General features: G+C 44.0%; 1 long non-coding RNA gene across 1 annotated transcript; it reads left to right on the forward strand.

Annotated features, from left to right (window-relative positions):
• Window positions 1-2,373: 2,373 nt before the first annotated feature.
• On the forward strand, window positions 2,374-12,152 carry LOC125434357. Its single transcript, XR_007244771.1, has 3 exons — window positions 2,374-2,474; window positions 7,495-7,499; window positions 12,142-12,152. It is a non-coding gene; the product is annotated as an uncharacterized LOC125434357 (long non-coding RNA).
• The last annotated feature ends 59,937 nt before the right edge of the window (window positions 12,153-72,089 follow it).

Here is a 72,089-nt window from a genome sequence, read left to right on the forward strand (position 1 = left end):
ATTTATGGCTGAACTGAACCACTTTTAGCACAATTCCAGCAGTGATAATACTTTTGCAAATGCTACCACTCTATGCTCAGCAACGTGTTGTTTTGAAGAGATAGTAATCTTAGATGTCTTGACGTATATAAGGTGTTAAAATATGAAGCCCTCAAGGTGGTTACAGGGAAATTTGAAACTCCTCCAAAACAATCCTTCTAGTTGACTGTTCTATAGCAAAGCAGAGAACAAGGCCAACTGAGGATTCATTGTGGCTAGAGGGGAATGAATTTTGTTTAGTCAACTATCTGCAGTGACTCAGAATGGAATAGGGTCATAGCATGAAATGGGACCATAGCTCAGCAGCAGAGCACATGTTTTTGATACAGGAAAGGAAATCACTCCGTGTTAAAAGGGTTATTAAGTATAAGGGGTTGAAAAGACTTCAGGTTAGGACCATGGAGAGCTACTACAGAGGAAAATGAAACAGTAATCTGACTTTATATAAGGAAGGCTGTTTCTGCGTGGGCAGAAAACAGTGCCCTAGGGACAGGGAAAAAACAAAGTTGAGGAAAAAAGGGGGCATGAATACCAAAATAATTAAAAATTATTATGTTGGATCAAGGACATATAAATACCTGAATAATTAAGTGATTAATAATTAGATAGATTGGACCAATGTCATGCACAAAGAAAAAAATGTCTTAACTTTGGAATTTCTCTATAGAAGATATCTTTGGGAATACATCTTAGAAAACAAAAATGACAGAAAAAAACAAGCAGCAATACAACTGCTCTGTGTTGAGAATATGGCCACACTTAGTTCCATGACCTGTTTTGTATTCAATACATCACTGTAATATAAGCCCACATAGCAGGTTTTTATTGATACTAACAGCAGTGCTCTGAAAGTCAGAGGGGGGACTGATACCATGAAGTGCTGCTCTCAGAAGACAGGAGATCCCAGTGAATGACATGAAGAGGGTTTGTAGCAGAAATTGACAGTTTAGTCTGGATGTATTTAACACAACCAAATGTGTTAAAGAGAATTTGAGTGTTTCATCATATTTAGGACATTTAGGACATTTTGCAGATCTGATTTTCTAAAAAAAAATCTTGCTACAGGAAAAGGAAATAGATGCATGGAAGTACAGGGAAAATTGATTAGAAAACACAAAAGAATGTGGTCAAATAAAACAAAAGGTTGTCATTGGCGTTCATAGTATGCAGAATACAGAAAGTACAACACTACTTTATACTGAATCAGTATAAGAAGTGTAAGAGTGTAAGAGTGAGTGTAAGAAGATGCCAGAAGAACCTTCTGCTGGGATCCCGACTAGACCAGCAGTCCATTTTAGATCCCACAATCCCTGCTTTCTACACAGTGCTCTAGACAGATTGCCCCATGAGGAATCTTACAAGCAGGGCGTATAGGCCAGTGCCCTCCCCTAATGGTGCCTCCTTTGAATATGGCTGTTCCCTTTAGTTATCCTCCATGAACCTCATTAAACCCTTGTAAAACCATCTGTGCTCATGGCCATCACTATATTCACTGGCAGTGAATTCCACAATTTAATCATAGAATAAAGAAATGCTTCCTTGTGTCTGTTCAGAATCTACTGCACATCAACTACTTTAGTAGAGTCTACTGTAACTAGCTATATTCTGCAAGGTCTCAGGCAGAGTAAGAAGTTCCCCAACACTGGTTACCGTTTTGGAAACACCAGGGATTGAACCTGGGGACTTCTACATACAAGTGTTGCATGCAGATGTGCAGAGGTTTGCTCCATTGACCACTGACATTATTTAGTTGGAATAGTTGGAATAGGAAATCGGCTGCACTCCATTTATTAATAACAACATAGGAAGCTGGGCTAGCATAAGGGGCACATCCTGGCCCCAGGAAGCAAATGCTGAACCTGGCATACGGGCAGTCACAGCTCTTCCTGCTGGGTAGCTAGCTCTCCAGCATAGTCCCAAGGCATGCACAATTGATCCCTCCACTACCCAGACCTCTTATTGAGGCCCCCAATGTGGGAAGGTCCGGCATTTCATTTGCAAAAAAAGCTCTGCCTACTCATGATAAGGATGTTGGCACTCCCTATGCCCTGCAAACACTGCCACTAATTTTCGAGCCTTTGACACAGCCCTGCCCCAGCTTCCCGGGCCCAGAGAACACCCAGCCTATGGTACGCGCCAGCTTCCAGCACACCTGCATACAGATTCGCCTGACAGGTGAATTCCTTCTGACTGAAAATGTGCCTCCTGTGCATGGAATATCTCAGACTGCAGGACAACCTCCTTTACCTTTACGCCACTCATTCTGTACCTGGCACGGGAGACTGTGGCTAAATTGTGCCATATCCTAACACTCGCCAGAAGACCACATGTTTCACTGCAATACAGTGGTACCTCGAAAATCGATGCCTTCGACAATCGTCGATTTCAGAAATCGACGATTGCCAGGCGCCAATTTTCACTCACTCAAGAAAATCGTGACATATGGGTGCCTTGATTTTTGGCTGACTGAACTGGGAAGGGTACGCAGAAATGCTGACAAGTTAAGCGCGTATATTACTTTTCACAATGGGCGCTGTGGCAGTGCAAATGGTGGTATGCATTGGCGCATGTTTTCAAAACAAGCCGACTCACTCTCGAAATACGCCATTTTTGAAAATCGCTGATAATCTCCGGATGGATTATTGGCGATTTTTGAGGTACCACTGTAATGTATGCTTCATGGCATCACCACATCTCTCTGCCCGACTTGGACAAGTGTTGGCCAACAAGGTTTTATCCTGAGGGATAACCTCCCCACTTGACTCCCATACCACTTGACTGCATGCTTGTATATTGTATACTTTGGGTTTCAGTTTTAAGGGATTAATAGAGCTGGAGAACCAGGACCTCCCCGCCAGGACTCCAGAGACTCCGGCCAGGAGGTCAGGAGCTAGAAAGCTGCAAATCTTGTAACCAGCCTCCCTCTTTGCAAGGGCTGATAAGTACTCCACCATGCACCGCCTCATGATTGCATTGAGGCGTAACCAATCATTCTGGCCAATGGGAGCCACTGATGCAGCTCTCCAAGCTGCAGACAACCAGCCTGACAGCCAATGCCCTTCTGAACAGGGATGATGATCACCACAGCAGGAGACTGCTTCGTACCGGACTCAGTGACGGTGGCAGTGCATCCCATGCTGTAAAACTCATAGTTGTCCAAGCTTGATAACATAACGTATGGACAGGTCCCAAACGAGGGCTCCATCCCGCATCCTAGACTCTTCCGCAGCAAAACCATTAACCCAGAGCCCAATGCTCCAAAGCTGTGTCCCAACGTATCCCACGCCAACACCTAAATGCGCTGAAGCTTACTGAGATCTAAAACCGGAATAAATTAGAGAACGAGGCGATTTTACATACGCGAAACTCTGTGAACTAATGACTTCACCAAACAAGCTGACAGTCCTGAATTCGGCCTCGGGGAATGAACTTCATCCTACTGGAGCCGCTGCCATGGTGTAATAATAATTGAAGCCCTTGTATAGCCTTGAAGTGATCCATAAGAGACCACAAATTGAACTGGGTAAACCCTCTGCCGCCACGCCTATGAGAAACTTACCAAGTGGAAATAAACTACCATCCAAAATAATAGTGGAGACTCCATCCCGGTAACTCAGCTCAGAGTGCCTTGGAGCAATTCCTGGCCGATTGACCAATGGCCATGAAACATATCACTAGGACCCAAGACCCATCTCTGATCAGTGAGTCATGAGTTCAAATTGTCCCTCCATCAGACGGGTCAGTTTGGAACTGCCTAACTGGATCACTGTTGATGCCAATGACATATCGTCAAAATGAATGGCTGGGGATCCTCACCTGTCTTAATAGGCACTACCACCCAGTACAACGAAAAAGGGGGAGGGGATCAAAAGGCCAAGGTAGGAGTGGAGTGAAAAAACACCACATTCAGATAGGCTAGCACAACCCAGGTAAGGCCAGTACTGTCCATTACAGTTCTCTGGTGATAGGCCGCCGGCCGCTTGAGATTCTGGGGCCATCAACATTCTCAGGGTTATAGGCACCTTACCAGGTGCACCTCTCCAACAGGTCAGACCATATGATAAACATAGTGAGAATCCTATTGAGTGGACTGTACATGTTGGCCTGTATCATGAAAGTTAGGTCAAGGCTTTTTCAGGCAGTTAGATCATTCTGTCTGAGCTGGATGATGATAGCATCTGAAGGACCAAAACACTCAACGATGCAGGATAGCCAGTACCACCTCACTCCATTGTATATTGTGGAGCCCAGTCCAAGAGATGTGCAGGAAGTCCTCCTGGCCAAGATGTGTTCCCAACCATTTGATGTGGCTTATCTGCCAGCCCAGTGCACAATGCTGTGGCCGCCCACCTGAATTGACTTGAGGCAGGATTCTGCAACTAGAAGAACAACAGGTCAAATGTAGATGGATATGTGTGCAAACTGTGAAGGACCGCATTATATCAATGGCCTGTATTCATGAGTCTGGCATTCAGAGCTTAACTGCCAAGGTGGTGGCCCCAATCCTAAAATAATGTCTCCCAAAGTCAATGGGGTTAGAAAGATGTAGCTGTGTTTAGGATTGCACTGTGTGTGTTGCTTTTTGTCTGAACCAGGACTGAAATAAATGTATTTGAGATTTACATAGACTTGGATCCTACACAGCATGAACAGAGTTGTGCTGCCCAAACAGTGACTTTCTCATCTCCCTACTCCTTTTGCAGTTACTTATGTCCCCCCGCCCCCAAATACTATACTGAGAGTCAGTGTGGTGTAGTGGTTAAGGTGCTGGACTAGGACCTGGAAAACTCCGCTTCAAATCCCCGCTTATGCCTTGGAAGCTTGTTGGGTGACTTTGGACCAGTGCTACACTTTCAGCCCTGATAGGAGAACTCCAAGGATTGCCAGAGTCATGATACAGAGGCAGGCAGTGACAGATGTCTTTTGCCTTGAAAAGTTTATGGAGTTGCCATAAGTCTGCTGTGACTTGATGGATAAAAACAAAACAGAACCATGTCCCCTCATAGGTTAAGAATATTTTGAGGATCAAACTAGGATGTTCAGTGGGGAGCTGCAACAATCACCTTCCCCCCTCTTATGCAGCCAGAAGGGCTCACCATAAACAGAAAGTGAGCTTAGCATTAAAGCCATTGTTGTTATGTATTGGAAAAGTAATTCTTTCATGGAGGATAATGATTACTTATAATTGATTTTGCTTAAACTGCTGTAAAGATGAGCTTTGATATACCCTAAATACAGAATATTTATGTTAGTGTTTTCATTTTAAGTGAAATAGACACTCAATACCCATATAAATGCTCTTGATTATTTACCATGGCTGCTGGCTCATGCAGTAAAGATCTTGTCTCACTGATTGATCCAGGAGTTACCAGAAACTCTGCCACTAGTCATGATATAGAAATATGAAGAATCATTATAAGACATTACCAGAAAGCAGGTGGCTACTGGCTTTATTCATAATGAGCTTCTCAGCGATGTTAGAACATATGCATTTAAGCCAAGATCATTAGGAATAAAGACAGATGTTATAACTTCCATCCTGTTAATTCAGCAGTTCATAAAATGGAGAGACAGTGGTATACCCCTGAGGTCTGTAATGCAGAGATATGCTGCAATTCTAAGCAATCTGAATAAAATCAGCTCTTTAGTTTCATGAAGAAAGAGGCATGACAATCAAAAGGTTGCCAAACTGGACATGAGGTCCCAACCTCTGCTGGTTAGATGAAGCACATCACTGTTAGACAGATCTTCCAAAACAGCATTGGTCGCAACATAGGTAATGTATATTTGGGATTACATCCTTAATTAATGATGCGACACCTCTTAGAGGGCAGACAAAGGAGCTAATGAATATCAACCAACTAGAAGTCCTGCTTCGAAGGGTCATTCTCTTGCAGGCCGTAAGACATTGTGGCTCTGCTTGGGGCCACTTCCGATAAAATGGCTGCCCATCACAGTGTGTTTCAGCTCCAGGTGTTATCCCTATAGTGTAGAATTCTGATCCTGGGGAACTGACAGTCATAATGTAGAGATAAATATGGAATTGATGGGACATGATGTGAAAACCCCTCCTAAAAATCCAGTGACCCCCCAATTCAGAGATAAATAGTTGCCCTTAAATCCCATTTAACTGATTGGGACTGAATTTAGTGATAACTATCTTCTCTCACTAACTATAAACAAGGCTAACTACCTTTAGCTGGGGCCACTGAGCCCTGGCAAGGAGAGGTTACTTTTTTTGAATTACAGAGGATGATGATTTCCTGTGGGGAATGCAATCAGTAAGATTCCTTGGTTTGCTTGAATCATCTTAGGTAGGAAATCAGGATAGGTTGGCTATATGAAACTTAAGTTTGAATTTTTAAAAAAAGCAGTTATGTTTCTGCGGCCATTAGAAATCATGTCATGTTGTTACACACCTCTGGCATAATATACCATCACTACACACAACACCTTTGAATCTGATATCCTCAACTGAGAGCAGGATTTGCTGGGGAGAATATATGACTTCCCTGCTTGGTCCTACCAATTGCAGTGCAGTCTCCTACTTCAGTGATGTTCATGTGGCTTTTGAAACAGTGATGGATATTTCATTTACTGTATTCTGTCTCAGCCAAAGAAACAAATGTAGTCGTGGTGGTGTGGCAGGAAATGACAGTTGCTCTGCGCTGACACTGACTCAAAATGATAGATGCAACAGACAAGGTCTTACTAATAGTCTTTAGAGGCACTAACAATGCTCTTTTATCAAAGTAAAAAGCTCAGTGGTGCACAGAATAAAGGTTCTGATGCAAGTGGCACAAGGAGCACTTAAAACTTTTAAATTCTACCAGAAAATTGGGACGGGGGTGGGGAGAACTGGGCAGGCACTAGGACTGCAACAGAACATTCCACTACAATAAGGTCCAGGAAGTGGCTGTGGATTCATTCAGCTTTGGGGTTCTTTTTTACAGTGAGACAAAGTATAGTTTGGCTTGGCTTGAACTTGTAAGGATTTGAATGAAGAGCTGTTTCTTTTTAAAGCATTTTTTGTATGTGTGGGCTTATTTGTTGCTTTCCTGTTTTGGAACCTCAAAAGATTTGACAGATGTCAAGTGACCCTTTAATCAGCATAGAAAGAAGCCTAGCAGTTTCCTACAAATACTCCTCAGTTTATTAGAGGTGTTCAGTCATGAAAGGCAGAGTTCCGATTGTTAGTCTGTGATTAGCAGGAACTACTTTCTTTCATGCTTCAAGAGTTCAGATAAGCTTATTATTGAAATTCTGTTTATCTCAAAGACAAATTCAATAGAGAAATTTAAATTCAGACCTGGTTGTCTTTTCTGCATTCTTTCTTTTAAAAAAAGCCACCGTGTTAGAATGTGTTTGCTTTAAATACAACATCCACAGCACATAAGAGTATACTGCTATGTTCTGTCAGTAGGGTTTTGAAAGTTGGTAACATTTAGTTAATAGAACCAGTTGTAATCCCAGTGCTGCAGATATTCCATTGGGTTCTTCCCAAGTTTATGATTTATTTTATATATTTAAAGCAAATGGCAGTCCCATTGCCCTCACAAAGAACAGGTCAGCCGCAGCTTTTAGTCGACATTAGTTTTGGTTGACAGAGCTGCAGAAAGAGCTCAAAAAGGGTAGAGACTGGGAAAAAGCAGAGGTTAGTATAACAAGGAGGATTGTGACATATTTGAGGAAGATCTCTTTGAACTGGATAAGTGAGCAACAATATGGCAAATCTAATGCTATGTAGGTAAATGTAAGGGGATGCATATTCATAATTCAAACAAACCCCTTTAACTTTAAATACATGCTGACTGAGTCTGAAATGGTCAAGACTGAAAGAGAAAGAGATTTTGGAGTTGTAGTGGATCACTCAACCATTATGTTGACTCAAACTACAGTATCAGTGAACAAGGCAAACTCTATGCTTGAGATTATTAGAAAAGGAATTTAAAATGTTGGAGTGCTCACCATAGATATGCTCCATTCCTGTGACACCTCAACAAACCTTTCTGGATTTGCATTGTTGTGGCAACCGCATCAGGAAAAGACAGTACCAGAAGCTAGAAAATGAAAAGGAACCAAAAGGAACAAGCAAAGCTTTATTATTAAGGGGTTGGAACATCAGTTATTCATTCATTTGGGTCATTTATACTCAGCCTTTCTCACTGAGATTCAAGATGGGTTCATAGAATCATAGAGTTGGAAGGGATCATACATGCCATCTAGCCCAACCCCTGCTCAATACCAGTCTCTGAGAATGTTTGTCCCAGCTTATTCCTTGGGGGGTTTTGCCAGAGAGGGAGAGCTCACCCATTCATAATAGGCAGCCAAGTCCACTGTACTGAACTAATCAATTAGGATTTTTCCTCCCCACTCAAAGTCCAGCTAGGAGTACCCCCCCTCCGCTCATAAGTACACCCTATTATATTGTGAGTTCTGTCCTCTGCTCCCTGCCCTCCTCTAAGTGACAGCCTTTTAAATATTTACACAGAGCAATGATGTATCCCCCTCTACCTTCTCTTTTCCAGACTGAAGATTCCCAGGTCCCTCAGCCTTTCCTTGTAGGGCTTGTCTGCAGCCTCATCACTGTCTCTGCACCAGCTCTATTCTGCCCACATCTTTTTTGGAGTCCTCCAGAGCTGCACACAATACTCTGGGTGTAGCCGTTATCATTGTGGTATATGGTGAGACTATGAAATCTTACAAGTTACCCTTCAGATGCTTGCAGAGCGACCACTTTAAAATCTGCTCGAATATCTTTCCTAGAACAGAAGTTGCTCTGGCTGGTCTGTAGTTCTCTGGTTTTCCCCTCCTCCTTTTTTTGAAGACTGGGATAACAGTAATATCCTTCAGTCTTGTGGCACATCTTCCATCCTCCAAGAGTCCTTGAAAGCCTGCAAGCCTTTTAGAAGTTCAGCTTCCAAGCACTCATACAGGTGCATACCCCTCCATAGGTCCAGAGGATCTGGCCATCATCCAAATGCAGGCTCAGGAGTACTTCTCAAACCAACCTCCTCTCTATCCATGTCAACCAGCAGCCCGGATACCGTAGCTTGCCTACTACCATCACTATGTGGACCCATTGTCTTTTTCAGAAAAAAAACCCTGAGACTAAATAATCATTGAACTTTTCTACTTGCTCTGTCCTCTGTCAGAGTTCTCATTTTCCCTACCAGAGTTCCCAGCCTTAAGTCCATGCACGTGGTCAGTGGAAGGCAGAAACCAGGCAGCTGAGGAATAATATCTAGGTGGAGATCGCTAACAGCCAGGGAGCCCAGGAGGATCAAGTGATTTCCCCTCCTTGAGTCTCCAGCGTCCTTTGGTTTCTGTACACCACTAATTCAATTATTCTCAACCAGTGTGGGAGGGAGGACCAGGGAATTCAGGGAGAGCAGGGAGTACTGGAGGTCGTAGGAGATCATCCATGTGATGCATGAGTCACCTAGCTCACATCAGGAGAGGGGCACGTAGTGATCCTGGGAGCCTAATCCTCACCTGGGGGAGGCAGGAACTTAAATTGTCCCTAAGCCCGGTCGAACTGAGTTAGATGGTTCATGACCCATGACTCTGGGATGAGGGAATTGAGGGTGGGGTGCGAGCCAAGAAGGCCGTGAGTCCGTTAGGAGATTCCAACGTTCTGCACGGTGCTGCTAGGGTCAGCAGTGCATTACCACATCCTCCACTCATACACATTTTAGAAGGGGGACCGAAGTACTCAAGGGAGTGGAGTTAAAGGGGCACTTCTGTCCTCCTCATGATCTAAGTCCCGAAATGACCCAAACTTCCAACTTGTCATAACATTGATTGGAACTTGGTTTGGAGTAAAGGAGAATTCGAGGGGCTTCTTACAGACGTTACAGACAAATATTCAGAACTACCCACATTCAGGCAGAAACAAGATCCGAGAATGTGAGGCACACTGGTCAAACCAAATACTGAACCTGTGCAATAGCACTCAACAATGCCCTCCCGACAGCCAGCTCCAAGAGGACTGACCACCAATGGGGCAACACAGCTTATCTGCCTAGAATTGGAGCTCCTAACTTCATACAGCTCACGTGCTTCCATGAGACTCAAAATTGAGAATTATCAGAAAGATTAAAACAACTGTTCATCTTCTGGCATTCTCACAACCTTGGTAGAATGTCTTAACAATAAATGCCATCAATAGCTGACACAATTTATCTGGGAGTAGCTCCCAGTAGAAGGTTCCTGCTGCTAAGGAGGCCCAGAGCATCCAAGGCAAGCTCAGAGTGGTAGCATTGATCAGACTTTCCATGAGGGCACAATTAAGCCATTAGTAGTCTTAGCATTGTAAGAATCCAGTCCGGGGACTCCCACTAGGGAAGTTGCGAGGGAGGCGAACTCCAAAACTTCGGAGAGGGAAAATTCATCATTTGACAGGAGGGGTCGAAAGGCATGAGCGGCAGAAGCTGACAGGCAAAATCCAGGGTGGGAACCTGGGGCCAGGGCGATGTTAATGACTAGAGACAACAAAAGAGTTCGAGCAGAGAATGGGGCAGGGATATAGCAACGTTCTCTCCACTTGGGAGTCAAGAACAAACCCCTGGGAACCAGGATGTTTCAGGCTCAGGAGAATCATCCTCCTTGTGTGTCCACAGGATTTCAATTGACCAAACTGACTCAGATGGGCCAGGCTTAGAATTAGGGTTCCCAGATTTGGCTGCTTGGAGATCCAAGGAACAAAGATAAATGATTACATGAGAGCAGTCTTGGTGACAAGGGAGAGAGCATCAGCCAGGAGGTTTAAGACAGGCAGGTCCCCATTCAAGCTCAAGAGAGAGAATCACTAGATGGATGAGGGCAATTCATGAAGGGGCTTAGCCCAGAACTCACTTCAGAAGTCTCAGGAAAAAGCTTCCTGCAAACAGGAGCTTGAGAGCCCCAGGAGGCTTAGCAGAGCTCTCCAAACTCCTAGGCTGCTGGCTTGAACTTTGAAAAGAATAAGACAATTGGCAGCGGCAGCAAACACTTCTGAGAATCTTAATCTAGGTGAAAGCTCGTCAGGGGGTGGCAGATAGCCATAGGCAGGGAGACTTCAGAACAGACACTGAATGAGTGGCATAGGGATTCCCAGTGATGATACTCAAAGGCAGCTGCACAGAGTTTCTCCAGTGTCTCTAGGTGAATATACTGGTGCAGCAACTCTAGAACAGCTGGTGGTAGCACTTGACGTCTCCCCAGATAAATTAAGAAAGGATGCTTTGGGTGTGTGTGGACGGCGTTCCTGTTAAGACAGCTGAGGCTGAGATCACTTTAGAATAATGATTCCATCTCCAGGACAGAGTTGGTTTCCTCCTGAGAATTTTATTCCATGGATTTGGCCTGTCATGTGCAGAATCGGAGTCCACAGGGACCTGTAGGAAGAGGGACTGGCTGCACCTACTGGTTCCCCAGGTTATGGGGAGACCCAGGGTCTGATCAGTTCTAAAGCGGATGTGCAGGAGATCAGGATCAGGGTTTTTTGTTTTGAGTTAGGTTTAGAGTTTAGAGTTTAAACATAAGAAGGCTTGTTAGGCACACAGAAGCCCTGTGAAGGGTTGCAAAACACTGCAATGCAAACTCTCCTAAAGGGGGCACTTCTACACCTACTTCTTTAATTGTTTGACAGGAGGGGCAGGAGAGTAGGCAGCCCTAAATTAAAGAATTATTCAGAGCAGATCATCAGAATTAGATCCAGGCAGAGGGAGTCCAGGAGCCTCAGAGGAGAGAGGGGACAGAGGCTGGGTCCTAGAGGGATTAATGGGTGTACAATGCTTAATCAGCAACACAAAAGGAACTTTTGGAAGCACAGAGGAGATCAGGTGCATCCGGAGAACGATGCAATCCAAGGCGATTCAAGAAGGCAGATTCACTGCGCTTTTCACAAACAAAAAAAAGAGGGGGGGGTTTCTTTGCAAGGGAGTTGCACTTACCGTGAGCATTGTAGTGGCTAACGATAGGAAGCTAGGATGGAGTGCCTAAAAGATTTTGTGAATCGAATTATCTTGCAGGGTGCAGCCTGCCTCATAGAGAAGCCGCTCCTTAAAAGGGGCGGTTTACGGCCAAGCACTTCAGCCTTCAACGTGGTAATTGATAAAGTTGCCAGGCGCTTAAGGGCAAGCCCTCGATACCCAAACAAGGTTTGGAAGTATTAGGGGCATAATGGTGGCAGCCCTTTTTTAACACTGGGGCCTGGTCAAACATTTATGGCAGTGCTGGGCGGTAAGTCAGGACGGGCCCAGATTTTAATCCAGGGAAGGCCGATGTCAGCCAATTGGCCCTCCTGCCTCTACTGGTCGAAAAAACAGAAGGAAGTAAAGAGGAGGGGAGAGGGAAACAGGTTCTTTCTTACGGAAATTAGAAAGTAATTTTTTCGGAAGGCACGGAGTTGGGATCAATGATCTGTGACGGCTTTACCCCATCCCAGACCAAAGTCGAATTTTGACCTGATGAGCTCATTGAGGCTCCCCTTCCCCAGAGGATTGACTTTATGGATGTCTAAAAGCGATGGGGCGGACTGTGAGCTGCCTTTCAGCCGAAGTCCTGGGCTGTTGACCGTGGCCAGGCCCGGATGCTCCGCTCCTCAAGGGGTTTGTCTCCCACTCCCCAGATGTGCGGGCAAGCCTCGGTCGGCCACTGGTCGGGCCACTCGGCTGCTCTGATAGACGGTAACATCAAGCGCCGTGTCAAGCCCACAGGAGCCCTTAGGAACATACATCCATTCTATGGCGAAGCTCCAAGGTGGCATGGGCGTGGAGCTCCCTGATAGCGTCAATCTCCACCGCTCACCGAAGCGGTGAGGTGGCAAGAGCTCGCGCCATGTGTTGGCTGCAAAACATGGGAGCTTGTAGCCTTTATTGGGTCGGCAGCGGGCAGCGCATGGGGCAAGAGAATCAACTGGGCGCAGCTGGCTCAACGGCAGGCAACTCCCTGTGGGATGTTTGTCCAGACTTGGAGATGGATGGGTCGCCAACTTGCGCGTGGAGTCGAATCACTCGAGGGGACGCATGGAACAGTCCCTGTTCACGGCAGAAGGCCTTCCGGCAGCACTCAGCCCAATAGTCCCAGGTAGGGATGGGCTCCGTCATACTGGGTTGAGGGCGGCTGCAAGAACCTGAACAGTGGGGAACTTAAAGGGAGATGGGCTGGGTGCATCGGCCGGCGAGATGCCACGCGAGGGGGTGGTTTGTGGGCAGGGGCCTTGGTGTTTGGGTCTGCTGTAGTATTCTCCTCCTTGTGGTCCTGGGCTGGGGAAGACGCCCGAGGAGCGGGAGTTTCCAGGCAGACGTCGTTTCTCCAGTCTGGAAGCCTTTCTGGCATCGTGGGCACCGGGTTTTAGGTGCAAGCCTTCTCCTCCTGGGGAGGACCCTCCTCGCGCATCGGGGTTGTGCTGAAGCCCCCCCACCGGGCCTGCCCTACACTCTCTTCGGAAGTGTCCGGGTCTGCCGCGAGTTAAAGCAGTTCATGTCCTAGGAGGCTGCCTCCCGCCCGGTGGAGAGTGCTGCGGCCAAGGAGGCTTCAGCTTGGTGGGCAGAGGATCCGATGTCCTGGCAAGCCTTCCATTAAGCATGTCGGCCAGTTCAGGACACTTTTTGCCCAGGTCTTGGCCAGTGATTGCTCACGGCACTCCGTGGAAGGCAGATTCACTCTTTTGCGAGGCGCATGAGGAGCTTTCGTTTTGGGCCTCTTCGCTATCTACCTGCCTCTTGAGCGCTTCCTGGAAGCCTGGGTTCCACAAGCTTCGGCATAGGAGCTCTTGGGGTTTTGCCGGATGGTTGAGAAACTCTGGGTTGGCTGGCCCGCATTGGGGACATTGATAAATGCCTTATAGAGGCGCACCTCCAAGAAGGCTTAACCCGGGGTGCGGGTGGCCTCAAAATGCGCAGGACAATCTGATCGTTGGGGTTGGCGAACCCAGCATCGAAACACGTAAAGCTGAGCGGCTGTCTAGGCGCCCCCGGAGGCGGCTCCACTGCTGATGCATTGCTGGCGGAACTTCAAGCTTTCCCAGAATCACAAAATTGTGCAGGGCTCAGGAGCATGCGAAAGCGTGGTTTTCCAGTCGTCCGGAACCATTAGGGATGATTCCACTCGCGATTGCCTCCAGCATGCCTAGCTCCACGTAGGGGCTACTGTGATTCCCTCAGTGTCTCAAGCATGTCGCTTTGGAGACTCAAGTGAGGATGTTCCATAAGTTTAAAGAGGGCGGTAATCGACTTAACCCGCCGAATGACGCCACCCTCCCCCCCTCGGTATCCTGTGAAATGGGACGGCTTTGGCACAATGCAAGAATATCGGCATGCGTCTTCCAAATCTAGGAGTTTCTTTCTTCTGCAGATCGTGGCTAATACTGCCTTCTGGCGAGAGTTTTGAAACCCGCGCCATTACGTGGCGCCTGACGGAGGTCTGCACAGGTGGCTTCGGAGAAAATGAAGAAGCCGAGAACAGTGGGGAGGGCTGAGGCTGAGCCGCTGGGGAGAGGAGTTTGAAATGGGCTTAAGGAGCAAAGGGGCAGCAAGGGAGGTGACAGGCGTCCACTGAAGTGGATAAGAGAAAATTCAGAGGTTGAAATTTGAGAAGGTGAAAGATCGAAGGAGGGCTGACCTACAGCAAGGGAGCCATAAGGTGCTGCAGGCTGATGGCGACCTATTTATTACAACATATGTCTCCATGCCAGTAGCAGTGACATCGGGCGCCACGAGGCTCTGTGTCGCTAAGAAGTCGCCCGATGTTTTCCCAGTCCTTAAGATTCAATGTCCCCCTCTGGGTACCATGGACACTGAGCTTCAATCCTCCTCAACCAATTCTTATGCGCAGCTCCCTTCTGCTTTACGAGGGGACCCTGCCGTGATTTCAGCTAACGCTTTTCAGTTCGTCAACGTGCTTGTCATGGGCCCTGCTTTTTTGCAAGCTCCCTATACTCACCGGTGTTCCGTCCGGATGGAAGAGGAGAGTGTCCTAGGACGCCAGCGTGTCTCTGGATCTGCGCCGATCCAGAGGGACAAGCGTGATACTACTAAACGGTGGTCCCTGGATGCGCTTCCGATCCAGCCGGACTTCGGTATCAGCTGGCCCTTTCCCAAGCGACGGTGAGAGCAGGGTGGGAGGTTCGAGAGATCTTCGGTTTCGGCGCACCAGCTTGTAGATGCGACTCCACGTGGTCCAGCGGTGAACGAACTAGACGGAACGAGAGGATAACATCTGGTGGAGATCGCCAGCAGCGGGAGCCCGGAGGTCCGATGTTCCTAAGCCCGAAGTCTCCCAGCGTGCTGGTTCCTGGCACCTTTATTGTTATTCTATCGGGGCTGGTAGGAGGAGGACCGGGGAGTTCAGCGGGAGAGCGAGGCGGAGGCTCCGGGGAGATCATCATGTGATGCATGATCTCCACCTGGCTCACGTCGTCGCGGAGAGGAGCGTGAAGCGTCTGGAGCCTAATCCTCACCTGGGGGGCAAGAACCATTGTCCCTGCGCTCGGTGGCACTGTTTCAGACAGTTCATGACCCGTGACTCCACAGGGGGGATGAGGAGTGGGGAGTCAGCGGATGCGAAACCAGAAGGGGTCAGAGGGTCCGTTGGCGTTCCAACGTTCTACCACGGTGCTGCTGGGTCAGCAGTGCATTACTACACCCTATCCCTTTTTTTACCTTGCATTTGCTCCTCACATATCTAAAGAAGCTTTTCTTTTAGCAAATATCCCTAGTCAGCTTCAACCCAATCTGAGCTATGGCCTCTCTTGACAACTGAACTACCATGCCTAGGAACCCTCTGAAACTCTTATTTAGAGGTATATCTTTGCCTACATTTCCACATTTCCTTTTCCTTAGCTCATCCTGGAGTTCTCTGTACATCCACATGGCTTCTTAGATCCTCTTCCATGTTTTCATGTTGTTGGAATAGTGATGGCTTCAGCTTGCAAAAGCTCTTGTTTCAGGAAAGCCCACCTTTCACTTGCTCCTTTCCCTTCCAAAATATGTGCCCATGGAATGATTCTCATAATACACCTGGGCTCACTGACATCTGTCCTACTAAAATATAACATATCTGTCTATAAACTTCCTTAGTGCTGCATGGTAAAAGAAATCCAAGGAGGGCATGGTCACTTCCCCCTAGGATCCCTGCCACCACCTTCACTCCATCTACCAATTTTTGCCTGGCCAATATTGTCAAGTATGGCTGAGCCCCTTGTAGCTTCCTTCACCATTTGAAAAAGGAAGTTGTTGGCCAGAAAGGTAAGGAAATTTTGTTACTGTGGATGCTTAGCAGACTTTGTCTCCCAGCACACATTAAGAAAATGGAAGTCACCCATAACTGCATGTTTCCTGGATACTCTGTCAAGCTGCATTAAAGAAAATAGCATCTGTTGGCAAGCAAATCCATAGTAAGGCGGGGGACCAGTTTCTGAGATGTACCCTACCAGTCACTTCTCTATTGGTGTCATAGACAGTTGAGACTAAGATGGAAGCAAAATCTTAATTCTGGACCTTGATACTAAAAGAGAGGGCTCTGCCTGCAACATTCCTCTCCAGCCCACTGTCTAATCAAGTATGCATGGCAATGAGCAACATCTTTCCTGAAGCCTCTGTCACTGCAATCTGGATAACAAAGGCCTTGGGAAGACACACCTGTACTCTAGCTCACAAAAGGTATGCAAATACTACTCAGCCTCAACACAATTAACCTTCCTAATTTCTTTCTTCTCTAGTTGATTTAATCACAGTGTTTCCTGCCATACTACCAGAGAACCATCAAACATTACTTTGAGTTGGAATACCCTGGGTTGTAAATTCATGAACTCTGCCTAAAATCTAATTCAAAACTAGACTCTCTGTGGCTCTGACACATTCAAGTCATTTTCCACTGTATTGTTCTCTCCCCAAACCAGAAGTTTTGCACAGGAAGATTGCCAGAAGATGAGCATTTCTTCTATCTAGTTTGCCCAGATGAGGCCACCTCACTCATTGATCCCTAAACTACCTTTAGTTCAGTTCCATTGTGCCCAATGTCGCCCATTTCTCTTTACATCCAACATGGGCATTGGCTCCTGCTTTTTCAGATCTCTTTCTCCTGGAACAGGTAAATATCACACTCCCTGCAATGACCTCTACCATTCCCATCTATCCTTCTTTCCCATCTATCTATATTCTAGGCTCCTTGAAAATCTGTATGTGTGTTTTGCCAAAAATTATTTTTATTCTTTAATAAAATTGTGAAACTTCACTTAAATTCTGGTTTCCTGTGGCTTTCTAAAGGAAAACCCCCCTGTAAAAATTGGTAGAGATCCCAAAACCTTGCTTCTTGCACTGCAAGGTCTGTTCCTGCTAATTCCCCAGGTTAAAAGGGAACAGACCCCACTAATTCGGGTAACACATCTACCTCCTTATTCTGGTCAGGAAGTCTGTAGCCAATTGTATCCCCAGTACTGGTGCCACTTAAGCACATGCCCATTATGCGACACCCCTTCCTGCCAGGGATAGCAGGCTCCCTAGAAGAGCCTGCACAGTTTGTGTTCTCAAGCCCACCTCACCCCCAGAACTCTTATTGAGACCCCCAACTGCAGGGAGGTCCGTCACGCAAGCTCAGCCTCCCCAGAAAAGATATGCTTCTTTGCCCAAACCCACCAAGGCTGCGATGAAAAACATGAACAAACATTATGAACCCCAGTGAACCATTTAATCAAAATGGGAGGGAGGCAGGGTCTGCTCGCTCTACTGCCTCAAAAGAGGCCAAAGCACACCACATGTTGCCTTCTATAGGTGCGCACATCCCTTAGGCACACATGACGAAGGCCCCCATCATGTGACTAGCGCCTGCCAGGTCCTGTCACATGATCCCCTCCTTGCATGTACACTACTGGGAAGATGGGGCTTGTAACTCCCCGTCTCCTGCCACAACGGCAGCCCCAGGTAAGTCCGGGGCTGCATTTTATGGCTTCTTCGGGCCAAAGTAGTTCAGTGTCTTTTAGGTGGAAAAGGAGCAGTTAAGAAGGCAAATCCCCCACCCTGGCATTCTTAAACTATGATCTGGAAGTGTTCACAATAATGCTATGAACACATTTCATCTTTATGGTAGCTAGCAAATAGCTAATTAATCTTTTGATGGGTTTCTTCTGAGCTGCAAATTGTAGCCTGCAGACCAGCTCTGTAATGATAATTCACTTTATAATTAAGATTATGCTGAAGATGGTTGTTGGTTATTCTAGGTTTAGTATCACAAATGCTAATTTGATCAGATAAGAGTTGCCGTGGCAGTGATCAATGAAACAATAGATTTCCTCTCTTGAGAACATGAATACAGACACCCAGGCAGTTTTCAGTGAAAGGGAATGTCTCTCATTCAAAGCATATCTTGGATCTTTAGGTGGCACAGGGCTGATAACAGTTTGCCTAAAAAAAGAAATGAGAGAGCAATGTCTTATGAGGTAAAAACAGTGGTTCAGCTTACTTGTAACCCTTACGCAGGTTGGGGACACACTGGAGAGAACTAGAAAGCAGCAGGTGATTCACAGCAGTGGCTCATGAGGTGATTCACTGGAAGTCGAAAGGAAGCCACAGCAGAAAGGACATTTGGTGGAAGACTGAAGCGTCATAAGATGGTAATGACCAGGGGTAGGGAACCTGCGGCTCTCCAGATGTTCAGGAACTACAATTCCCATCAGCCCCTACCAGCATGGCCAATTGGCCATGCTGACAGAGGCTGATGGGAATTGTAGTTCCTGAACATCTGGAGAGCCGCAGGTTCCCTACCCCTGGTAATGACGAAGGCTGCTATTTTAGTGCTATGCAAATACATGACTATCAATATCAGCTGTTAATGGTGTATACACTGGTACTGCTAATCACTGAGCAGCTGTTTGGTATGGCTAGGCTCATTTCTTTAGTGCAGCTATACCTCACACTGCCCTACAATTAGTAAGTCATATTGTCTTTCCCTTTAATTGTCTTTGGTGTCTGCTTATCCCCATCCAGTGAGCCAATGGTAAAGCCCTACTGAGGCCAATGATCCACGATCCAGTAGTCCAGCATCCTAAGTCAATGACAACGGGTTTGAATTTGGCTGAAACGAAGCAAAACAATACCTGGAAAATACTTTGTTGGTATTTTGGGAGTATTTTTTTGGCTCTCCCAAATATTTCCAGGATTTTTCAGGAAAAATGGTTCTGAAAATCCTGAAAATAATCAGCACTTCCAGAAAGATTTCTGTTTTTGACATACTTTTCTTTAAATTCATTGCCTTATAATTTAGTTCTATTGAAATTAAGGGGTCTTGTCTCCAAATATATTTTTCTTTGGCTTGGAGGGAACGTTGAAGAATTGGATCCTTTTTACTGAGACATAAAGAACAAGTCCATTTAAAGGTAAAGCCTCACTTTCATAATTTAATACTTCTTTCAAGATTCTTAACACACAAGCCACAATATATTCTTCCAGTCCTAGTTCCCCAGGCAGTGTCTAGTTTCCATTATTTAAGTAATTTCTCATTACTTAAAGGGCAGATGTTACTTTAAAAAGATTAACAATTTTGGAGATAGAGACAATAAACACATTCATTCAAAGCAAGTACTTCACTCTTTTTAAAAGCCAACTTTCTCCTTTCTCTCCATGGACAAGTGGAATGAGGTGAAGCTCATCATTATTCATCTTTTTCAAGGGCAAAGCCATGATCGACAGGGCTTAATGTGTATCTTGGTAGAATTGGATTTGATCCTCAGGGCTGGACCAGAGGGCTGCTTTGTTAGATTTGTTAGATTGTTAGATTTACACACACACACACACACACACACACACGGGCACACACACACACACACACACTATCTCTCTCCAGCAAACAAAACAAAATTACCTCTCGGAGGTCTGCATCAAGCTCAAGCTTCCTGAGACAATCTCCTGTTCTTGATTTCAGTCACATCTAAATCTGTTTAAATTGCCGACATGATGATTTGTGAAGAGATGGGGATTAAGCAGGAGGGAGATTAACACAGTTGTCTGTCTTCTTCGAAATAATATACCTGCTGACAGTAAGGGCATTCTTCAATTTACATAACTTAGTTCACAAGCCAGGCTCTGCAGTTGTTATTGGAGGCTTTTTTTAGCGATCAGCGACACAACACCCTTCACATGTGAGACTTTGATGTTCTATCTCCTCCATTTCTGTCAGAGTCAAGTTGTTCTCTCTCAGTCTCTTTTTTCCCCCTACCGTTTTCTCAGGGTACACATCTTGTGTGGCTTTAGAGGTATTATAATTACTTCTGATTATAAAACACTTATTATTATTATTATTATTATTATTATTATTATTATTATTATTATTATTATTAATGTGATATGGTAGTTTACCATTTTGTGTCCATATATTGATTTTAACAGAAGTTATAATAAAGTTTCTCTTGATAATAAAAAAGTGTCCACCACATCCACAATGTTCAGCACTGGATCAGCATCCCATGGAGTTACATGGAGATACTCAATGGACAAGGCCTTGCCCATGCATAAGAGTTGGTCAACATTGTTCCTATGCACCTCCAAAGAGATCACCTGATGCTTTGATCCCCAGCTGGAGCCTGTGTGAAACGAGTCCACATTGGATCCAGAGTCCTCCCTGGAGTTCTCATTCTGTTTCACAGGGGGTCTTTGGTGGGGCTGATCTCATCATCCAGAGAGCCTTGGTTTCTCTGATGGCCTCTCATTCCTGAAACTGCCACAGGGAATCATCTGTCAGCCAGGTCAGCAGCATCCCTGAATGGGGTAGGATTGGCAGCATAATCGGATAGAATAAGGTGTACTGTACTGCCAGAAGGCCTGCTGCTGTGTTGGATAGAAGGGGTTGCAGAAAATATGAGAGGGCCCTCCAATCCATCTGTTCATCCTCCAAGGAGGAGCAGTGGATATCTCTTAGTACCGTGGTGGCAAACCTTTGACACTCCAGATGTTATGGACTACAATTCCCATCAACACCTGCCAGCATAGTCAATTGGCCATGCTGGCAGGGGCTGATGGGAATTGTAGTCCATAACATCTGGAGTGCCAAAGGTTCTCAACCACTGTCTTAGTGCCATGGTGGTGAACCTTTGGCACTCCAGATGTTATGGACTACAATTCCCATCAGACCCTTCCAGCATGGCCAATTGGTTTGCCACCACTGTCTTAGTGATAGAGTTGGTGAATGGTGATGGCCCGCCCTCTCTTCCCTTGCAGAAGAGGGATCGTGCACCATGCCTGAAAGCTATCCTGCCTGGGGGAGCATCCTCATTTGGCCTGTGCAGTTTGGTCCCCCTGTGAAGAGAGTGACTGGAGGGACATCAGAGGCAGTGAGAGCTGCCCTGCAAGCAGCAGGGAAGTACTCTCTCCAAAAAACCTCTGCTCCTCATGGCAGCAAAGAAAGATCTGGAGGAAATGGTACATCCCTCCTTCCTAGTCATGTGACCTGGGTAGAGACTGGGTCAGTCCAGGCAGTGACTGGGGGAGTGGAGCACTCAATTGTTGACCTTAAACTTTAAATGTTGCTATCAAAAAGCTTTGCAGCTGCCCTGTGCAAGCACAGTCCAATGTGGAACAGCACAGAGGTCATGCAGATGAACTTATCAGTATATCCTGCTGAAGCTTCTGCATCGAAATACTAAATTTCTCCCCCTTTACCATGTCTCCCCAGTCTGTGCAGCATGTTAGCTTATGCTAGTTCAGCAAAACTGAGTCATTTAATCTATGCAGTAAGTCATCTTAATAATCAGGAAAGTAAGGCTCTTTCCACTTATAACTGACATATCCATGTATGAGGAAATTTAGATTAATGTTGCACAGATTTTGATTAAAAGGCTATGCCATTCATCTAATTTTGTATCTATTGCAAAAGGTTTATTTGGCTAATCTGTGTTTTTATATGTATATTCATGTCATTTCTAGCTTCTGGGCATATCAGTGCAGTGATTTTTTTTTTTTTGCTCATCAGTAAGCCTTGTGTAAAACTGCATTGTACACCAGTAGGATTTATATTGTGCAAATGGGGGGATGATTACTGTTGCCAAGATGTCTGGTTCTGTGTGTCCCTTCCTCCTTTTTCTTCCGCTGATTTGATTAGGCAGAGCAGAGTTATGAAAAGCTACCTCTGAATATTTACAAAAGTCAGTGTCCACTGGAAGTGATCATATTGGAAATTTCTCTGCTGGCTGTAGCAATGAACAGACCAGGCACAGCTCTTCCTCTTGCATTTGTGACAAAATTCTTTAATCAGCCATTCAAACATGTGCTTGGAAATGGCCCTTCCATATTAACCAGGGAAATGTCAGTTCAAGGCTATAGGGGCTGGCACTAATAAGGTTAATGAATTGTTGGCCTCAAAAGCAACAGATGGGCCTAGTGGAGCGAGATCCTTAATGGCCTTTATAATGCCTAAGGTCAATGGCAGTTTATCTTCATTTTTGCCTCATTTAAAATATTCCAAAGGAATAATAAAGTATGTTGAAATTTTCCCTACAGGGAAATGAAATTTTATGCAGTGCTGTTTATTGAATGTCAATGTGCTAGGCTATAAACAAGGGACTACTGCATCGTAATGCTGCGGCTATAGTTGTTGCCTAGCTGGGTTTGTTTACGTGTGCTGAGATGATTATTATTTTAAAATAACTCATTCAATCTTAAGAATCATTTCTCCAGAAGACTAGTTTATTTAGCACAGTTTTGCTGCAAGGATGATCAAACCAAGGTCAAGCTACTCACTTAAAACATACACAATGATAGCATTTTTAGGGGGAGTGAATGGGAGACTGTTACAAATTAATTTCTTTTTAGGTACCATGCACTGTTGGAACTGAATTTTGGCTCCCATTTAGAATGAAGCCACTGGGCTGCCACCTGGAGCCACCAGACCGCCGCTGAAAATGGCCTGCCCATGTTATGCCACTGAAAATGGCCTACACATGTTATGTAGATTTTTGACTTCAGATGTATAGGCATTTTCTTATCGCAAAGTGACTCCCACCTCAGCCATGTCTCATTGACTCTCACCCGTATTTCACCATCAATGCTAATCCCTCTATTTCCTCTATCTTCCCTAATCCCTCTAAAAGGTAAAGTAGTATGTGCCGCATGGTGTCACACATGGAAAGTTTCCCCATTCCTGTTTCACATGATTGATTGGTTGCTACTGGCAGGAGTGTTATCATGCCATATAGTAAGTATTACATTACATTACACATGGTTGGGGGAGAACTTGACACAACATGGAATTTTGGGCATCATGACTTTGGGAATGTATAGTTCTACCTTTCTATTTCACAGAATAGGAAGTAATTTTGCCACTAGTTTAATTAGTGTTGGAAGCTGTCTTGATTTGATGTACTGTCAGATTCAAACATTATAATAAATACCAAATATAGGGAGCAAGAGGTGACTTTCAAAGATAACTGACAAATTAAAGACAGCTTATTGAGTCACTAGCTAGGGTTGCCAACTGTGGATTGGGATTGGGAGCAAGAGGTGACTTTCAAAGATAACTGACAAATTAAAGACAGATTATTGAGTCACTAGCTAGGGTTGCCAACTGTGGATTGGGATATTCCTGGACCTTTGGGGGAGGAATCTAAGGAGAGTGGGGCTTAGGGAGGGGAGAAACCTCAATGGGAATATAATGCTATACAATCCACCCTCCAAAGCAGCTATTTTTTTTCCCTGGTGAACTGATTTCTGTAGTATAAAGATCAGTTGTAATTCTGAGAAATATTCAGGGTCTATCTATAGATAGGCCATCCTACTGCTTGCTTATGAAGCTTTAAAAAGGGATTAGGTGAATCACTGAAGAACAGATTCCTCAGTGGTTAAGACATGATAGCTAAATTGATTTTTTGTGTTCAGAGGCAGTTTTTAAAAAACAAAAACACGGTGCCAGGAGGCAGAAAGATGGGCAGATTGGTTTCCATAGTTTACTTGTAGACCTTCTGAGGGCATCCAGTTGGTCTGCCTGGAAAATGAAATACTGGACTATATCAACCATTCATCTAATCCAACAGGGCTTTTCTTGTGACAAGGAGCTATTCCTTGTTGGTAAAACATATGCTTAGCATTTAAAAGACCCCAGGTTAATGCACCAGATCCTTTAGTTAAAGAATCACAGGAATTTGTTTTTGATGTTCAATTGCTTTAATCTTTCTTCTGTAGTCATTTTATGTCTTCACTATTTTATGCCAGTAATATGATGTCATTTGCATGTTTCACATTGTAAATGTTCTTTCCAACAATGTTCAGTCCACCTTCATCTAATTGCTTATGGTATGTCCTGAACCTAGACTGAACAGATAGGGAGATAAAATACATCGTCATCTGATATCTTTACTAGTTGGAAACTATTCAGTTTCTCTATTTTCGGTCATAAGATAGCCTCTTATTCAGTAGGATGGTGAAAAGCTAGCATTAAAAGTTGTGAATGGATGAGAGCTGGCAATATAAAAATGAAAACTGAGAGAGTGAACCAACCATACAGAGAATATTATGGAAAAACTGGGACTGGAAAATGGGTCTGCTGTAGATGAAAATGTAACTTATATAGTGAACACAATATGAAATAGAATAGATATTGTGCTATAGGAACACTGTCTTTTTCAACTAGTTTGCAAACATCATTTGACTGAGAAAATCCATTCATATCTCAGAATGAACCTGTGAATATCTAGTTATTTTGTAATGTTTGAGGAGCCCTGCCCACTGCATCTGATGTAAATATAATTGTTTCATGCTAGTGTTGTGTTTGTTTTATATTTTTTAATAAATATTTTAAGAGGTCAAATTTAAACTATCTAATGTAAAAAATTCTTTAAAAATGATTAAAGTGTGCTGTTTTGTGTGAAGTGTTAAAAAATATCCTTTCTCCTTGCCAGCCGTTTGACTAGGTAGGCATTATATTCCATTGTTTTGGTTTCTGTCCATGTGCCAGAGTTGAAGAAGGAAGAAGAATCTCTCCTTTGCAAATCAATAGTAGTTAAAAAGATACTTCCACATTTCTGTTTTCAGGGCCAGAGGATATTCTGCAGACTGAGGTCTGAACTACATGTTACAAAATCCTATCCAGGCCCACCATCATATCTTTAAATCAGATGTGCCCTGAGATTCCCTCACTTAGATCCCTGTTCTCACATGCATGAGGCCTGATCTGAATTAGAACTATGGCACAGGGGAAAGATGTGTAATCCCTCTCCCTATCCAATTTTCCTGAGATGAATAGATGGGAGGGCTATTTGCCATTTTGGGAACTCTACAAGTAGTAATGGGACACATATGGGTTTCTCTAATGGGGCAAAGTGCCCCCGGGAAGTTTTTCTAGCCTCGCACTGGCAAATACCAGGAGAATTTGAGGATGGTGCCAGGAGAAGATGAAGTTTCAGGAGGCTGTGATATTACTTTCAGGTGACACGCAAGGATTCTCCCTTAATCCCTATAGTAATGCCCACAGATAAATTTATAGAGTATCATCATCAGTTCCATTTCCTCCCATTTTTTTTCCTCGCTACTCAAATTATTGAGGAGTGGCAGGTGGCAAGTCGTATCTTTTAGGCTATTTCAAGTCAGGAAAATAGCACAGAGGGTAAGACTTCAGCCCACTTTCTTTGGGCACTATGGCCCTGATCTAAATTGGGTCCCTGTGTGTCTGGCAAGTGAGTTCCCACTTGTTATCTATATTGGCACTATCAGTTTTCCAGCATATGAGAGTGTTGTGCTCAAGAAAATAAGCTTCTGTTGGATGCACTGGCTTTTCCCAGTCTACGTTTTGTCCATGTCTTTGCCATACCTGCCTATTTTTATCATATCCCAGTAAAGGAAAAAATGGACACTTTGAGATCTTGGGAGCAATGTATCCTTCTTTTTCTGCCAGTTTGCTCGGGAGAACAGTGAATTCTTTCAATTAATCAGACTTTATTTGAACCTGGTAAGGCCTTTTTTCCTGACAGAATCTCCAAGACCTTAAAAGCTGCATGACAGAAATTCATTGAAGTGGTACAGCTTTTTCTAATATGGGTAGGCATTGATAGGAATAAACCATACTTGATGAATTTCTGCCTTTTGGACAACTGTTAAAGTCACTTGTCAGGGTAAAATATGAGAAACATATTTCAGTCCAACAATAAAAAAATAGAAATATGAAGTATATTTGCATTTTGAAATCTTCTGAGTTGGTATAATGTTCTCTTGATTGAATTGGCATTGCTTGCATTCTTTGATGAGTTGCCTGTTCGGATGAGATATCCCATTATTTGACTGCATGGTTGCTTTTTAAAAAAATCAATTTTTATTTTGATAAGTTTCCATACCATTCTTTTGTTTATTTGCCAAATATCAAAATGCAAAATCTACAAAAAACATAAATAGATAGCATGTATTACACATACATTAAAAACATATTATTATTAGAACTCCATCACAGATTCATAATATGTGTAATATGTGAGAACCAGTGTGGTGTAGTGATTAGAATATCACAAATAACGGCAATAGAGTCAACTAGGCTGCAATTGCAACAGGGGGCAGGGCACATGGTGAGCTCCAGAGCAGTGAGGATGTGTGTCCTCGGCCAGCGCGTTGGCGCACAAATGCAATGGGCAGAGCGCGCTCCCTACATATTAAGCAGCATGCGGTTGCTCAAGCCTTCTTCGACGCCTGGTGCAAACTGAACCAGCACTTGCTGTTTTGGGGGGAGCTAGGCCATCTGAGAGGGCAAGTTGAGGCTTGCCAATAGAGATTTTGTTACTGTGGATTAAGAGTATCTTTCCTTTCCACATTTTTTCCTTAATGTTTGATGAGGAAGGGTTCGGTTAGCCTATGGCGCCAAAGAAACGCAAGGGGGCCCGCATAGTCACCAAAATGGTACAGGCCTCAGTGGGGGAGGGAGCAGTGAGTGGAGCCCTGGGTGTTCAGTTTGGGGGTGTATCCAGGCCCCATACTAGATGTTATCTTTCAGGGCTGAGCGTACGGCCAACAGCGTACCCTCCCATCACTGCCCATAGGGCTCAGGAGCCAGTGGTGCCACAGCAAGACAGGGGGACTCCCTCCATGGTAGCGTCAACTTCATTGCCGGTCAATGCTCAATTACCTCCAAGCTTCACCTCCCCACCATTAGAGATGATGTGGCTGGGTTGTAGTATGCCTGTGCATTCGTTACAGGCCATGGGAAGCCTGGGTCCAGCTTACATGGCCCAACCTACCCCTGGGAGTGGCCCATTTTCTTCTATTATTCCCTGTTCAGGGTCTTTTGGCACTGATATAGCAACGCCAGGGATTTCAGCCCCTCCGACAGTCACCCCTATACATCAGGGCTTGATGAGCACTTTGTCAAACTTAGACTAGCCTGTGGGGAGCGAGTTGGTCCCAGTTCTAGGCATGGCACCACCCTCCATGGGGATGCCAGCCTGGCAGGAGCTCGGGGCAGTGGCCTCGTCAGAGTAGGCCTCCAGTAGGTTGGTAGGGCAGGGCCGCACAAGATGTCATTCGGCACAACATATTGGTTTGAGTTGTCAGTTTTCCAGTTCTTCTTCCTCAGGTGAGTCTTCGGACAAGGGTTCCATGCAAGTGGATGGGAATTTTTGGAGGGTTGGGGAAGATGTCCCCCTCCTCCCAGAATGGCTCGCGTGCAGGCAAACTTCTCAGGCAGGTTTCTCGGCACGCTCCGGGTCTGCGAGATCTTCCCCACCCTGGGATTCTGGGTACCCTCCTGGCTCTCACCTTCCAAAGAAGCTTAGAGAGACTAACTGGATGGGTATTTCATGGATGTTTTCTGGTGTTTGAAGGCTGAAGGCGATCCAGGGATGATGGGTTCTAGCAAGGATAAGAAAAAGCGGAGCAAGGAGGGTGTAGATGGTACCTTCAATAACTGGCTCCGGGGTTTGGGGGAGTATCTGGCCCTAATCACTGTGACTTAGCTGGCCTGGGGCTGGCACGTAGCGGTGCACATGAATCATGTCCTTCGAGCCAGGGCCTTAGTGGGTGACATTGCCGCCATTTCTTATGATGAGGTGCAGGGTAGTGCTTCACACAGAAGTGGGTTCCGTTGGGACCTAATCCATGATCAGCCATGGATGGTCATGGTTCCTGCCTTATCAAAAACCCCGGGCAAGGCTGGCCCTCAGAGTGAAGGAGGATGCAGACTGGTGGGTGCGAACAAGTTCCCAGTCAGGTTAACCTGTTGGGATTTTAACAAAGGGGCTTGCCACAGGCCACAATGCAGATATGAGCATATATGTAGCGGGTGTTTCACAGCTCATCCCTGCAGCTCTGAAGTCCCCTTGCACCAGCCCTTTTGGTCTGGCCAGTCCCCTGGCACCAGCAACTTGTGTAAGGAGGCTAGCAGCCAGGGAGGGTCCGGCGCAGCCTCCAAGCCATGAATTAGATCCTCTTCTCGTTTGCTCCCTGCCCCCCACTCCAGTTCATTTGTCCTCTTTAGAGCGAGCCAAGGCTTTTGGATTCCTTTTGTGGGTGATAGGCGAGCCACTAGCATGCCTAATTTGAAATCTGCTAGAGAATTCCCCAATGTGGAGTGGGACAAAATAAGGAAGGAGTGTGCCGCAGGTAGGATTGTGGGTCCTTTTCCTGCTCCTCCACTACCTTCACTGCAGGTCTCGCCCATAGGGGTGGCCCCTAAGAAGGCTCCGGGTGAATTTCACATGGTTTAGCACCTCTCTTACCCTAAAGGGGGTTGGGTTAATTACCATATTGACCTGGCTTTATGCTCGATCCGGTATGCTACGTTGGATGATGCCATTCAACTCATTAGGGTGGCTTGTCCTTCAGCCCTATTGGCGAAGTATGACATCCAATCAGCTTTCCGCATTTTGCCCATTCACCCAGAGGATTTTCATTATTAGGTTTTAAGTTTTCAGGGGCCTAGTACTTCAATAAGGCCATGCCAATGGGGTGTTCGGGGGCATGCACCATGTTCGAGGCTTTTAGCTCCTTTTTGGAGTGGGCCATGAAGGCTCATCTCCCAGGTGCAAAAATTACCCATTACCTGAATGATTTCTTATTTGTAGGGGTGCATGGCACTAATGCTTGTGCGGAGGCCCTCTGCGCTTTCCAGGGTTTAGCGGCTGACCTCGGTGTACCTTTGGCAGCAGATAAGACTGAGGGCACTTTAGTTTGCCTTGTTTATTTGGGGTTTTTATTGGATACAGAGGCGGGCACCTCCTCCCTTCCTGCAGAAAAGTTGCTAGCTTTGCTCAGTCTTACTATTTCAAAAAAGTGTAGGTTACGGGAGATTCAGTCCCTGTTGGGGCATTTGAATTTTGCTTGCAGGGTTATTTCCCCAGGGAGAGCTTTTTGCACCTGCTTGGCTCGATCCATGGTGGGCCACTCCGCCCCCCCAATCACTGGATTACAGCAGGCTTGCGTGAAGATCTACGGATTTGGCTTAGTTTTTTGTCCTGCTATAATGGGGTCACCCTTTAGCAAACCCTGATTCACCTGGAAAGAGTGTTTCAGGTACACACGGATGCCGCAGGAGGCATGGGTTTTGGTGTTTATTTTGATGGCAGATAGTCTTGGGGCTTCTGGCCTTCCTCCTGGTCGTCTTCAGACATTCTGCGGGACGTGACTTTCCTTGAGTTGTTCCCTTTGCTGGTAGCAGTTCACCTCTGGGGGGACAGAGTCTGGGATCATTCTGTTTGCTTCTGGTGTGATAATCAGGCTGTTGTCAGAGTGGTCAACAGGCAATCTAGTCAACAGGCAATCTAGTCAACAGAGTGCTCAACAGGCAATAATGCAGCTGGTGAGAGAGCTGATTTTGTTAGGCCTAAAAGATAACATTTCCTTTCATGCCATTTTTATCCAGGAGCTGAAAATAATATTGCTGATGCTTTGTCTCGCCGCCAGGTGGATCACTTCCGCGCTCTGACCCCAGAGGTTGCTCAGCACCCAGAGACCTTCCCGGAACAGATGTGGAGCCTTGGCAACAGTTCATAGTGGAGCGGTTCTTGAAGTCCCTCACTCCAGCCACATGCCAAGCATATGAAGGGGCGGTTGCCTCTTTTGTGGAATTTGGTTCTCGTGAAGGCCTGACCACATGGCAGGAGATTACAGAAGGTCTCCTGCTTCGCTACTTGGCGCACTTGCATTCATGGGGCTTTGCCCCTAGATCCATTTGGGTGCATATGGCCACCTTGTCCTTTTTCTGCAAGACCGTGGGGGTCCCAGATCCGACAAAGCCCTTTTTTGGTGTGCAGAATGGTGGCTGGTTGGCATTGAGCCAGCCCGTGTGCAGAGGATACTAAGCGGCCTATATCTAGGGAGTTACTTCGGTCTTTCGTGGACGAGGCACCAGCCTTTTGTAATTCTCCCTTTAAAGGCTCCGTATTTAGTGTGGTCATTACACTAACATTCTGTGGGGCGTTTAGGGCAAGTGAGTTGGTAGTCCCATCTGGGTATTGCATGGGCCACAGGGCGCTAAGGTCCTCTGACGTCACGCTTGGGGATGGTGGCATTTATGTTTGGCTGGCTTCCTCGAAGTTTGGCTGGCTTTCTCCCCCCAGTGCTCCTGGTGAATTTTGTCCTGTGGCCATAATCCAGACTTACATGGCCAAGCACCCACCAGTACAGCGCTTATTCCTGGTTCATCAGGATGGGAGCCCCTTGACCTGCTTTCAAATGGCCTCCGTTTTACGTATAAACATTGGCAGGCTTGGTCTTCCTCCAGAGGAGTTTGGTCTTCATTCATTCAGGATTGGGGCCGCCACATCTGCGGCATACAATGGATGTTCCCCTGAGCAAATCCGGTCGACGGGTCATTGGCAATTGTTGGTTTACAGAGCATATGTGAGACCTCATTTGTTTTAATTTTGTGCAGAACCGCAGGAAAGCCGGACCTAGATTTGGATCATTGGGCACAGTGTACTGGGGTAATATCACCCTTATTATTTTGCTCAATGAGATCATGAAAGTATTTCAAGATGTGTGAAACAGATTTTACATTTGTATTCTGCAATAATCTAATATTAGCAATGTCAGATAGATGGCAGTGTTGGATTGTAGATGAAACAGAATGAGCTAAGACTATATTATTTTTTGTTCAATGCCTGTATCTTATCTTTACTGGGATTTTCAATCTGTTCATTATCCATTGTTTTCTAAGGAAGTGTTGAAAAAGCTTTGTCAGGGATGAATTTAGCAAATTGCTAAAGGCATGAAAACAAAGAGAAACCCTTCCTAGCATTTCTTTAAATACATTGCAAGCAGAAAACATGCCAGGCAGACAGAAGGACTTTTGTTGCCTAAAGGCAGGGAAACAGTGCTGAATGTGGACAAAGAAATGGCAGAGAGGCTAGATGAATTATTGCATGGTTTATGGACTTCACGGTAGAAGATCTTAGGGAGACACTCACATTTGAACCAATGATTTGGAATAAATGGAGTAGATCATACTTCTATCCTACCATTCCATGGAGCAAAATTTGAAACTTTCCTCCAGCCTAATGGGCCTTCTTCCAAGAGTTACAGGTTGGAAGAAAGAAATCTCCTTGGAGGATGGTTGAATTCATGCTACTACCTGAAGGCTAAAATATGCTGTATGTTTGTTCACTATGTAACTTTTTAGATTTCCTAAACCCAACTACATTTCCCTCAATCACATGTCAGCTGAATGTGTGGGTTAAGTGCTGTTAAGTTGTTTCTGACTCATGATGATACTATGAATTAGTGACCTCCAAAACATTCTATTGTCAACATCCTCGCTCAAGTCTTGTAAACTGAGGGCTGTGACTTCCTTGATTAAGTCAGTTCATCTCATATGGATCTTCCTCTTTTCCTGCCATTATTATCTTTTCCAGTGACTTTTGTCTCTAGTTTCTCTTCCTTTGCTGAATCTAGATTGAACATCTGGCATTTCTCATTCTACATATGGTAACCGTCTTTGTTGTAAAATCTGAGCATGTCAGCTGCAGGAGTGTTTCTAAAAGGGGCAGTCCTGTCAGGATCAATTCTGGAATCACTGCTCTTGAAAGACTCAGAAGGTTTTTTAGGTCAAAGGCGGGAGTGAAACTCTTAGTGATGGTGCTGAAGGACTTTATTTATTTGTTTGTCTCACAGGGACTAAAGGAAGATTACACAGAGTGTGTCAATACAATTACCAGTCTAAAAGATTGGCATCTGATGTTTTTGTGGGATGCAATTTCACTGCTTTCCTCAGGCCCCATTTTCTGTAGATACATCCCTAGTTACTGGACCTTATGAGAGAATTTCAGAAGAAAATGAACTTGTATGACACATACTAATAGATTACAACAAAGCTTTTGACTTTCAGTCACGAAAATCTGTGGATGGTTTTAAAACAAATAGGTGTGCCACAACAACTGATTGTTTTGATATACAACCTATATTACAAAAAAGAGGCTAGTTAGAAGAGAATATGGAGAAATGGAATGGTTTCTGATTGGTAAAGGTGTTGGACACAGATATATTTTATCTCATTGTTCAATCTTGTAGAACAGCCTGGCTACAGAGATCAGGAACGCTCCCATTCTCATGGCTTTTTGCAAACCATGCAAAGCTGAATTATTCAACAGGATTTTTTTGAGCAGGCAATAGACTTGCATTGTACTAAATGATTCACAAAGTGACTTAGAAAAATTATTAAGACTGTGATCTATACTACAGTGTATAGCTTGCTGAAAGTAGGATCCTAATGTGGAATTTTGCATCATTTAATATGACATGTTAATACTTATGCTTTGCTTCAGTTTTGTTTTTAAACTTCTGGTTGGTTCTACCACCCTAATCTTAATGCAGAAAATGAAGAAAGCTGACAAGAAGAAGTCTTTAATTCATAGAGTTGGAAATGGCTCATAACACACACATGCAATTCTTAACATGGTCAAATTTCTGGATATTTAAAGATGAGAATTGGGGCTACATTGACAAAAGGAAGGTTTTTCTTAAAATTTGAGAGCCCCTATGGTTTCAGAAAAATAAAAAACCTTAAGAAAGAACCCTGCTCCCAAATCTAAAAACAGAGAGCAGCTATCTACACTTGCACAGACAATTGTCTTCCTTCTCCTTACTTGCCATTTTGATGTACCCAACAACACTGAAACAGCAGCTGAGAAAGCAGTGCTGAAGACAGATGGATTGTTGAGGAGGAAGATGAGTCTCTGCTATCTTCCACCATCCTCTCCCCTGCCAGTGAAACTGAAGCAATGCTGGAGGTGTGTGGGTGGCCAAGCAGAGCAGATCCTGAACTCCTGCAGCATGCTCCCTCCCCTACTGGCCCTTGTGAGGGGTTGACAGAGCTAAACTCTTCATACTTACAAGAATCTTGGAAAATGAAAGGAGGGCAAGTTATTGGCCAAGTAAGGTGGGAATGGATTTCCCAACCTGGGAGTCTTGTGGATTCCCACTTGTTAAATCTATAATTGCAGACAGGCTCATTCCGCATAGAAGAAGACGACTTTGGATTTATACCCCCCTTCCTCTCCTATAGGAGACTCAAAGGGGTTTATTTATTTATTTATTAAACTTTTATACCGCCCCATCCTCTAGGGGCTCTGGTTACAATCTCCTTTCCCTTCCCCCCTCACAACAAATATCCTTTGAGGTGGGTGGGGCTGAGAGAGCTCCGAAGAACTGTGACAAGCCCAAGGTCACCCAGCTGGCACGTGTTGGAGTGCACAGGTTAATCTAGTTCCCCAGATAAGCCTCCACAGCTCAAGTGGCAGAGCAGGGAAATAAACCCAGTTCTCCAGATTAGAGTGCATCTGCTCTTAACCACTATGCCACTGCTGCCTTTGCTGGCATAGGCCAACAAACACAGGTATAGGACACTATAAAACCCATTTTTTCAGAAGGGGGGATTCTCACAGGCCCGCCTTCAAAATAAGTCCACCCCATTTTATTTCCCCCAACCTGTTTTTTTTAATTGCTAAATTAGTGATTCTTTTGAAAAATCCTGGGTTGGAGACACTCCCGAGTGAATGGCCAGGCAGGAGGTGCTTTATTTGTTCCCCTTCCACCAAACCCTCCACAGTTAGGGAGAAGCTGCCTGTCATTGCCTTGCTGTCATTGCCTGGAGGCCCCTTTTCCCTTTTGTAAAAAATTGCTGTTTGCATCTGCATACCTTAAAACAAAAGAATGGCTTGTGAAGTTATTGGAATTGGCAGAAATGGCTAAGCTTAGCTCGTTGATAAGGGAAAAGAGCATACAAATTCATTGATAATTAAGAAACCTCTGATAGACTTTTTGCATAAGACAGAAAAAAAATAAATGAATAATTTGTCGACTTGAGGAACAGAAGCATAAGTACAAAGATATAATAGGGAAAAACTGTCAACTTTTATTATTATGTTATTGATACAAAAACAGTTATACACAGCAAACAAGATCAATATGCTGGATTTTGTATTACATCACACGTTGGACACTTCCCAAGCATCTAGGACTGTGTGATGTGTCGACGAATAATGCGTGCAGAGCCGAGTAGGGTGGCCTTTTGCAGCTGACATATGGTGATTTTGTCAGCACCGATTGTTTTTAAGTGCCGTCCAAGGTCTTTATTATTATTATTATTATTATTATTATTATTATTATTATTATTATTATTATTATTATTATTATTATTATTATTAATGTCAACTTTATTATTAATAATTCATTTTGTAATAGTAATTAGGTAGTAAATTTTAAGTGTATTTATATTTGGTGTAGACAAAATCAGGAGCCTTTACAAATTACTTTTTTTCTTTACTTTTTGTGTATGTTTTCCTTTCTGTTTGTTAGGTTTTTGGTTTGTGTGGGTTTCCCCTCCTATGTATATGTCTGATTAGACACTGCTGCTCTGTCATGCAGTGAGGGAACCTTTCCTCATAGCAGAGATTTCTGTAAAGCGCACTTACACTTACAGCACCACTGTTTCGTCTCACTTTGGGGTTTTACTCCTTCCAGGTTGCTCCCCTATTCAAGCCAAGAAAAGACTGCTGTTTGGGTAGGGGTTTTTTTTTAGTCCTTTAAATGTAATATTTATATTCCTTATATCAATATTGTGCAGGCTTCTACCATTCTTTTTGGTTGTTTTTAGGGAAATGTTGGCCAACTACCTCCACTCCCCGCAAAAAAAAAACAACAGCAGTCAATGGCTGGCATTTCCCTAAATCCCCCAAAAAGAATGATAGCAGCTTGCACAATATCAATATTAAGAATAGAAATATTACATTTAAAGGGCTAATCCCCACCCCCAAACGCCAATCTTCATTCTTGGCTTGGGTGGGCGAGTGACCTGGAAGTGGGGGCAGGCAAGCCAGGCAGTGAGCCGTGGGGCACCTCCTCACATGTAAACAAGGAAACAAGAGGATACCCCACTGCAAAGGTACTGTGGGATGAGGAGCGAAGCAGAAAGTGCACCATACATAATGGGCCTATGTCTTAATAAAAACACTTCCTAAGAAGACAATATATACCCCAAATATGTCCTTCTCTCTGGACACAGTGTGTAACAGACTTCCCTCTGTGATATACCTCTGAAGATGCCAACCACAGATGCAGGTGAAACATTAGGAACAAGCTCCACCAGACCATGGATACACAGCCCAGAAAACCCACCAGACCCAATTTTAAGGAGGTCTTTACCTCTAATCCAAGAATACTGATCGCAGAAATGTGACAATGAGGATTCTCCTTGTACAGTCTGTGACAATATGAGGGAATGTTCCCAAGCAAATGATGCTAAACAAGGAAATGATGCAGCAAGGAAATGAAGCATCTGTACTCCGATATATAATGATGCTGTTGAGTAATGTGTACAATTAAAGAGTTGTTTTTATGCAAAACTGGGAATGTGTCATACATAAATCTGAATGCCAGTGGTGAATTTTTGATTGCTGCAACAAAACTGAAAGCTAGACGGATACTTGTTGGACATCTGTTTTGCAGTATTAATTCTGTCTCTATTGTGTCATTTAATCCCAATATCCTATGCTTCTCCAGCAAATTCTACCCATAGGAAAAGTTTTCATCAAAGAATGAGGTGGGACCTGGAGTCTGGAATACCCACAGCTTTATTTACCAGTTTTCTCCGTATAGTGCAGACAAGGTTCATGATCCAGTAAAGTTAAGCCCATTTAAATTTTATTGGTTTCAAAGGGAGAATTAATAATTATTTAATCTTTTCCATTCAATATGGATTGGAAATCCATAGGGCTTAATTTATGTTAGATGTTGTCTAGATAGTATGTAGCTAAACTATGTCGTTTTCCTCTTGCAAATAAGATTTCTGCAGTGACAGTTATGGAATTTCTGTGTCATTGAAGATTTCTATCACAAACTATAATCAGAGAAACCTTTGCATTCACTGAACTCCAGATCATTAAATGTCATAAAAATGCACACTGTTGGTCCACTGGGAACTTCCTTTATGCAAACATGAAATTCTCTTGGGCATTTGTACATAAAATTGCATGGTGTTTAAGTTACATAGGTTTAAGATCAATACATAACTGATAATTCAAATTCAAATAACCTTTCTGTCTTATGTGTATAGACATGATGCACAGGGATGCTTCAATTATAACTGCCAGTAACCAGCACTGTTCCAGTATAACATGTTTAAATAGGAATTGGGTGGGTTGAGCAAATGCCTTGGTTTCTTTCAGTTGCAGGATCATCCCTTAAGACAGCATTGACTTGTGGAGGAATTATCACTTGAATTCTGTGAAAAATTTCCACTCAAGGATGTAGGTAAGGGGGGGGGGCTTCACGGGTTCTACCCCCCCCCCATTGCATGTCCCAAGCTCTGCTCCCATTTGTGTTTTTTTGTGTTTTTATGGGTTTTTTTGGTTTTTGGCCTGCCGGGGGGAGCAGCTTTTAGACTAGCCACAATTTCAGGGATTTGTTGGGAGACTCTCCTGATGACACTACCCAGGTTTGGTGGGGTTTGGTTCAGGGGGTCTAAAGTTATGGACTCCCAAAGGGGGTCCCGCATCCCCCAATGTTTCCAGTGGGAACTAATAGAAGATGGGGGTCCATAGCTTTGGACCCACTTTTGAGGGTCCATAGCTTTGGACCCACTTTTGAGGGTCCATAGCTTTGGACCCACTGAACCAAACTTCACCAAACCTGGGTGGTATCAGAAGGAGAGTCTCCTAAAGATACCCTGAAAGTTTGGTGCTGCTAGCTTAACAATTGCACCCCTGACAGCAGGCACCCCCCAAATTTCCCCTGATTCTCCTTTTAAATCCACCCCCTTAGGCATGGATTTAAAGGGAGAATCTGAGGTCCCCAGTTTAAACATTGAAAGTGATGCTGTTTCAGGGTGGGGGAGAATCCACCTCAAAACAGCATCACTTTCAATGCTGTTTTAACTGGGGACCCCAGATTCTCCCTTTAAGGTGGATTTAAAAGGAGAATCTGGGCTCCCTAGTTTCACCACTGAAAATGATGCTGTTTGGCAGTGGATTCCAGCATCACAGCGCTTGCTCTTGGGGGCCCCCCACCTCAGATTTTGCACTGTGCTCCATTTCCCCTAGCTACGCCTCTGCCCGGTGGGGAGGGCAGAAGGGACTGCCAGCTGTGAGTCCAGCCGGTGGGGGTGGGGGGTGGGGCGGGTGGGGCAGGGGAGTCTGCCGTCCCTGGCCTCAGAGTGCTGCTTTTCTAAACACTGGCACCAGGGGCGGGGCTTGGGGTGGTGTGGCCATGCCCCCAGGGGCGGGTGGGGGTGTTGCTCCACCCCAAACCCCTCCCATAAAAAATCTATACCTATGTCACTGTTTCCACTGACAGAAGGGGTTGATTAATTTTGTTGATTTGCCTTTCTTGCTCCAGACATTAAAAACTCTCTTCATGATGTTCCTGGGGCATGTCATTCCCTGCCCTACAAAATATATATAAAAAATATGGAATTCCCTCCCTAGGAAGCTGTGATTGTCCGCCTTCATTATTGTCTGCTGCCAGTGGATAAACATGTATCTGTTTTATTCAGCTCTAAAATGTTGCTATGATGGTCCATGGGTCAGACTTGTACATTCCATAACACCTAGTTACATCCTATGTGTCAAGATGAGATTTGAGTTTTGAATCTATGCTGCTAGATTGGCAGGTTCCCCTCACAGGGCAACATTATCTCCGATTCATCTTTCCCTAGAACAGAGGAATGAACCTATCAGCATTTTTTAAAATTTGAGCAATTTTGAGGATTAAGCACCACCATAAAATGATTGCCATGGATGTTATAATGTTGGATGTTGCAAGCCAAGCACCCTCTTATGATGGAGACAGATGTTTCTGAATAGGTGCTGCCTGCAGGTCCAAATGTGGTACTTCCTGGGCTATTCTGAAATGCATCCTACTCCAGTAAGGCATGGGAAAGCTACAACTGGCTAGTTCTTTTGGAAAAAGATGCTTCAGGAGAAAAGGAAACAGTCCTAGTCTTGGTGCTGTGTTCTAGATTGATTAGGGATGTGGCTTTCACATTCTGTACAGTGATAGGAATACACTCAACCTACCTCTAGGTTATACATGTTGCTTACCTACCAGGCTTCAGTGGACTGTACTAAGAGGCATATGAATATACTGAAAGTCTCCAGCACAGGAATTCAGGACAAAGATTTAATCTCCCATAATTATATGCCATTGACTGTCCTTATATTCTCACCTGTTATTTTGTAGGGAATGAAATGAATCATTTTGAACATTGTGTCTGCATGATTTTTTTCTAAGCAATGTTTAGAAGACAATTCAATAAGTAGCAGAGTGACCTGCTGGTGTTCATTTTGGAGGGCTTTTCTCAAAGCCACAGCTTTTAAAACAGTGTATTTTAACAGGGGTTATCTCTTTTTCTCCTTGTAAGGCTCCTGTGAGCTAAGGCTGCTGAATCTGGAAGGTGGGGCTTAACAGGGGTTAACAGAGTTCATCTCTTGTTCCTCTTTGTCCTAACGGCGGGCGCAATTTTAATTTATTTTTTTTTGTTCTTTAAATTAATAAGGACATATTTGACAGATAGTACGTGCAGATAGCTCCAGGGGGGCACTGACTAAAAGCTTAATATTTAAATAGCTAAGCAAATCAGATATGAAGGCAGAAAGCCAGCAGGGGGATGGGGGCTTTCCAGTGTTTTGCACTGAGTGTCACATGTATGACTATCTGCCACTAGGACAGAAGTCGTGGGTGTGCCCTCGCTGCAATGAGCTCCTGGAACTCAAGGAACGTGTGCGTTCTCTTGAAGCCAAGGTGGCAGACCTGGAGAAGCTGAAAGAGGCAGAGAGGGTGACAGACGAGGCTTTCAGGGACCTAACAGCCGGGTCCCACTCCCAAGGTGACATCTCTTCAGATGTCATGGAGAATGAAGGTCTTGGGGATGGAGGGTGCCAGTCTGAGGTGGGGGAAGATGCTCCCTTAGATGGGATCCCTTCCTTAACTGGTGATCAGCTATCCTCTCGCACTGAGGATACCCCTCAGGGAGGTGGGGGACTCCTTGTAGTGGGTGATTCGATCATTAGAAATGTAGAGAGTTGGGTTTGTGAGAGGCGTGATGACCGCATGGTGACTTGCCTGCCTGGTGTGAAGGTTGCGGATGTCACGCTTCGTCTAGATAGGCTTTTAGACAGTGCTGGGGTGGAGTCAGCAGTTGTGGTCCACATTGGCACCAACGACATTGGGAAATGTAGAGGTTCTGGAAGCTAAATTTAGGCTGCTAGGAAACAGGTTGAAGTCCAGGACCTCCAAGGTGGCATTCTCAGAAATGCTACCCGTTCCACGCGCAGGGCGAGCTAGGCAAGCGGAGATACTGGGTCTCAATGCGTGGATGAGAAGGTGGTGTAAGGCAGAGGGTTTCAGATTTGTCAGGAACTGGGGAACCTTTTGGGACAAGGCAGGCCTGTACAAACGGGACGGGCTTCATCTTAACCAAAGAGGAACCAGGCTGCTGGCGCTCAACATTAAAAAGGTGGCAGAACAGCTTTTAAACTGATCACTGGGGGAAAGCCGACAGGAGCTGAGGTGACTTCGGTTCGGAATACAGTATCTATGGGGATGCAGACAGAGAGGGAGGTTTTTCTAAATCAACCACATACAAGCGAGGAACATAGCAATGTGCATGTGACAAGGGATAGTGTCTACAAAAGACTTGAGGGTAAAGCACATAAATCCCAGGTTAAGGACAGAGACAGGGTATACAGGTGTCTCTATGCTAATAGTAGAAGCATTCGACCTAAAATGGGGGAGCTAGAGTACAGAGTTTTGAAGGAGGACTTTGATATAGTGGGCATTACAGAGACATGGTGGAATGAGGAGAACCAGTGGGATGCTGTTATACCAGGCTACAGGCTCTATAGGAAGGATAGGACAGGGCGCATTGGGGGTGGAGTTGCCCTTTACATCAAAGAGAGCATAGTATCACATAAAATAGACAATGCAAGGAGAGCTGGTTCCCCTACAGAATCACTGTGGATATCAATACCAGGTGTGAAGGACAGTTTAATATTAGGAATATATTATCGTCCCCCTGACCAAAAGTGCACAAGAGGATTCTGAGATGGAAAAAGAAATTAGAGAGGCCAACAAAAACAAAATGTAGTGGTAATGGGTGATTTTAACTATCCCCATATAAACTGGAAAAATGCATGTTCAGGTCATAGTAAGGAGAGAGCATTCCTGGATATGCTAAATGACTGTGGCTTAAAGCAGATGGTTGTGGAACCAACCAGGGGAGAGGTGATCCTAGATCTAATTCTATGTGGGACCCAGGACCTGGTGCAGGAAGTCAGTGTTGTTGAGCCGATAGGGAACAGCGACCACAATGCTGTCAGATTCAGTATCTCAGCATGCGAACAAGTGGCAACTACTAATGAAGTTACATTCGCCTTCAGAAAGGGAAATTTCTCAAAGATGAGGGGGATAGTGCGCAGGAAGCTGAAAGGGAAAATCAAGAGAGTCAAAACTGTCCAGGATGCTTGGAGGTTATTTAAAAACACAGTAATAAAAGCTCAGCTGGAATGTGTTCCACAGGTTAGAAAAGGCAGCACCCAGTCCAAAAGAAAGCCACCATGGTTAACAAGAGAGGTTGAGGAAATTATCAGAAAAAAGAAAGTGTCTTTTAGAAAATGGAAGTCCAGTTTGGCTGATGAAGAATATGAGAGGGAACACAAATGGTGGCAAAAGAGAAGCAAGTTAGCTGTAAGGGAGGCAAAAAAGGATTATGAGGAACGCATGGCTGCGAACATCAAGTCCAGCAACAAACAGTTCTTCAAGTACATCAAAAGCAGGAAGCCAGCAAGGGAAGCAGTAGGCCCGTTAGATGACAAAGGAACAAAGGGTGTGCTAAAAGATGGCAGGGAGATTGCAGAGAAGCTGAATGAATTCTTTGCATCTGTCTTCACCCAAGAGGAGGTGAGGAACATTCCTGCACCTGAACCAAGCTTCTTAGGAGGCGAATCCGAGGAACTAGCGAAGATAGCGGTAGACAAGGAAGAAGTTCTGGCAGCCATTGATAAACTAAATGTTACCAAATCCCCTGGCCCAGATTGCATTCACCCAAGAGTTCTTAAAGAGCTCAAGCATGAAATTGCTGATGTTCTCACTTTAATATGCAACTTATCCCTGAAATCAGGCTCCATCCCTGAAGACTGGAAGATGGCCAATGTCACACCAAACTTTAAGAAAGGATCTAGGGGGGACCCGGGAAATTACAGGCCAGTCAGTTTGACATCTGTTCCTGGTAAATTAGTAGAATCTATCATTAAAGATAAAATTATAAAACATGTAGAAAAGCAAGATCTGCTGAGAAAGAGTCAGCATGGCTATTGCAGAGGCAAATCCTGTCTTACAAACTTACTAGAGTTCTTTGAGGGTGTAAACAGACATGTGGATAAGGGGGAACCAGTGGACATTGTCTACTTGGATTTTCAAAAGGCTTTTGACAAAGTTCCTCACCAGAGACTGTTGAGAAAACTCAGCAATAAAGGAATAAGAGGGGAAGTCCTCCTATGGATTAAAAACTGGTTGAGAAACAGGAAACAAAGAGTGGGTGTAAATGGGAAGTTCTCACAATGGAGAGATGTCGGGAGTGGTGTCCCCCAAGGATCCGTTTTGGGACCAGTGCTCTTTAACCTATTCATAAATGACCTGGAAGTAGGGGTGGGTAGTGTGGTGGCCAAGTTTGCAGATGATACTAAATTATGTAGGGTGGTGAGAACCACAAAGGATTGCGAAGAGCTCCAAGCGGACCTTGATAAATTAGGTGAGTGGGCCCAGAAATGGCAAATGCAGTTCAATGTAGCAAAATGTAAAGTGATGCACATAGGGGCAAAAAATCCAAACTTCACATACACGCTACAATAGTCAGTGCTATCAGTCACAGACCAGGAAAGGGATTTAGGCGTCTTAGTTGATAGTTCCATAGGAATGTCAACTCAATGCATGGCAGCTGTAAAAAAGGCAAACTCTATGCTGGGGATCATTAGAAAAGGAATTGATAATAAAACTGCAAAGATTGTCATGCCCTTATATAAAGCAGTGGTGCGACCGCACTTGGAGTACTGTCTCCAGTTCTGGTCGCCGCATCTCAAAAAGGATATTGAGGAGATAGAAAAAGTGCAGAGAAGGGCAACAAGGATGATTGAGGGACTGGAGCACCTTCCCTATGAGGAGAGGCTGCAGCGTTCGGGACTCTTTAGTTTGGAGAGGAGGCGGCTGAGGGGGGATATGATTGAAGTCTACAAAATTATGCATGGGGTAGAAAATGTTGACAGAGAGAAATTTTTCTCTCTTTCTCACAATACTAGAACCAGGGGGCATTCATTGAAAATGCTGGGGGGAAGAATTAGAACTAATAAAAGGAAACACTTCTTCACGCAACGTGTGATTGGTGTTTGGAATATGCTGCCACAGGAGGTGGTGATGGACACTAACCTGGATAGCTTTAAAAGGGGCTTGGACAGATTTATGGAGGAGAAGTCGATTTATGGCTACCAATCTTGATCCTCCTTGATCTGAGATTGCAAATGCCTTAACAGACCAGGTGATCGGGAGCAACACCCGCAGAAGGCCATTGCGTTCACATCCTACATGTGAGCTCCCAAAGGCACCTGGTGGGCCACTGCGAGTAGCAGAGAGCTGGACTAGATGGACTTTGGTCTGATCCAGCTGGCTTGTTCTTATGTTCTTATGTTCTTATGTAGCAAAAAAAATAAACTCTTTTTATTCACACAAATCAAAATGGATCCTGGAAGTGACTGGACCTAACTTGAGATAACCTACAGGAATTTATGAAGGCCACTCTCATACCTAATGTTGCCCTAGTTAGTTTGTTACCGGGATAAATACATTTGAAATAGTTCTCCCTTTTTTTGTCCTTTACAAACATATGTCTGCTGTTTGAAAAACATGTTGGCATGGTGGCCAGCAGTGCCTTCTATCAACTGCAACTGATTTGCCAATTCTCTTTTATCTAAACTCAGCCAATCTGCCCATGCTTTTGTAACCACATGGTTGAATTGCTGCAACATGCTCTGTGTGAGGCTGCCATTGAAGGGAACCTGGAAAGTACCACTGGTCTAGAAAGCAACAACCCAATTATCATCAGGGGCTATCTGCTGGGAACATATGTTGCCCATTTTGAAACTGCTACAGTGGCTGCCAGTCTGTTTCCAAGTTCAATTTAAGGTGCTAGTTATGACCTTTAAAGCCCTTAATAACCCCCATGGGACCCATGTATATGAAAGACTATCTCCTTCCATATATCCCTGTGAATCTACTATGGTCATCAGGCAGCCATCTAGACTTAGGGTGACCAATCTGGCATGACCAAAACCTTTTCCATCATGGTTCTGTCTGTCGAATAGGTGAGGAGAGCTTCCTTCTTGGAAATCTTTAGGAAGTACTGCAAGACCTGCATGTTTGGTAGGGTTTTTAAGGGAGTCTGAAATGGAAGGCATATTTTAAGGAAGGGGGAGATTTGGGATTTGTTATTTTTGCTTTTAAACTGAAAAATGTTTTAATTATCATTGTAAGCAAACTTGAACCATGAGCCAGCAAAAAAATGAGACTGGAGGGTGGGGAGGAGGAAGTCTGGAGCCATGAGGGGAGGGAAGATGAGATCCCCCCCCCCAAAAAAAATTTGATTATTAGAATGTAACACCAATGGTACAATCAAATGAATGCTGTTGTTTGAAAAGACAGAAGATTGCGGTCCATTGATACATTTTTTTTTGTAATTACATTTTTTTGCATCTGTCTTTGGCCAGAGTAATAAATCAGCAGACCTTGATGTGCTGAATGAAAAATTTGGAAAAAGACTCTCACACAGCTAGAGACATCTCTGACTGTTTAAATTACCCACACAAAACTGCCTTAATTTCTAACAGGGTGCTTTTTATTGGCACCATAATAGCTGTAAATATGTTTCTAACCAATAAATTTGGAACAGTTGTGAGGAACCATCAGGTACCATACTTCTAATCCAGACCTTGTTTTCGGTCTTGGCCTTTGTCATTATTTTACTTAATGACTCAAGTTATAGCCCCAGATGAGTGGGGAAAGGAGACAGAGACTTGCTGCTTGTAACCAGTATAAGCTTTCAGTTTTCTAACCAATATGCACTCAGCCATATGTCCATCTAACAAAAATGAAATGACAGATCATCTGAATCTCATATATGGACCTTGCTGTTTTTTGTCATTAAATGAGACCTGTTCCAGTTATTGATTGCTAGCATTAAGGATGTTGAACTCTAATTCTGCTATTGGGGTTGTTGTACATCAATATAGTAAAATTATTGAGGCATTAATAAGGGTGGGGAGTGAGAGAGAGAGTTTGGCTCACAGGATCAAAGCAAAATAATATCCTAGCAAAGCCTGTAATGAAAACGAAAGGTAATATTCCAGAATGACTGTTGTGCCTCTTAAGCATACACACAGCATTAATTAACATTAAATGGAAGTTTGCTTTCCTGAGAGACTTGCTTAAACGTTTATATATTTACACTTTAGAAAAAAATAGAGGTTGCTGACAAGCAATGCAAATTTAAAAACTGCTTTAATAGCATTTTCATGTTCTCTTCTTATTCCTTGTGACGGCCGAACACATTTAAGATCCATATTTTAGGCAATTGGTACATCATTTTAATGGGGTCAGGATAAGAATTATTTTTGGTTGATCAAGCTCAACTTAAGCCCCTTCCACACAGCAAAAGTACAGTGGGTTGCACTGGACACAAAGCAATAGGCTGATGACACTCAGCTCATTCTGTTGATGGAGGGGGGTATGGTTGCCGCCCCTGCAGCTCTACAGCAATGTTTGGAGGCGGTCGCTGGTTGGTTACAGCAGAGCAGGTTGAAGCTGAATCCATCGAAGATGGAGATCCTCTGGCTGGGTAGCGAAGGAGGGGCTGGGGATTTCCAGCCACTGGTGTGGGAGGGGGTCAAATTGGCACTGGCCTTCTCCTCTCGCAGCCTGGGGGTCCACCTGGATTCGTCTCTTTCAATGGACGCCCAGGTGGGACATATAACTCGGGTTGCGTTTTTCCATCTGCGTCAGGCCCAGTGGCTGGCCCCCTACCTCTCCCAAGTGGATCTACCCACTGTGATCCATGCAATGGACACCTCCAGGTTTGACTATTGTAACTCACTCTATGTGGGCCTGCCCTGGTGTCTGATTTAGAAGCTGAAACTGGTCCAAAATGCTGCGGCCGGGCTGGCCACTGGTGGTGCCGTTAAAGATCATATCTTGCCAGTGTTGCGTCATCTACATTGGCTCCCAGTTGAGTTCCGAATTGTCTTCAAGGTGTTGGTGCTAACCTTTAAGGCCTTACGTGGCCTGGGACCCTTGTACCTTCGGGACTGTCTCACCCCACATGTCCCAGTTCGGCCTCTGCGTTCAGCGGAGGCCAATCTTCTGGTGGTCTCTGGCCCTTCAATGATGTGGCTGGCCTCCACTAGGGCCAGGGCCTTTACAGCCCTGGCCCCTGCCTGGTGGAAAGCTCTTCTTCCAACTGCCCGGGCCCTGCGGGACCTTGGAGAGTTCCGCAGGGCCTGTAAGACCGAGCTGTTCCACCAGGCCTTTGGAGAAGCTGGCCGTTGATGGCACTCCCTCCTTCCCTTTTTACCATCTGTGGCCTTTTCCATCTTGGGCCTTTCCATTCCCTCTTAGATTGCCAGATGCGATGTTTTATATACTGTTTTAAATGGTTTTAATGTGAGATTTAGAGCCCTAATTTTATTATATTGTGTGCATTTATTGAATGTGCTCTTCTTGTTATTTTAGATTATATTAGTTGTTGTACACTGCCCAGAGCCCTCCGAGGGTGGGCAGTACAAAAGTCAAACAAACAAACAAACAGATAAATAAATAAATAAATAAATAAACAAACAAACCCGCTGTCCCATCAGTGCATTAGCATGACTCTGTGCAGACAGCAAATGGAACTCACAGAAGCAATGCTGGTTGCTGTGGCACCTTCCCATACATGTGCAGATTTTTTCTTACCTCCCTTTGCTGCATAGATATGTGGGCAGGCAGGCAGGCATGGATCCCTGCAGCCATGCTAATGCCTGTGCCCCTGCATGGCTACACAGCTGCCAGGTAGGACCTTGGAAAACAGAGGGAAGCGTGGCTGCTGAAAGTGCTTCCTAGGTAGCATATTTGGTGACATAGCCCTCTGGATGCCTTGGTGGTGCAGCTGGGTGAGAATGACATTGGACAAACTATGGCCTTGCACCGGCATAGCAGATAGAAACCAACCTTTGAAGTGGGGTTTGAAGTAGTCTTTGAGGGCCAGGTTTCCCTCCATTACTTTGTTGTGGTTTGACTGGCTGGAGAGGTGCTCTTGGCATGGGCCTGTCCTGTCAGAAAAGTTGGACCTGGTGAGGAAGATGCTCACCTCTAATCTGGGCAAGGGGATGGCAGTATTAGGGAACTATCAGATTCACCACCCAGACATTTCCTTTCAATGTGGACTTTGTCCCACCCAGGTGGTATCCACTTTGCTGAGTGGGGTCAGGACTTGTGGTTGGACAATGTTTGGCACAGCCTAGTTGTTACCAGACTGACCCATGGTGGTTGGAGGAACCCTGCTTTTAAGACAGCAGTGTCTCTACTCATCCTGTCAACCCTTTGGGTTTTTAGCAGTGCCGTGCCAAAATGGGGAGCTAATGTATGCACAAAGACACAGTAAAAGCTTGTAAGGACTTGCCCTTGCCCACACCTGCCTTGCAAACTACCTGTTACACACTCTCCAGAACGGATTAAGTGAACACAATACCCCTGCACTGGATCTGGTACAGTATCACCCCTAAGAATTACCCTAATTTCTCCACTATTTCTAACCTATCTCTTCAATGCTGCTTATATCCCATGACTGTGTGCAGGTTCTGCTGCTATGGCTATTATGTGCTTGTGTACCTCCATTATCCCTAAATAAACTTGTTGAATTTTATATACTCTGCTGTGGAATTTCTTGCAACCGCTGATCTTGGTATACATAGGCAATAAAGACCCCAAGCTTGCCTGACCTTCTGCTAAGTCAAGAGTCTGCTCTCACTAATTCTCTATTCTAAAAGGAAGAGACTTCCACCATTTTGGGTAACATAGCGGTGTGTTTGCAGCTGTGAGAGTGTTGGCAGGAGTTTCCCCTTTCCCTAGCTTCGAGGATCCCCTTAAGGGATTTTGGGGTGAATGTTTTAGGAACATGCCAAGCTCAAGGGCTGTTAGCTGTGTTCTCATCTCAAGTGGCAAAGGGGACCACTGACAGTCTGGAGCCAATGTGAAACACATCTAATTGCCATTCCAGATGTTCCCCCTCCTGACCCAGTTGGTTGGCTGGTGCATGGCTAAGAGGTGACATCAGTTGAAAAGTTGGGGTCACCTGATATTTATTGGCCAATAGGTTGGTCATCCAATAACTAGATCCATACCCCACTCTTGTGCCCAAGCTCCAACAGCTGCTATTCCAATAAAGTTGTGGCCATTTCCCGACAGCCAAAGTGTCTGTTCAGTTACTTTGTATTGTTGTGGCTCTGCCTCTCCATTCCTTCCTCCCAACTTTAATCACTGGGCCCACAATGCTACTGTAGGTGGCTGACAGACAACTCAGAGTGTATTGTATTAAATAACATGATGTAATTATTCTAAATTAGACCTTGTATAATTGAAGTTGTTTTTATTGTCTGTGGTCCTTGAGGGTAAAGAGACTTTCTGATAACTCTTCCCCTTTTCTTATTTTTGTATCATAAGCCAGAAGTAATATCTGATAACTTTTGTCATGTAATCTTCCTCTTACCAAGATGTGGTTTTCTATAAGATTAAAAGAACACATATATCACTGCAGTCTTATCTGCCAAATTAGCAACCCTGGCTGAAGAACAAGCAGTATATAATCTTTCCCTATCGGTTTTATTTCTTGTTTAGCAATGGTTTAATATAAGGTGGTTGGTTGTATTTGAATCAAAGCACAAGGCACGTTTTAGAATTTCATGAGATAGTAGTCCAAGCTCTGGGCAATCTTTTTGCCTCATAAATGCTGGCTCATGAAACAAAATGCCTTCTAATAATTAAAAGATTCCTGCCAGTGATTTTGCTATGGGGAAAAATAACAGTCGCCTTTACTTCCAGTTAGGCAATGGATGCCAAATGCTTTTACTCTTATGAAGATATTTAAACTTAATTGGGTAAAAAAGAAATAAAACAACTCAACATAATTATAACATAAACATAAATGGGTTTGGATCATTTGGGAAGATTGGATTTTCTCCATGCACAATATATTGCAAGGAGGGTAAAGAGCTCATCCCATGTACAACACATTTTGATAAAACCTGCATTTTCAATGTAAATGCACTGATTGTGTAGACTTTTAAAGCTTGGGGAAAGTGAGACTGCATATTCCACTTTAAACAGGTTGTTCCAGTTTTTGTACATTTTGGATACAGTTCTGATTCTATCCACAATATGTCATTATGCAGTACAAGCATTAAAACTTCATACATAAAAAAGGCTCGGTGGTGAACAACATATTATACTGCCATTGCCTGTAACTATGTATAAGCAACCCCTTCTTCATTGCAAGAATATTGAGGAGAGAGAAGAGGCAGAGCAGAGAAAGAATACAGATGAAAAGAATACTTAACCCTTTTCTTTCTGGCCCATTATTCTTGGAATGCTTATCTCATGGCTCTTAGCTGTGCAATGAGACTGTAGTGTGGTCTCCTTGTGTCTCTCTGTTTACATGAAAAAAGAACCATTCTCTGCCTGCCCTGCAGCTAGCTTGCTGGTCTCCAGTTAATGGAATTAGCAATGATCTACACTTGTGTTTGATATTCTCTTCAGAATTGTCTTCACATTGGTTATTATATTATGGTGCTCAGGGAATAATGTCATTACATTTGTGATAAGCATAGGGTACCCAAAAAGCCTCTGGGTCAATGTAAAATGGGTAAAAAATAATTCTACCTTTTGAGAGTCTCCCTCTTGGGGGAAAGAGTACAGCCTCTACCGCAGCCATTTTCTGGCAGCCATTTTGTTGTGGCATCCATTGTTGTCAGAATTCCAAAGATTCCCATGGGCTCAAAAACATTGGGAAACCTTGTTTTATGAATTGATAATTTCAAGGAAGGGAGAGTTCCTATCTGGCAACTGTAGCCAGGATAGGTGGAGGATAGCATCTTTCCCCCTGATTCAGGATCAGCCAAACTTAGTTTCAACTGGATAATTTTGATATCCTGATTTATAATCCAGTTCCGCTGATATAATATAATTTAAATTCATGCTATAATTACAAAATTAAATGATCCAAAATCCAGTTAGAGTTAGTTTAGCTTTGGCCTTGCTCTATAAGTTATTGAAAATAAAGCAGTATATACACTGTAAGGCTGTCATTAAACATTTTTAACCGCTATAGAGTGTCTTTGGTGTCCGTTTGATACTTACATAGCTGGGTTTTCCAATTTTCAGTTTCAGATAATGACTGCTTACCAGTCTATGTTCTCCTGTACTCTTTCCCCCAAGAGGGAGACTCTCAAAAGGTAGAATTATTTTTCCCCATTTTACACTGACTCAGAGGCTTTTTGGGTACCCTATGCTTATCACAACTGTAATGACATTATTCCCTGAGCACCATAATATAATAACCAATGTGAAGACAATTCTGAAGAGAATATCAAACACAAGTGTAGATCATTGCTAATTCCATTAACTGGATGATTAAAATGACACGAACATCTGTAAACAACAGTTGCCAATAGCTTTGCTGAGCCTGAGAGCTCGGCTATTGTTAAGAGTTTGTGGTAAGGCAGTGATAATTTTTTTAATGTTTGTCTTTATTTGGATCAAACATGGCAAAATTATATCTCAAAGTTTTTGGAGTATGTATTAAATCTTATTTTTAAGGTCCAATATTTCAGATTGTTCACAAGCTTTGGAAGGCTCAAAAATGCTTTGATGAGCTGGGGATGTGTTGTTTCATCAACATGGTTTTATCTGCATCATACATGTAAGTAGGCATATTTTCCCTACTGAAAGTAGTCAGACCCCTCCTCCCACTAAGGGGTGCCAAGAAGGCATGGGGACCAAACATTGGCATAAGAGCAAGACACTACTCCCCACAAAATGAATGCCTCTTAGAGAGTTTTGGGATCCATATTGTGTATCAAGCCTTTTCTCCCCCAACCCCTATCAACCTCTTCCACTCTAAACTGATTATAAATCAATCCCTGACTCAGGGCAATTTTCTTTGATCATTAAAACAGGTATTACTTTGAAAAAAATCATTATAGGAAAATCATGGAGACAATTATCACCCATTCTCTAATTTGCCTTTTCTGGACAGGACAAACACATGGTGACATAACAAACACAGGTCTTCCTGGATTGCCCATCTGCTCTAGACCTCTATCAGTCTGGTTTTAAGCTGGGTTGAGGGTGATTTTAGTTGATAATTTCCATTTTAATGTGGATAAGGGGCAAGTCCTTATCTTATTTGAGGCATTTTGTTAAGGCGTTTAGAAGTTGAACTAGGAATTAAAAATTTCACCTTGGATTGGCTTAAATTATGCCTTATGGGCAGACTCAGAGGTCTGTGAGGGACTTGTCTAGTGCAGTTCCGCAGAGCTCATTCTTATACACCATGCCATTCAATCACTATGCAAACCCCTTAGGAAAAATCATTCTTGAATTGAGAACAGAATGTCATCAGTATGCGATATGTCTTTATTTCTATATTTCTTTCTCTAGATCATCCTGTGATACCATACAGAGTCTGAACCAGTGCCTTTCGACAGTGGTTAAATGGCTAAGGGTGAACTAGTTGAAACTGAATCCTAATAAGATGGATGTAATGTTGGTTAGGGTGGCTGAGGACTTGAAGGACATGGCACTCCCCACTTTTGATGGGGTGCAGCAGATGCCTGCTGACTTGGTTAAGAGACAGTGAAGTTATTTTTTTTAATTCATTTGATTTTTAGTTGCACTTTGAATTGGACCTGAAGATTAATTTTTAGCCAGTGGAAATGATGAAAAGTTAGGATAATATGAGCTGACCATGATGCTCAGTAGCCTGGCAGCCACATTCAGAACCACTTGCAGTTTCCAAAGTGTTGTCAGGAGTAGCCCTGCCTAAAGTGAATTGCAGTAGTCCAGTCTAGAAGTGAGTGTTGCATGGATCACTGTGGCAAGATCTGATCCAGACAAATGTACTAGATTCTGAATTATTGCTGGAAAATCATGTTATAATTCCAGCTTCATTTAGCCTAATGAAGATGCCTCCCCCCCCCCACAACCTCCCACTACTTTGATTCAGCTGCCTGGCCACATGGTTCCAAGCTAGCATTACCCAAAGAATAGTCTGTAATGAACTCTATGTGGGTCTGTCCTTCACTCAGCAGCTTCAGTGGGTGGAGAACACTATAGGCCAGTTAAGCATTAGGTATTGTTACCCCAAGTGGTCTGTCTCCTGATTTTACTGGGGAAGTGCATAGGAGACACTGCAAGAGAAGGTAACTACGGAATCTCCACCTATGTATAAAGGGAGTTTCCCCCACAATGAAAGTCTCTTTAAAATAACAAGGCAGTGATCTAAACTGGAATGATATTTATTGAAAGAGATTTGGAATACGAATAATTAATACAGAGCACACAAAACACACATACAAGGCTAGCTTACAATTATTAGTGTTGAATCGGGAAAGCAAGTTTGGGAAGGGTGATATTTGCCAATCCTGGAGAGAAAGGCAGCAATATTACCAACGTTTTGTGTGAAGAGGAAGGTAACGCAAGCAGAGTTTGGGGTGTGAAATGGGTGCCCAAAGAACACTCAGGGGTTGGGAACTCATGTTTTTAATGGGCAAAACTATAGGATAATTTGCTTCATGTCACTAAAGGAACTTTTGCACTTTCAATCCATTTTCACAATTGTTTGCAAGTGGATTTTGCTGTTTCACATAGTAAAATCCAGCTGCAAAGAGCACTGAAAGGGGATTGAAGATGCATTATTCTGCATGTGCGAAAGTGCCTGGAGATGGAATAACACCTTGAGTGAGGACTTAATGAGCGGTTGATGACCTTCAATTTTTGGATGGGGAGAATTTGTGGGATATGATTAACGGGTACATAATAATGATAAGGGATATGGAGAAATTCAGGAATATGTTAATGGGATTAGTCAGGGCAGGGTAGAAGACCATTGTCTAGATATATGCATATCCTCTTGGAGTGGGGAAGATTGATAAGGTTAGCTGTTTCTGTCAACCCTCTGTCTGTGCATCTTGAGTTCTGATATACCTTTGCCTGTTTGCTGGATGGCTTCTATTTTGACCCAAGTGAAGTCATATTAGACCATGCTGTGTGCACCTACCAGTAGGAATGTTTTTCCTCTAAAACTACCCCTTCACAGTATACAGTAGTTTGGCAGCTAACAACATAACACACATGGAATTTGGGCAGACCAATCCAGATTATCTCTGCATGCGAACAAGTGACAACTACTAATGTAGTTACATTTGCCTTCAGAAAGGGAAATTTCTCAAAGATGATGGGGATAGTGCACAGGAAGCTGAAAGGGAAAATCAAGAGAGTCAAAAATGTCCAAGGTGCTTGGAGGTTATTTAAAAACACAGTCTTAAAAGCTCAGCTGGAATGTGTTCTGCAGGTTAGGAAAGGCAGCACCCAGTCCAAAAGAAAGCCACCATGGTTAACAAGGGAGATTGAGGAAATTATTAGGGAAAAAAAGATGTCTTTTAGAAAATGGAAGTCCAACTTAACTGATGAAGAATATGAGAGGGAACACAAATGGTGGCAAAAGAGAAGCAAGTTAGCTGTAAGGGAGGCAAAAAAGGATTATGAGGAACGCATGGCTGCGAACATCAAGACTAGCAACAAACAGTTCTTCAAGTACATCAAAAGCAGGAAGCCAGCTAGGGAAGCGATAGGCCCGTTAGATGATGAAGGAACAAAAGGTGTGCTAAAAGATAACAGGGAGATTGCAGAGAAGCTGAATGAATTCTTTGCATCTGTCTTCACCCAAGAGCAGGCGAGGAAAATTCCTGCACCTGAACCAAGCTTCTTAGGAGGTGAATCCGAGGAACTAGCGAAGATAATGGTAGACAAGGAAGAAGTTCTGGCAGCCATTGATAAACTAAATGCTACCAAATCCCCTGGCCCAGATTGTATTCATCCAAGAGTTCTTAAAGAGCTGAAGCATGAAATTGCTGATGTTCTCACATTAATATGCAACTTATCCCTGAAATCAGGCTCCATCCCTGAAGACTGGAAGATGGCCAATGTCACACCAATCTTTAAGAAAGGATCTAGGGGACCGAGGAGAATTACAGGCCAGTCAGTTTGACATCTGTTCCTGAGTAGAAATTAAGTAGAAATCTATCATTAAAGAGATAAGAATTATTAAACATGTAGAAAAGCAAGACCTGCTGAGGAAGAGTCAGCATGGCTTTTGTAGAGGCAAGTTCTGTCTTACAAACTTACTAGAGTTCTTTGAGGGTGTAAACAGACATGTGGATAAGGGGGAACCAGTGGACATTGTCTACTTGGATTTCCAAAAGGCTTTTATATTTATTTATTTATTTCTTAAACTTATAGGCCGCCTTATCCCCGAAGGGGATACAGAGACCGTTGAGAAAACTCAGCAATGAAGGAATAAGAGGGGAAGTCCTCCTATGGATTAAAAACTGGTTGAGGAACATGAAACAAAGGGTGGGTGTAAATGGGAAGTTCTCACAATGGAGAGATGTAAGGAGTGGTGTCCCCCAAGGATCCGTATTGGGACCAGTGCTCTTTAACTTATTCATAAATGACCTGGAAGTAGGGGTGGGTAGTGTGGTGGCCAAGTTTGCAGATGATACTAAATTATGTAGGGTGGTTAGAACCACAAAGGATTGCGAAGAGCTCCAAGCGGACCTTGATAAATTAGGTGAGTGGGCTCAGAAATGGCAAATGCAGTTCAATGTAGCAAAATGTAAAGTGATGCACATAGGGGCAAAAAATCCAAACTTCATATACACGCTACAGGGGTCAGTGCTATCAGTCACAGACCAGGAAAGGGATTTGGGCGTCTTAGTTGATAGTTCCATGGGAATGTCAACTCAATGCATGGCAGCTGTGAAAAAGGCAAACTCTATGCTGGGGATAATTAGGAAAGGAGTTGATAATAAAACTGCAAAGATTGTCATGCCCTTATATATAAAAGAAACAGTGAATGCTGCGACCGCACTTGGAGTACTGTGTTCAGTTCCTGAGTAAGCCACATCTCAAAAAAAAGGATATCAAAGAAAAGAGATAGAAAAAAGTGCAGAGAAGAACGCCTTGAGGATGATTGAAAGGATTGGAGCACCTTGCTTTATGAGGAGAGGCTGCAGCGTTTGGGACTCTTTAGTTTGGAGAGAGGCGTCTGAGAGGGGGGATATGATTGAAGTCTATAAAATTATGCATGGGGTAGAAAATGTTGACAAAGAGAAATTTTTCTCTCTTTCTCACAATACTAGAACCAGGGGGCATTCATTGAAAATGCTGGGGGGAAGAATTAGGACTAATAAAAGGAAACACTTCTTCATGCAACGCGTGATTGGGTGTTTGGAATATGCTGCCACAGGAGGTGGTGATGGCCACTCACCTGGATAGCTTTAAAAGGGGCTTGGACAGATTTACGGAGGAGAAGTCAATCTATGGCTACCAATCTTGACCCTCCTTGATCTCAGATTGCAAATGCCTTAGCAGACCAGGTGCTCAGGAGCAGCAGCAGCAGCAGCAGAAGGCCATTGCTTTCACATCCTGCATGTGAGCTCCCAAAGGCACCTGGTGGGCCACTGCGAGTAGCAGAATGCTGGACTAGATGGACTCTGGTCTGATCCAGCAGGCTAGTTCTTATGTTCTTATGTAGATTGTGTGGGTGTGTGAATGGGCTGCAGGAACAGCACTGGGCTGCACTGACATATTTTCCCCCACCGATGGTATAAGGGGCACTCCTACTGGCAGAGAGGGCAAAGATGCCAAGTGCCCCACAACTTCATGGCAACAAAGCCTGGGAATGGACACCTGTTAGGATTCCCTTGCATTGACAGTGAACCAGGCAAACTTCAAAAGTTACAGGAAAGCAACAGAAGACTGTTCTGAAGCTCAAGCTCTCTCTCTTGTTAAGTTGGGACATTTTACACAATTGTTACATCTCCTCAACAAGCTGAATGAAAAGATCACACTATGTAGGTTATTTTGGATTAGTGACCCTGTCTCACTGAAAGTATCCTCCTGTTGCTGACCTGAATTGATTAATTAATAAGTGCCAGAGAATGAAAGCCTGTCATATCAGTTGCTACACTATCAATCATTTGTGGCATGCACAGTGCCACACACTTACCTTTGCAGAAAAGTTCTTTTGAACAGTTCAGTTTTGTATAGTTTATGGAAAGCCAGGAGGGCGGTAGCTTGCCCACTAACCTCCAGTAGGTCATTCCTCAAGGTGGAAGCCACAATGTACAAGGGACATAATGCAATTACCGAATTAGGCTAAGCATGTAAAACATTATCAAGTCACAACTGCTTCATGGGCACTCCAACCAGGGGATTTCAAAGGAATTGAGATGCATAGAGGGTTAGCTATTGCCTTCTATAAAGCCTTCCTGGGTGGTTCTCCATGCAAACACTGATCCCACTTGGCTCCCAGTGTCTGGTAGGAATGAGCAACATGTGGTTCCTTCCTTACCAGTCAGAGCTGCCTCTGGCCAGTGATATACCCTGTTTCCCCAAATATAAGACATCCCCTGAAAATAAGACATAGCGCATCTTTGGGAGCAAAAATTAATATAAGACACTGTCTTATTTTCGGGGAAACATGGTAGGTATAGATTTTTTATGAGCTGGGTTTGGGGGGCCAAGCCCCGCCCCTGGCCTCAGTGATTATAAAAGCAGCTCTCCAAGGCCAGGGTTGCAGACTCCCCTGCCCTGCCCTGCTCGTCCCGCCCCCCACCAGCTGGGCTCCCAGCTGTCAGCTGGCAGTCCCTTCTGCCCTCCCCTCTGGGCAAAGGCGAAGCTAGGGAAAATGGAGCCCAGTGCAAAATCTGAGTTTTGGGGGGGGCTCTCATGGGTGGCTGCTGTGATGCTGGAATCCACCCCCAAACAGCATCACTTCCAATCGTGTTTAAACTAGGGAGCCCAGATTCTCCTTTTAAATCCACTTTAAAGGGAGAATCTGGGGTCCCCAGTTAAAACAACATTGAAAGTGATGCTGTTTTGGGGTGGATTCTCCCACACCCTGAAACAGCATCACTTTCAATGCTTAAACTGGGGACCTCATATTCTCCCTTTAAACCCATGCCCAAGGGGGTGGATTTAAAAGGAGAATCTGTGGAAATTTGGGGGGTGCCTGCTGTCAGGGGTGCAATTGTTAAGCTAGCAGCACCAAACTTTCAGGGTATCTTTAGGAGACTCTCCTGATGATCCTACCCATGTTTGGTGAAGTTTGATTCAGGGGGTCCAAAGTTATGGACCCTCAAAGGTGTAGCCCCATCTCCTATTAGCTCCCATTGGAAACAATGGGGGATGGGGCACCCCCTTTAGGAGTCCATAACTTTGGGAATCCATAACTGCCTGCCCCTCCTGCAGATGTCATAACACCGCACCAGTGATATGATGTTGCTGCCCATAATGGACAGAGCCACTGACTGCCTTCCACCCTTTTAAGGGCAGGCACAGTGGGCCCCTCTGTTGATTTTGTTAATGTTTTCTATTTACTCAATTCCAAAATAGCACAGGGGCCTGAATTAGATTGGGACTGTAGAATGGGGAAGGAGTGGCTTCAACCTTCTTCCCTCACCATTTTCCAAATCTGAAATGGTCCCAGATGTCATTATTTGTCCTCTCTGGAAAATAGCAAGGCTGTGGCCCAATCAGGTAAATAATACCTTGTACATATTATGCACACATAGCTTCTCCCCTCCCCCACACCAAGAAAATAATGCCTCCATGCCATTTTGGTCTATGAAAATAACATGGGGAGAAGGCTGATAACAATCCTTTCCTTGAGCTGTGGTCCTGAGCTGAATTGAATACCTATGGTATTTCAAAATTAAGTTCCCATAGGGGGTTTGCCCTTGGGATCTGGCTGCAAGTGCCCATGGTCAATATGTGTCACATATAAACGTCTAGTTTGGGCCTCAGTAAACTGTTTGAACCAGACTACTATTTCTTTACTTTATAGAGCCTTAAAGAGATAGCAATGAACTGGGACAGAGGATCCCCCAGAGATTGCCTAGTATGTCAAATAAAACACCTATTTATTTGCCAAGTGTCTAGAGACAGAGATATATGAGAAGCTATAAAGGCCTAATTACCAGTAGGAAGTCACTCTTATTAATGTGTACACCGCTGGAAGAAAAAGAAAAAAGAATGCAGTTTGAATCCATGGTAAAACATAAAGGTGCTTTCACTAGCTTTAAATTCATTTTGTAGGACTGTTTTTATTAAAGATAGTATGCTTGAGTAAGAAAAATATTGCCTAAACTATTTACCTCTGTATATTTTATTCCCTATTAGTAGTGTAGGAGTCATGCACAAATAGATAAGCGTGGAAGATGCAGAAACAATATTAACATTTCAAAAGATTTCCCTCTCATCATTATGGAAGGCAAATACCTACTTTTCAAAATCCTTGTGAATCATACTCTGAAGCTCAGAATTCAACTGGAAGCATTTAGCTTTCCTCACAAGCTATGTTTATGATGTGTCACTGAAGAAGGTTAAACGCTTGTAAAGGATTCTGCTAAGAAATACTATAATTGGTGTTGCACAATCATTTTCTTGCTCCATTTCTATAGGGTAACAGTCGGATGTTTTGTTGACTTCAAGATTAAGGAACTTCCTTGACAGTTGTCCATACATGGACAGTATTGAAATAACTGAAGCAGTTCTAGGAAGCAGAATTTTAATTTCTGACAGTATCCAAGGCCTTGTATAGCACAAGAGCACAGAAATCTTGGTAAGCTGGGGAAATACTGTGATTACTTTCTCAATGGCCTATGAAGAGCAAACTTTTCATGTAGTGGAGGATAAATGTATCTTAGTATACCTTAGTTCTCTACCTACCTGGTACACTGGACCTTCCACCAATGCTAGCTGGAGTTCATGCTCGGTAGATGGCACCAAACCTATAGTGTGTATATACCACACATGCAGTTGAAATCCTCCATTTACTCCAACATTCTAGATCTGTATACAGATCTGGTATGTGCTCGATTTGGTGAAGATTATGGCACCAGGTAGAATCCATTGGGTTGGAAATGAGGTTAAGGTGTTGGGTAGGGAGGGAAGTAAGTAGCCACCCCTCCATATTCCACAACAGAGCCATTGTATCATCTAAACCAGGCCTTTCCCTTATAAATCTGTATTTTCATTACTACTTAGTCTTTCACACTATGGTTTTTATATCCTAAAGTTCAGGGTTTGACATTTACAGGGACCCATTTTTGTTGTTGCTCCATTTGTTTAAAAAAGACAAACAGTGTTCTGTTTCTATTAAGAATGAACAAAGGGTTTTTTGGGGGTGGGCTGGGGTGGAGGGTTATATATTTATTTTCTGTATTCAAGATTCAAAAGCCACAAAGGGCATGTGCGTGAATTGCCTGCATCTCGGAGGGTATCCCCAAGCAGGTTTGTAAAATCATAAGTTCCATGATCCACATATTTGGCAGTGTGTTAATTCACAAAAAAGTTCTATGCCCCTTTCCCTATAATTCAAGTAGTACACTAAAGAATGAATAAAGAAGGTTTGCGGTACGTACACAATCTTAGTAATGGTTACCAAGTACAATGTTCTTGTCCTCTGCATACAGTTCCCTTTATTCTCTCTTTTTGGTCAAACATAACCAAGACTACCATCACTGGCAAGAACACAGAGAAGACAGGCCTCTTTTCATTGCATAAAGAAGACAGAAAGCTGCTACAAGTTTTGCTTTCAATTTCTGTATCGAGAAGACCCAGGTACTTGCTTTTTTAAGAGGAAAGCTGAGAAACTAGGGCAAAATGGACAGCGAATGAACAAAATGGGCATTTGGAGGCATGCCCAGATTCTTCATAAAACCTAATTAGCCAAGCAATGACTGCTTTCAAAACTGTATATCCTAATTAAACGTCATTTAGGATAAGTATAGAGTTCAGGGTTTAGACTTTTCTTCATATTCTTGCTTAGTCTGATGCTTGAAGAGACCATGTGTATTCTTTTTATTTGCTAATAAAGCTTTCTTATCTTTTGAACACTGATTTCTGTATGTATGCTAAACCTATTCATACGCATTTTACAAACAGCAGGAGCTTTTCTGATCTCTCAAAACCTGAGCAGATGGGGTTTACAAGATCATTCACAACCCCGTACTGATTAATACATTGGGCTGAATGTACACTATAATGTACAATCCATGCCAGCCTAACCATAGTGTCATGTTGATGCTGTGTGCAAGTATCTAAGGCAGTATTAGTACAATCAATTAAAAAAATAACAGATTTTGCTGTTGGAATCGTTTTTCAAGAGTTCAGAAATCTGAGATTTATCTGGAAGAACAGGCAACACTTTGCTACAATTAGAAGAAGAAGTAGAGTAGTAGTAGTAGTAGTTTTGGATTTATATCCCACCTTTCTCTCCTGTAAACAGACTCAAGGTGTCCTACAAGCTCCTTTCCCTTTCCCTCCCCACAACAGACACCTTGTGAGGTAGGTGGGGCTGACAGAGTTCTGAAGAACTGTGACTAGCCCAAGTTCACCCAGCAGGAATGAAGGAGTGCGGAAACACACCTGGTTCACCAGATAAGCCTCTGCCACTTAGGTGGAGGAGTGGGGAATCAAACCCAGTTTTCCAGATTAGAATCAACCTGCTCTTAACTACTACACCAGCAATGTAATCAGCCCGCTAATATTTGCATTTAAGTAGTTTGAAGAAATTAATCCTAAAATAAAGAATTAATATAAAGATTGACAGGAGATGAGTAGTTAACACATCTGATAAATCTATGCCGAATCTAGTTATACCCTTAATTAACATATGTTGACAAAGAGATTCTCTTAGCTGAACATTTACCATGGTTAATAATCATGCTATCAAAAATAGACTCTAATATGTTGGCTCAGTGGTGAACTGTTGGCAAAGTAATTAAGTGGAATTAAAACATTCATGTTCTCTGACAAGATACCTCTCTTCGGATCTGAAACAATTATTCCTGTGACATATTTAAAAATATGAATTAGCTAACACTGGCAACTATTAATCTTGGGGCTTTGCTCCAATTGAATGGTATTTGTATGTCACATGTATTTCAAACATTCTTGGAAGAAATTATTTTACTTGGAGTAGAATTTTCTTAAAAGTTATAAAGCTACTTTGTTCATATAAAGGAGAGTTACATTGTGCAAACTCTTTACAAGAAACATGCAAAGTTATATTAATTTCTGTGATAAACAGCTGAAACATTTATTTATTTTTAAAAAGAAATAAGGAAGATCTCATTGACAGAGCACAATTTTTGCCTTCGGGGATAGGGCAGGAAAAAAAAATCCAACATAAATAAGTAAACTGCATCCTGGAAACAGTGCAGGCCTGTGCCAACATATTTGCCCCCCCTCGCCCTCTGGTGTAAGTGGCACCTATGCCAGTGGGGAGGGCAAATAGGGCACCTGACCCAGAAGAGGCTTTCGCCTTCAAAGCTAAAGAAGGACACCAATGAGATGGGGGCAAACTAGGGGCATTCCTGGGGGTGGAGCTGATATTAATCACCTCCCACAAGACTTCTGGCTTTGGAATGCCTCCTGTGCAGGCCTGTAACTGTAACTGTAACTTATGCCATGAAAACACGTGGTGAAAGTCACATTTTTCAATCCAGTTTTCCCAGCAGCAGCACATCCCCCCCCCCCAAGAATGCAATCATTATACTGAAGGAGACCATATTCAATTGGAGAAAGAGCATGAGATAAAACAATACCCCCTCTTCCCCAGTGCCATGGTCCCAATCCTCATTGTTTTCACTGGTTACATTTTAGGATCAACCCCCCCTCCCCTTGTGATTTTCAGCAAAGCGGGGATAGGGAGGTCTACGAAATCGAATAAATTTGAAATAATAAATCTGAATTAGGTAGAAGGAGAGAGGTGTGCACGGGAGTGTGAAGGAGTGGGAGGGGGGGTGGTGGGCAGAGGGAGCAAGGCTATGCTCACTGGCAAATCTTTCCCACTCTGGTGGCAAGGAAAATTAAAGTTGATTTTTGAAGTGGTGTTGCTTGGCATGGGGAGAAATTGAAAGTGGGGCTCAGAGAAATATATCCGTATAAGAAATCTTGCTGTGATATTCACCTCTGCTACACAGCAGACTCCTTGTGCATAATGGGCCACAGTGTGAAGCAGTGGTGCTCATAATGTTACCACATATCAGTAACAATTTAGTTTCTCAGGAAATAGTTTCTTTGTATTCAGCTATGGCTTAAAAATATCCTTACTCTCCTGCTACATAATAGGAATGATTCATACAAGAGAGGTAATATGCGAACATATATTTACTAAAGACTTCAGCCCACTAAACTTCCTGTTTTAGCTTCTGTGATGCAGTTTAAAGAAACAGGATGTATTCTGCTTGTGAAAAAATGCCACAATTTGTAATTATTTTGCTGTTACGTTATTGTAAATGCTAAGCTTGCTGTAGCTGTAGTATTAACATTCCATTCCAAGCAGAATCCCATGAGTATCTCTTGTCATTTTGACCAGAGTGTGTGTGCATAAATTTGTAGCTAAGGAGAAACAATCTATGTAACAGTTGCCACCAAAAAGGGGAGAAAAAAACAGAAAAACTATTGCTTGAACCGCTCTTAGGAGGCCTTTCCAAGGCTCCAAAAAGCAGTCTGTGGCAGGTCTGTTTTCTCCAGGCAACATAATCATCATTATAATAATGAAACCTCAAGCAAAGGGAAACATTCTCAATCATCAAACAACAAAATTAAGTACCCACAAACAGGTTCGAAGCTAATAAAACATTAACTGACATAATTAACCAACCTAGTCTAGTGGTTAGAGTGTCAGACCAGGATTTGAGACAACCAACTTCAGACCCCTAATCTGACATGGAAACTGACTGTGATGGATAGGCAGAAGTCCTGACTCTTAGGCCGTTTCCGCACAGCCATGGTCCCAGAAACTACCGGGATGACGGCGCCACGTTGTGCCGTTGCCCGATCGACTTACCTTCCCTGTGACCGTCCGGTGCATCGCTGAGGCCAGGGGACACGCCCCCCTGCCCTGCGTGACTGCTCCAGAGTCGCAGGGCAGTGGGGGAATGTCCCCAGGCCTTGGCGATGTGCCGGACAGTTGCAGGGAAGGTAAGTCGATTGGGACAGGGGGGAGGGATGGCACCTTCCAGCCACTGCCATTCGCATGGCAGCGTTTGGAAGCCGCTGTTTCCCAAAAACCTCACTTGGGGAGCGAGGTTGGGAAACAGTGGCTTTGCGCCGGTAGGGAGGTGCGAGGGGACAGCTCCCTGGGGACAGCGTTTTTGCCGCCCCCAGGGTGCTGTATTAGGCCCGTGCGGAAAGGGCCTTACTGTCAGCCACCCACTGGACCTGTTTATCCATCTATATGTCTGAACATCTGTTCATGTACAAGTTGCATAAACGGGGCCAGTGTGTTCAGTCCTGCTCTCTGGCCTGTTCATTTAGTGAACTGGCAGATGAATGTCTGAAGTGAGCTTCTATGAGTTAAGAATGCTAGCTTTTATCGCAATATTTTTCTTCTTGTTTAGTAGTGGATTTATTAGTAAAGTGACCTAGTTTTGTGCTCTGCTAGCAAAGCACCTCTCCTGTCCTCAAGAAAACAAACAAGCAAACAAATAAAACACTTAAAGTTTTTGGAAGACATCTAAACTGAGTATTTATATGGGTTGAAAGTAGCTTTGAATATTAGACATAGATTGGTTCACACAGGCAGACTTGAATGATTTTAACTGATTCTGTATGGAGAGGTATCACTTGGATTGTGTGGGAAAACACCACTCTGTGAGCCTCTACAAATACACAGAAGCCGCATCAGTTCCTGTGATATCAACAACTGGAAAAATGTGTCGTCATATCCATATCCAAGTCCAAAACACCACTCACTTCATTACTTCAGCTCCGATATTCAAGTTATTGTTGAATGGTCCTGAAATCTGGTTTCTATCATCAACTTAAGTCTTGCTTCATGCCACTGAACCATGATAAAAGGTGATGAAGTCATCATGTGAGATTTACCATTGCTTGAATTGGTTAGGGCCCTCCCATTCGGTTATCCACTTCCCCCAAAGAAACTACCGGCACTGAGATTTTAAGGTGGATAAGTAAATGGCCATGGCCAAAAGAGCACTTTATTAACAGAAAGCATAGGAAATATAGATGGCGCAGCATGGGGGGTGATCCAAGCCTTAGGGCAGCACAAGTGCTGACCCCAGGGCAAACTGATTCCTCAGCCCGGTGCTGGAGGAATAAAGCAGGCGAAAGATTGGAGTGGGACAATGTCCAGTCCGGCGAAATGCCCATGACTGGAGGCCCCATCCAACTTACTCTAAGGGCGCAAGCTTCTCAGCCCCCCGCGGGGCGTCCCTTCCTTGAGCTTGCTCCACCCCCACCTCTTAATGAGGTGTGCCAAAACAGAGGAGCTCCCCCAGCTCCCCTTTCGTCAGATCAACCCCCATGCGCAACCCACCAATGGCTATGACAAAACAACAAGTAAACAACAACCCAACAAAGCAGGGACCGGGTGGGAGGGAAAAAAACCGTCTTCTAAGCCAGGCTCCGAGTGGGGCCTGGCCACGAGGCAGGGCCTTTTAAAGGCCCTGCCCCGCCCCCCGATTGACGCGCTCTCGCCTGAGGCGAGAGCCGCCAACCGCAGCGACGTCCTCCCAGCTGGCCCTCCCAACGGGCCAGCCGACGACGCTGCAGATGACCGCGCATGCGCCCGATCCGGCGCGCATGCGCAGGAAACACCTACTGGAACCGGCCGCATCGGCGGGTGGCAGCAGCCTCCCCTGATGGGCCCCACCCCCGCAACGGCAGCCGCGGTAAGGCGCGGCCGCGCTTTATAAACATCTACTGTAGTACAACAAAAAAAGTGAAACAGTCATTTGGATGCAATGTATTTTCAGAGCACAGGAGACAACTCTGTGTTACACCAAGAGGTCACATAGGTTGGATTTGAGTCCAGAAACCTAAAATAGGGCCTTTCCCCACTTACCTTATCCCCCCCCATGCCGTGTGCCCGGGCGTCCCATTTAAAAGAGCGCCAGGGATGCCCGGGCACACGGTGATATGCGCACGCTGAGTGTGACAGCGGCAGCGTCGGGGCGGCTGCGCAATCGCTGCCCCTGTCGTGGGGAGTGCCGGGGGACCCCGCGCTACTTGAGGAGAGTAGCACGGGGCTTAAGGTAAGTGGGGAAAGGCCCATAGATTTCTTTTAAATCAGAAGCAATTTCAGGACCAAATGCATCAGGGGTAGGCAGACATTATGTTTCTGGAAGCTACTTAATTTATTCCTTCAAAACCTTGGGAACTGCCAATCACAAAACATAAAATTATGATGAAATCTGCCACATAATGGGGACTTGTACAAAAATTACTGTGTTTCAGAACAAATCTGCTGGTCTGGGGTGGGGAAAATTTTCCTCTGCTGTTTCCCTAAAGCAAAGCTACACCTCAAATTATAACTAACCTTGCTAGAAAAAAATATAAAGTTAATGCTATGTTTTTCTAGAATAGGCAAATAGCACCTTTGATCCTGGGGGAAGGAGTCCTTTCCTGTCTAGATTAAAAGTGTGTGACGAGGAGGAATGACAGCGGGAAGGGTGCTGGTGCTATCATGTTCCTATGCAGAGGATGTGTGCATGTATGTGTGCATGTGCTTCCTTCTTTTCCCAAAGTATAAAGAGGACAGAAGTCACTGAGTTAGATTTAAGGGAAGAATAAGAAAATGTTTGCAGGAGCACTGGGAGAAGGGTGGAGAGCTACTTTTAGAAGAAGAAGAAGAGAAGAAGAGTTTGGATTTATATCCCCCCCCCTTTCTCTCCTGCAGGAGACTCAAAGGGGCTTACAATCTCCTTTCCCTTCCCCCCTCACAACAAACACCCTGTGAGGTGGGTGGGGCTGATAGAGCTCCGAAGAACTGTGACTCGCCCAAGGTCACCCAGCTGGCATGTGTGGGAGTGTACAGGCTAATCTGAATTCCCCAGATAAGCCTCCACAGCTCAAGCGGCAGAGCTGGGAATCAAATCTAGTTCCTCCAGATCAGAGTGCACCTGCTCTTAGCCACTGCGCCACTGCTGCTCCTGACTGCTTGGAGAGTGACTGGTTACTGTGAATGACCTGCCCACCTATGAAATACAGTACTGCAGAAGCAAAATTCTTCTGTGTTGGGCAACATTAGTAACTCTCACAGAAATACTTCTGATTTCTTGAAGAGATAAATCACTTTTTACTGGGTGTTTTTCCATTCTCCAACCCATTAATCAGGTCTTCAGGTCATCAGCAATGGGTGATATGATAAATAATATACAACTTTTTGTACTTTTCATGGTACTGGGCCTTGTTTCACAGCTTTAGGAGTAGAATCACTATAACCGGGAATTGCTTCTTGACTTTTCTGCTGAGGTGATGTTGTGACACAATAGAAGGGAAATCAGGTGCCTCATCATCTTTTGAGGTTGCTGAGGCAACCAAATTTGTGCCAGAAACCTCATGGTATGCGGGAATCTTGTGAGGACTTCGTGAGCCCTACTGGGCATACATGGCTTGAGAGAAGGATGGGGAACAGATCAGAAGGTTGTATTTCAGCTCCTTAAAAGGCGAGGGATAGAAGCTGTGTGGAGAGGAAGGAGAGGTTATGAAGCACTTGAGGTACATGGAGTAAACTGTAGATTAATTATCACAAACTCATAGTATTCCTCAGGAACTAAGCAAGGTGGGGGGCAAAACTGTACATCACTTAGGGTTGCAGACTACCTTGAAATGGACTGGTCTTTGGTTCCTTTCTAAAGATCTTCTTTTCTTTCCAGTGCCTGTATTTCCCCAAACTGGGAGATAAGATATGGGTAACAGATTTCTTCAACCACTCATTTTCTGTCTTCAAAATATGAGATGAGGAGTGCTTTATTTCATGTGGGGTGGGGCCCATAATGTTTGTAAGCCTCTTTGTGACTGGGCCAGGAAAGATTTACAAATATTCTGCCTCAATTTCCCATCCTGTTTGTGCAGCAGCTTTACAATGCAGTTTTACACAGAGTTACACCCTTCTATTCCCATTGAACTCAATAGTATTGGAAGGGTGTAACGCTGCTTAGGACTATGCTGTTAATGCATAAAGTGCCCCTTTAAGTATAAATATGAAAAAGACTGGGGAAACAATGGCCATTTGGATAAAAAGAAAATGCTTCCAATGTGCAGTGAAAATCAGGAACTGGAAATATTTCGGGCTTTTCTTCAAGAACATTATTTCCATTCTTCCTGTTTTTGTAGAGTACTTAATTATCATTATCAAGCAGGCAGAAGGAACTGAATGGCCAAATTGGGTAATAAAAGCAACTGGTTGGAATTTATGAGGCTTATTACTTAACAAGTACAAATATTTTTAAAATCTCATTTTACAATAAAACATGGGAATGTGGTAAGACACTCCCGTGTGTGAATTATGATGCATTATTTTATACCTCATTGAACTAGAGGCATTCGCCCTTAACAACATGCCAGGCATGAAGTAATATACTGTAAATCATGTTCTGTAGTATCTTATTGCTTAAACCAGTCTTTTAGGAGAGTGTATTTTCCTGCATTTGCAGAGCTTTATAGATCACCAGGAATTCACCAAATGATTCACTGTCCATGGTTTGAACACTTGCAAGTTGAAGTATGAATCTTCAATATTTCAGAAGATTTCTCAGTAAATGTATAATTTTAATTACTATTAATACATTGAATACCATAGATATTATTGTGGATGAGATTACTAAAAGTAAGCAAGTTGTTGGCTTTGGTTCTCTACCATTCTTCCTTTTGTTCAGTGCAGTCCCCTTGGGTAGTGGTAGAACTCCATCACAAATTCTCATTCCTTTGGCACTGAGCTCCAGAAGTATAAGCTCACAACAGATTCCTGTCTCCTCAAAGGAGGACAGTGCTATGCAAGTGTAAGGAAAGTGTACAATCCAAGCCAGTGAATTCCACCAAGAAATAATTTGCATCAGAATTAATCTTAAGCAGCTTTCTTTCCTCCAAGGGCTATACATTCTATCAAACCTAAATTGCACCTGGTATTAAATGTGCAGACCTCAAAATGCAGCAATCAAACAATGAAGGATATTTTAATGTGAGAGCTGGGGCATCACAGCACCTGCCAACATCTTTCCTGGTGCCTACCAAGGTGGATTCTGCACAGGGCAAATATAACAGGTGTGGGGTACAATGCAAACTGTTTTGAGGGGGACTTCACACAGGTCCCATCCCCAAAACGAGTGTGTCCCATTTTATTTCCCACAACCTGGGATTTTCAAAAATTGCTAAATCAGTGATTCTTTTGCAAATCCCCGCTTGGAGCTACTTCTGTGTGAATGGTCCGGCAGGAGATGCTTTATTTCCCTCCCACCCATTCACTATAAGTTCCACGCTATCCACCATCATGGAAAATCTGCCTGCCTGCCATTCTGTGCAGGTCACCCAGCTGGCTGTGGTCAGATTCCTTGAGAAATTCTCTGAGGGTACAAAGTCCTCCAAGCACATTTTCTCCCCTTGATAGTGAGAGTATGACTGATCTACAGCAACATGTTCATTTTTGCCCTACCATTGCAGGTAGGTCTCTTTTTCTTTTTCTTTTCTGTTGCTTGTTGAACATATGCAGCTAGGCAGGTACAGCCAATCATAATGTGGGACGATCATATTGTGGGACGATCACATGTGAATGGGAGAAAAAAATGAGTTCCTTTATAACAACTGCAACCTATTATACATTTGCTGTGTGGAATCCACTCAAATGTTGTTAGAAATTGGGCAGGGCATGGTGGTGTTTTTACACATTGGAGTACTGACTGAAAGTTCAGATTGGTTTTTTTAAATTGGAGCTGCCTAGCATAGCACAGGGATATCCACTACATATTCATTTAAAATGGCATTCTGATAAGCAAAGATTTTGCCTGAGAAGTTGAATAGTTGCTATTGTAGTTATGCATAATCACATTCCCTGAGATTTGGTGGTTGGCTCTTTCTCCCTTGGCCCCCATTTTGTAATTTGCTCTGTTTGTAATCGTATCCAGTTTGTGGTTGGTTCCACTTCCTGTGGCAGCCATTTTGTGGTTGCACCCACCAGCCTATATCAGAATTTCAAAGGCACCTTTGCATAATGTCTGAAGACAGCTTTCCTGTGTCTTGACATCATGGTTTTGTGTTGGCTGCCCATGAGAAGAAAGGCAGGTAAATTTAGGAGAATTCAGTTTACAAATGACTAGGAGGAATATTTCCAACTTTACTATCTTAGCTACTAACAATCATCTAGTGAGGAGGATCATTAGATTCAGAATGTGTCTATACTGTTTTAGTCACTAGCAGAAGATCTAGTTATTTTTTGTCTCTGCCTTGCTTTTCTGTTTTTCTCTTCGCCTACTTTAGTGTCTCCTCCAAGCTTCTGCTTAAGCAGACATTGCATAGAGGGCCTTGCTGAGGATTTTACACTACACAAAATCAAGTTGAAGATAAGGAATTCATTTTTATTTGGTGTCATTCTGATTGAAGTGAACTCTGTAGTCACACAAGGAAACAAGATTTTAAAGATACAGTCAACTATGATATTTTGGTGAATCAACTGTAATCAATACTTGGGATAAAGGAGGCAGCCCTCCGTTTATTGTATCATTTTTCTTGCTGGTAAGAAATAAAGAGTTTCCATAGAAAAAGCAGAATCAGCTAGTTGCAATCTGCTCTATGGGGTATCAAAGGACCTATTTTATTCCCAATAATCTTCAATCCACATGTAAGACCTTCGTCAGATATCAGCAGGAGCCTCAGAGTGGGTTGCCACCAATATGAAGATGACATTCAGCTTTATACTTTGCTATCTAAACCTCTGGAGGTAGCTGTGAAGGAGGCTGTGTTGCCATGTCTGAGGTAAATGAACTGAAATTTAATTCAGACAAGATGGAGATATCCAGGTTGTGAAGGCAAAGTGTATAGCAGATAATAATTTACCAAATCTAGACTGGGGTTAAGCACTCCTTTGTTAATCAAATTAAGAACTTGGAATACATTGGTGATAGATAAACAGGTAGTGCCGTTGCTAAGAAAATCAAAGGCCACGAAGCGCCCGGCGCCAATGGTCGACTCGTGCCAGGCATGTCCCTATAGGCCTTCCGCTTGGCGTCGCCCGGTAGGCCTGAGGGACACACCCCCCCCCTGGCCCTGTGCGCCTGCTCCAGCGGCGCAGGGCAGGGGGGCATGTCCCCAGGCCTTGGCGACGCGGCGGAGGCCCGGGAACAAGGTAAGCGCCGGGTGGGGGAGGTGCCGTGAAGCCACTGCCGTTCGCTCGGTAGCGGCTTCACGGCGGCGTTTCCCCAAAAAGAGCGCTGGGAAGCGCTCTAGGGAAACGCCGGCTTCAGGCCGGGCGGGCGGCGCGAGGGCGGCGCGGCTGCGTTGCGCTGTGCCCCCCGTGCGAATGGCGGCCTGGAGATGGCGTTTTTACCGTCTCCAGGCCGCCATTAATTGCCCGTGCGGAAACGGCCTTAGAGAATCTAAGAGAATCTTCTCTTAATTGTATCCAGCTTGCAAACTGGACCCTTTCAGACTCTGCTAATATATTAACACTGATCTACACTACTGTATCCTCCAGACTGAATAAATGTAATGTTCTCTGTATAGGGCTGCTTTGATGGAGGGAGTTATTTTGAATAATAAAATGGTCAGAAATATTTGGCACTCAAGAGGATTTTAGAAATGCAACTTAAAATAACATTATTTGCCTTTTCTTGTGGGATTTAAAACTCAGATTAGGAAATTCATAACAGGAAATGTAGATTATAACCGAGTAACAGAACTGAAAAGTTTGAGATGGTTAAGTTCAAGTGATATATTGTATTTCTAATGACCCAATCCAGGGCCGAATCCATTTGTGGAGGCAGTGCAGGCCCTCAGAGGTAGGTTTGCCCTCCTTGGGGTACTTACCCTAGCAGAGGGGCAAACAAGCTGGTGGGCAGACCATGTGGCCCTCTGGCATGCCCAAATGCAGTGCTGAACTCTGAATCAGTGCTTCTGCAGCACCAAAACTGTTGGCATAGCAGGGAAATGCCAGAGTTGTGCCAAGGGCGAAACCAAGCTTAGCTGCTACCCTTGGTTTATGGCTAGGGTCCAGGGTGTGGATTTATGCCACCCTGTAAGTCCATTAAGTCCCCCACACTGATGGAAAACCCTCTGGAGGCAGTGGGGAAGAGCCACCAGCCATCTGGGGCTCTGTATTTGAGCTGTAAATGTATCAAGGTAGTCCACATGCAAGTGTTTAAACTTTTATTTTCTACTGAGTGTATTTTCTCTTGGCAGTCTCTGTTTTATTTCTTAAATTTAAGCTGCTTTCTTTTTCACAGTGCTTTATTCGTTGTAGGAGTTAGGAACATTAATATACTTTGAGAGTCATCATGGTGTAGTGGTTAAGAGAAGGTGAACTCTAATCTGGAGAACCAGGGTCAGTTCATCAGTCCTCCACATAAGAGGCAGAGTCTTAACTGGTGAACTAGAATTTTCCCACACCCACATTCCTGCTGGGTGACCTTGGGCTAGTCACAGTTCTTTGGAACTCTCTGAACCTCACCTACCTCACAAAGTGTCTGTTGGGGGGAGAAGAAGGGAAAGGAGTTGGTAAGCCCCTTTGAGTGTCCATACAGGAGAGAAAGGGGATATCAATCCAAACCATTTATCTTCTTCTCCAATTTCTCTCTGAAATTGGTCTGTGATCACCGGATTCACAAGAGATATTTCCCATTAAACTCTTAGAAATCACTCTATAAATTTTAGAATTATTTTCCCTAGATAACTGGTTATGGACCCTGTCCTGTTCCTAACTGCCCCCCCCCCCATTGATCCCTTTCACTCCTGAGGAGAATCCTCCACCAGACAGTTTATAGCTCATACAGCTATCTCCAAGCTCTGTCTGTTAATTTTCTCTCACTCACTGTCAGTTCCTGTCACAGTTCCTGACTTTCTCATAATTCTATTTAAACTCCTGTGAATCATGGGGGTTTGCACCAGCCCCCCTTTCTCATTCTGAGGAGAAAACAGAGCCTTCAGGAAAAATGGAGAGAAACTCTGTTTATGGGGGGATGGATTTCAATGTTAAAACTGGGGACCTCAGATTCTCCCTTTAAATCCATGCCGAAGGGGGTGGATTTAATAATAATAATAGTAATAACCTTTATTAGGCATTGAGAGAATAAAAGAAAGAAAGAAAACAAGCATTGGCAGGAGGGAGTGGATTTAAAAAGAGAATCTGGGGAAATTTAGGGGGTGCCTGTTGTCAGGGGTGCAATTATTAAGATAGCAGCACCAAAATTTCAGAGTATCTTTGTGAGACCCTACTGATGATACCACCCAGGTTTGGTGAAG

The sequence above is a fragment of the Sphaerodactylus townsendi genome, linkage group LG06, assembly GCF_021028975.2.
Source record: "Sphaerodactylus townsendi isolate TG3544 linkage group LG06, MPM_Stown_v2.3, whole genome shotgun sequence".
NCBI classification, from domain to species: Eukaryota; Metazoa; Chordata; class Lepidosauria; order Squamata; family Sphaerodactylidae; genus Sphaerodactylus; species Sphaerodactylus townsendi.